This window comes from Coffea arabica, chromosome 2c (assembly GCF_036785885.1).
Source record: "Coffea arabica cultivar ET-39 chromosome 2c, Coffea Arabica ET-39 HiFi, whole genome shotgun sequence".
Taxonomy (NCBI): Eukaryota; Viridiplantae; Streptophyta; class Magnoliopsida; order Gentianales; family Rubiaceae; genus Coffea; species Coffea arabica.
Window position 1 is genome coordinate 66,623,744 of NC_092312.1, and position 71,785 is coordinate 66,695,528.

Genomic DNA, 71,785 nt, shown 5'->3' on the forward strand with positions numbered 1-71,785 from the left:
GACAAGGAATGATTAATTGATTTGTGAAATGTAGGAGAAGCAATTAAAATTTAGGAGTTTCGTTTGAAATCCCAAAAATTTGAAATTTAACTGCAAAATCTTAAGTATGGGCAAAGTTGTCTCATGAACAGAAATTTGCTCGGAATCCTAATTTTTGCTCTGACAGTATCACCAGCCGAATGAAATGCATGGGGTGCAATTATTTGTTTTGAGCTGGCAGATTTAAATTATGCAGTTATTTACTTGATGGCATATCAAGCCCCATAGTCAAAGTATTAGGAATTGAGTGAAACTGAAGTTTGATCAATTTGAAGTTGGTAGGTCCATCATGAAAGGGAGAGGGGCAAGAATAATTATCGGCTTAACGATTTCAGAACATTTTAGCACCCTTTCAACAAGATGTAATTCAGGCAAATTGCATTTTTGGTCTTGTTAATCAATTTTGGTTCATATATCCTTCAAAAAAAAATTTTGTTTCGTACATAGTTTGTTAACAATAATCGTCCTTACCGCTTATTCGATTCTAAACATACGCTCTTTTTCTTTTGCGCCTGGTTTGAAATTTTTTTTTTTTTTTTTTTTGGCAAAAAATCAAAGATTTACCTTTACGACAAGTTTAACACACTAATATCTTGTTTTACATTTTCTTTGCACTTGACTTGTATGGGTTATGTAGATTTCACAAAAATGAAGTACTTACAAAACAAATGGGAAAAAAATCACAACTTTGTTCAGAGGAATTTGAGAATCTTGAGCAAAACAAATATTGAAAATTTCTTGTATAATTCACGCAACTCAGGTAGATTTTTCAATTTGTACTGCAAGCAACTCTATTAGAAAGATCATCATGTCAGTCCTCAAATTTTGATTTAGTTAGCAGAAACATTAACTAGGCGACTTTGAGTTTCTTGGCCCAACTTTCAAACAGTTCTTTTCCCCCCTTCTCATTCCAAGACCTTGAATCGCTTTTGATATAATCATTAAAAAAAAAAAAGAAAAAGGAAAATCATCCTATAGACTGGTAATTTAATGCATAAACTTGACACATCAGGACTATCTAAGAAATCATCGTATAATAAATCAATAACTAGACCCTGGACGATTTCCCTTCTCAGGAATGACTTCGTAGTTGAAGTTCTGAATGAATGATCATATAAATGGTTTGTTATTGCAGAGAAAGGGAATGAGGGTCGAAATTTATTCCCTTCCAATAGAAGTTCCTGATAGTTGTTCCATTTTGGTCTCTTTCCACATTGAGATTGAATGCACTAAAAATTTTCCAAATAGTTTTGCCAAAGAAAAGATGAGAAAGAGAAAATCTCCAACCAAGTTTGACAATCTCAAGTAAAGAATCAACACGTGGAGAAAAGTAGAGGACTCTGCAAGGTAGTTGCAGAACATATAAAGCAAAACAGAAAGGTCCTATCCTCTCAAGAATCCAATGAACCAAGAGCAGTGACTAGGAAGTTAAACATGAAGTTCAACTTCTAAAGCACAGGAAAGATTGAACATCCAAATGGGATAAGGAATGAGAAGCTGGATAGCTTTATGACAGCTTTAATGATTGAAAAATATAGACAGAAAATGTTTAAGCACCATTTATCAAAAAGTTCAAACCAAGATTTTACATTATATGCAGCTTAAATGTATGGCACAAAGTGAACATTTCAAAGACCTCAATCCCAAATAACACATGTCAGAGTGAGGATCATGGGAACAAATAATTCGATGATCCCCTCGAGCTGAAAACAATTCCAAATCTTTATCCAAAACCTGTAAGTGTAAGAAACACACTGCTCCTTTGAAAAATAGGAGAACGGTAAGAGCCATCTTGAAAGTAAAAAAATCACATATTTTGGACCTAAAGTAGTTAACACTTTCCTTCTTCTGTTATATGACATCAGACATCCTTCTTCTATGATGATTAAGTCCAACTTTCAAGTAGGGATCAGAAGAAGCAATTGTGGTGCATGGAGTCATGGCAGGCGAATTTGAATCTAGGCCCTCACATTTAGCATCCTCCATCAGCAAACTAATCGGTTCTCCATATCTTGGCTTTTTGTTTGCCTTCCGCAAAAGCCCTTTAAATCGGGGATCAGAACAGCTGATGGACTGTGACCCTGAAATTTGGATTGAACTTCGAGTCTCTGACCTAACACTTCTTGTTTTGCTAATCATCTCTCTTTCTGCAGTGCTCTTTCTTTGCCGACTAGCAACTGTAGAATTCATGAATCGAGGCAATGAATTTCCAACAGTATTCCGAATAATTTTGGCAGACACTCTAGGGGTCCCTGACACTTCACCTAAATATTCTTTTGGGCTGGTGGGATTCTTTTCTTCTTCTTCAAGATTTTGACAAGTCACCAAAGAAATACTTTTATTCTCAGGCAGCAGATACTCAACCTTTAGAATCAGTTTTCGAATTTTTTGACACTCCTCCTCAGCTTCGTTCATCTCATCCTCAAGTTCAGAAATCTTTTTTTCTCTTTGCCTTTTCAGCTCCTGAGTGAAATGTGCTAAGGATAGGTTATGATCTGTAGTCATTTGTACAAGGAACAAAGAAATGGTGACAAAGATATTTGAAACACATACATTTGAAAGTTCTCTAATGCACTCCACTGCTCTTGCTCTCTTAGCAAAAGAAAACGAACAAGATGTCTCTCCGACATCCTCCTCATGTGGGCTCGCATGCACAAACATCATGACTTTTGATCGATCACCTAAAGTAAAGGAATCAAGGTACACAAGGTATTTCCAATTTGAACAGTAAATGAAAATCACTGACACAACATAATCAGTTGAAATTTGTGAAGGCAAGTGTTTTTACCTAGCGAATCTCTCAGGATTTGAGTCAATTTGCTGTTTCTGTGGAAGTTTATCCGTTAGTTAGTCTATAAATCCTCTGATAATGGGGAAGCCATTGCAAACAGTTTCAAGAACTTAGAACCACATACTGCACTTTCACCTTAAAGATCAATAACAAAAATAAACTGAGCAGGCACCTGTATGGTACATGGCCTTTCTTTCTTCTAAGGGCGGCAATGACATCTCCTAAGGCTGAAAGAGAAAGATTGATAGCCCTCCCCTCATCAAGTGTTTGTCCAGTAGCTCCTGTTTTCAGTAAGCGCTCACTGCCCCCAAGATCAACCATCCACAATTTGCTTACTGCAGCTTTGGCTCCTGAAGTATCCCCAAGGCGGTGTATAGAGATCCTTGTTAAGCTAAACACATTAAGCTAAATAGATCACATTATTATCAAGTCAAATAATCTAATAGCTAGCAATAAATCTGCCCAAAAAGCCCTAAACCTACCAGTGCGATCTGCTTGATGCCTCATTCACATTAGTCCATGAAGTAGACCTAACACGCCGCCCCTTATTGTACCACCAACTTGCTTTTGTGAAATTTGAAATTTGCACCTCAGTGAGACCTTCAATTTCAACTGATCCTTTTGAATCTATTTGTATAGTGGGATTGCTGTAGTAGAGTCAGCCAAAAGTATCTAAAAACTAAATGTCGAATACATTCTTGTCTCTTGGCATTAATAATAGGGTGTCTGAGAATAATTACCATTTTGATACAGCATAAGATCTGCAGGATGGTTTTGGAGCAAGCAAATCCCTGAGACTACCTAAATAAACTTCCACCATGCTGATGGAAAATGCAAAGGAAGTGCAGCTCTCTAAGGATGTCTTATTGAAGAGTGCTTTAAGAACACGAGGGATAATTCCAGGTGACTCACTTTTTCCATCCTAAAGAACAACAGTCAAAGAGTTTGGTGTTATCATTTATCCCATACAGCATCAGATTGAAATGTTTTGCCCCAAAACTAACTGATGACAGTCTTTTCAAATTAAAATGAGCAGATAAAATTCACATTCAGGCAACAAAGAACTGAATAACTAACCATTGTATATGTCTTGCCTGTGCCTGTTTGTCCATAAGCTAATATACATACATTGTGCCCATCAAGTGCAGATCTGAGAATTGGCTCAACCTCAACAAATACATCTTCTACAGAGTGTTTAAATAAAATAAAAGCCTTTATATACCCAGAAAAGCTAACCAGCCAAACTTGGGAAAACACAAGAAAATGAAACGAAACTTAGTAACTAACCTTGGCTAGCTTCTTGAGGGAAGACTTTATCAAATCCAAATTCTTTCTTTTGTCCACCATATTTAATTACAATTTTCTCCGGTTCAATTGAAAGCGGTTGCAGAGATGTCCTCTTCTCTGTAGATAGAAAGGGCCTAACACGACAAAATACTCGAATGCAACCTACAAGTTAATCCCATTCCTTAGCAAAGAAACAACAGAGAAGCACAGAAACATCCAAAAAGGAAGAAAAAATTTAAAAAGAATGTGGTGATTGGGGGGGGAGGGCACTGTTCAAGAAAATCATAAATAAACAAACATTAAATATCACCTTTAATGTCTAGAATCTTATTAAGTGCTGTTCTTCTTTTTTCAACTAGAGATCTCTCTTTCATCTTCAAACGCTCAATCTCTCCTGCATAACCCAACAAGAGACATTTTCAGATAATGAAGCAAGATATTATCCCACAAAAAGAATCGGAATCCCAGAAAATTTTACCTTCTAAATCCTTCATATTTAGTTCAAGCTGATCCTTTTCCTGCTTTGCAACCGCATTAGTATCTGCAAAAGTCCCAGAAACCTCTCCCGAGGATTCATCCAATCCAGGAGCCGCAGACACCCCATTAATTGAATTCGAATTTGAGTCCATTGGAAGAGCTTTTACTAAACATCCCCCATTATCAACAGTCAATGAGATCTGTTCTTTCTCAGAAGAAATGAACATTTCTCAAAAGTCTCAGCCAAAAAAATTCAAATCTTATAATCACTTCCCAGAAAAATCTAAATATTTCAAGAAATGAAGAAATGCTTTGATTGCTTTGCTATTCAAGGAAAACCCAGAAAATTTCTTTTCAAAAGAAGATTGTATTCAACTCTAATTTTCAGAAAAAGAATAAAAAAACTGAACATACCCACATGGAGAAAACTGTAAGATCAACAAACAAAGCAGATCCTATGTCCTAGTAGTATAAACTATGCATACATATATGCACACGACATATTTTATTTCAATTTAAAAATGGAGTAAAACTGAAGCCATCCCAGATTTCAAGCGCCAAAAAAAAAGAGCAAGAAATAGTAAAGTATAGTAGAACAAAGCTTTTCAAACACCCTTTGTTCTTGGGAGCCCAAATTGAGGAAATATGGTAGAAGATTGAAGCAACAACGTTTGAATTTTTTGGATTCTCCCTAGAATTCAGGGTGATTAGTTTTCTTTCGTTCAAATACTTTTTTTTTTTTTTTTACAATGCAATGATTGATGATTGATCACTCCATGAGGACTCTGATTAGGAGGTGGAAAAACCTGAAAAGCTACTTGGACAGTTAGGACGTTACAATAGCCAATAAAAAAAAGTTTTAACAGTTACTAAACAGGGACAGAGAGAGAAAAGGGGACCTGACAGTTGGTTAGCAGATCTAATATTAAGCTGAGATGTAAGAATCTGACATGAGATGTTTTTACTTTTTAGAACAATGGATTTAAGGAAGCGGGAGCGTGAAGGAGCGGAGGGAACACTGAAAAGTGAGCATTTCTCAATTCTGCCGGCTTAGCTTTTTGCTTTACAACATAAATCATGGGATAACCTTAAGTGCGCATACTAACGGATTTTGTTGGATTATGTGTACTTTTTCCTGAAAAACCACTCACCAATGGTTTGGATTAGTGTTTGGAAAAACTGCAAAAATGGTCCCTCGTGTCTGCAATTCTCCTTCCTTTTTACTTTCTTACATACAAATCATGCAGTTTGGTCTCTATATGTATCAAACCAATTTTTTGTGCAGAAAAGTTGATTAGCATGTGTAAATACTGCGAGGACTCGTAAAAAAAAATTATTATTATTATTTTTCGACTCCTATTTTTACTCATTTAATTATTTATTCGAATATTTGCTTCGATTATTATTTTCTAGCCTTATTAGACTTAAATACATGGAATTATGACTTCATTATATTTTTAAAGTGACTCGTTTCAAAAATTAATTTTTTGGAAGCTCGATTAATGTAAATAGTAAAAATGTGTCTGAAAACTTTAGCCAATTGAGAGTACAATAAGGTTGGAAATTTGGAGACATGTACAATGGTCCTAAAATAGGTAATTTTAGGTTTAAGTACTCAAGTGATAGTTAGTGGTACGATCGTTATAAAAATTTCTTGAAGGTTTCATTTTATCGCGTCTAAATTGGAAATACGCGTTTTCACGCGCGCGATTAATTGAGGGATTTTAGACCATTATTTTGGGACAATTAAGAGTGAATAATATTTGTATGAATATAAGTGCATTAGAGGTTTAGTGCACTAGTGAAACAAATGCGAGAGAAATCGAGCCCGAATCGCGCGTGTACACGCACTAGTGAAAGTTGACTTTTGTACAATTATGGGCCACACAAATGAAGCTTCTCTTGGAAGCCAAATTAGATCAACCCGCACTCTCTCTCCTCTCCAAAGATAGCCAGCCAGCCTCTCTCTCCCTCAACCTCCAAGTTTCAAAATTTCTTCTCACAAAAACCTCACCAATCTCCATCCAAATCCTACCAAATTTCATACACACTTAGATCCACTCTTGGACATCACTTTGAGCTGCAAAAATGCGCTAAACTCACGGTTTTTCTGGAGCAAAGGGGACCGAAAATCACTGCCTTGGTCTTCAACTAGAGCAAGTAACGATCCACCTTTGGAAACTTGGTTTATGTGAGTTGATTTACACTTATAAGTTTGGATATTCATATGGGTGGTTGTTATTGTTGAAAAATTTTGAATGTGGGCTCTATGAACTCCCACTCTTGGATGATGGCTGACGTGATGTTTGATGATGGGTTTAATGTTGGTTTAGTGCCCAAAATGGTAGATTAATGGGGTATTATTAGTATGAACTTCAAGAAATGCATGAGGGAAAAAGTTCCAATTCTGCCCCTGCTTTGAACGTACCTATTTCTGCGGAATTTTGAGGTTGTAATGACTCATATATGATGTTTATATGTTGTATAGATGGTGTATAAAATTTCATTGAAAAATATTGAGGTTTGGTTGGTCAAATGAATTGATTTCACAAAGTTGGTAAACCTGGAATTTTTCCCGACATGCTCAGACCAGCTTTCTTGTTTTATCCATAACTCTGTGCTCTGATGTCAAAATCAAGTTCTGTAAGCGGCATTTGAAACTAGACATTCCCACCTTTCTAACGGTATAAAATGCACGTTCTAGTTCCATGTATGTGAGCCGAACCAACCATTTAAATTCGGCCATTCTGTTTCTCTGTTTTCCTGGAACGAAATGCTAAGGCTGCAACTTGTGGCTCGAATTCGAGCTAGTTGTGTGCCGAATTTCAAAATGATTTCTTCTGTGAAATTATATCTCTATGAATGTGTTTTCCAACACCATAAACCATGCCCAATTCTGAGTTAAGTTGAGTGATTTATGATCAAAATACGGAACCTGCCCTGCTCTTGAAAACCCTAACTTTTGGACAGATTTGATGCAAGACTTGGTGTAGATTTGCTAACTGAATATTTTGGTGCTAAACACTTATGAAATGGCCATGAATGTTCCTTAGGCTTTGCCTACACTAATGAGCCATGTTTGAGGAATTTTTCCTTGACAAAATGTTTGGAATGGAAAACAAAAGGCTCAAGGCAGTTTTGTCTTAGGATTTTCGAAACTTTGGTTGTTTGATTGACTACCTTCCCGAAGGTATTTTTCCATGAAATTTGATAGAGGGATACTCTTTATATAGGAGTATTATACTACCGAATTTTGTACCAATCCAAGTTCATTTTGATACCTAACTAAAGTCCCAAAGTTGGAAGCTCAAATCTGGAAATTTGTTCACCAGTTTTGGATTTTTTCCCTAACTTTGAGCTACCGTATCTCGGTGCTCGAAACTCCGATTCTTGATCTGCTTTTTCTGTTATAAACCTTACTTGCAGCTCTAACTAATTTACAAATTTCAGAGGCTAGCTCGCAACATGTGAATTTTATCGAATTTCCAAAGTTAGCGAAAAACCAACCCCAACACAACCTTAAGTACTCTGAAACAGTAACTTTGAGCCCGTTTTTGAATATTTTTCATTTAGAATCATGGAAAAGTGTCTTCTAAGAACTTTTAGTACTTTCAAAGAGGTTTTCAACGGTACCAAGTTTTCCAATTTTTGACATGTAAAATGTGAGATACGATTTTTCAAAATATCATATCAAAACTGAAAATTTTCCGAATTCCAAAGGAAGGGAGTTTTCAAGCACTCCTTATTCCTTCGATATTACTTGGACATTTTATACTTGATTTTCCAAAATGAAAACTCGATCGCTCTTGTACTTTAAGAAACTCTAGTTGAACCTCGATTTACGAGTAATTGAGGTTCGTTTTCGTTAAATTTCCTTAGATTGTACTTATATACAATCTTCCTTGATAATTGGGGCACGTGAATGATAATACATTATTATTTGCTCAGACGCACACGAGAACCTTCAAGAGAATCCTACAGTGAACACCTGAACTTCCAAAAAATATTTCTTCTTGATTTACTCGGTGAGTGTCAAGTGTATGACTATTTGAACTCTATGGACTTGATTCATGCTTGGCTTACCTGATTACATGCTTAGCCTACCTGGTTTTGAAAAATGGAATCGAGTGTGTACTTTATCGCACTCGTTCTCATTTGAAACAAATGACTCATGTTTAACATGGTTTGCCTGGTTTACATGACCTGAAATACATACTTAAACCTGTCAAATGCTTGAATAGATGACATGGTATGCTATGGCTGCATACGTCGTTGGAGTGAATCTCCTCGACACTTACATGATACATGGGGGACACCCAAACTCATAGGCCGACCTTGGAACTTGAGCCGGCATGGGCTTGGTCGGGAATCTCGGTGAGCTATGAGATTTACATGATAAGCTTGATCTATTGAGAGATCTTGCTGGCATACTCGTGGAGTATCGCCTTATAAATGTCGTGCTGGCCCGAAACGGTGTATGGTGGACGGATAAGAAGTAAGTGGTGATCTACGGTTTGGAAATATCAACCCGGTTGACGGAGAGTCATCGCGGGAAGATATACGACTGAACTGGCAAAACAAGTGAAATTTAGCTCCTGAGAGCTACCATATCCTTGAATTGTTTCTGTTTACATTTTGTTGACATTATTAATTACTTGCAAGTTATCACTTGAACTGTTACTTGGGTTTGTTACCTGAACTATGTGTCTGCATGTGTGTTCTTGGCCTCACAAGCGTTTTGCTCACCCTGTAGATTTGTTTTCCTTAACAGGATGGAACTCGGAGGTGTACTGGAGAAACCCTCCTGATGTGCTTTTGTTTAGAATTTCTATTATATTTTGGCTATGCCCTTGGTTTTGGGTTGTACTTTTGGAATTGAAATGTAACTTTTGGGGCGTGATGTATATTTGGGATTCATGATGTACTTTGAACACCCGACGTGCGGGTTGGATAATGGATAACTATTGTTAAACTTGAACGCTTCCGCATTTACTGTACTTAGGTTATTTACTTGTGTTGTGTAGTTCGATAATAAGGTTGAATGGAATTGCTTAACTCCTGGCGAGAGTTAGGCAGGCATCCCGCGGGTACCCTTTGGTTCGCCTTAAGGAGAAGTGGGGGCGTCACAAATACACAACTTAGATAGCTATTGAAAAAAAAGTTAAACAATTATATATGTATTATTTATTGGGATTAATATTTTCTACACTGATAGTGTATATATTATCAGTTTTGGATAAATGACAATTATACAAAATTTGAATATGAAATTCAATTGTTGCACATCTTTCATGAATATAATGATGATAGTGTACACGCTATCAATATATATAAGATTTGTTTTATTTTTTTTAACTTACATATGAACTTCCTTTTAAACGAGGGAATGGTGATTAATGCATGTGTTTGTTCCTTCTTCTTTTTTTTTTGGTCATGTGTTGCTATTTTTGTCGTGTAGTTAACACACATGGTAGAGATGGGACCTTTTGAACCAAACTGGTGATTGAGAATGAAACATGAGAGAGCTAATACTATGTTTGATTATTTTTAAGAATCAAAACACAAATTTCAGATAGGAGCAAATAAAAAGTATAATATCCAAGGCCTTCTACTGTAATTTCCTTCTCCTGATTCTAATCTAACACTAGTAAGTATAGCAAATTTAGTTGCTCAAAATTCTAATAACCTTATACTATTTAAGAATGAGTTTAGGGCAAAAATTTCAACCGCAAGGGTAGAGCTATTTTGGAAATATGAGAATATTTGAAGTGCAATTGAAGTATTGAATATGAATCATTATAGCTAATTTGATTTTTTTATAATTACTTAAATGTTCTGTCAGACATTTAAAGCTATGGGTAAGTTTAACATGTGGCAATATTCAATATCCGATTAAACATTGGGTGCAATTGAATTCAACTTGTATTTTAGTGGAATTACATAAGAATCCTTTTAATCATTTAATTGGATTAACATCCAAGTCTCTTAATTTCTTAAAGCCTTTCTCATCAGTTATTTGCAAACTTATGATATATAGATGTTAAAACACAATTAATACTGATTAGTAGAGAAGTTTGGTTTCTTGGCCGTTACCATAGTAACCCCTATCTATTCAAATTCATTTCATTTACTTATAACTTTGTTCCACTACAATCATGTAGTCTATTGAATTCAGATGTTGCTATATTAGTTACCCCTCTTTCCCATTTTGCAACATCTTTTTCAATAGGTATGTTTTTTTTTAACTAATATACTTTTTGGTTGTAAGAAATCTGTAATCTTGCAAGTTGTATGTGCAATACTTTTTTAGTGTTTTAATCCAATTGCCCATGTTAGATAGGTTTGATAGGGAGGAGATCACATTTGTTAATTGTTATTTGTGGTTTAGAATAAGTTTATCATCATAAAATTTTTCATTTATAGATTGCATTTACTTCTTTTGTTGTTTTAATTATTAGTTACGGTAATTTTCAAATTGTTTGCTTTATTGATGATTCCATTTAGGCAATTTTTTACTTCATTTGATTTGCCAATATGTTTAACTATCTACTTAAAACTATTTGACTGTAGATCCAAAGTATGTACTTCATTACTTTTAATTGTTTTCTTGAATTGAGTAGATTAAGATGTTTTAGTACTTTTTTGAGGTAATTATTCATCTAGATTAGCATGTTAGTTATTGTATATCTTTGCAACTAGGTCAAAAACTGATGTTTTGTGATTGTAACCCCTACTGAGAAAGAGATGCTTTGCTATATATCCTAAATCATACAATAAATAAAAATTGATTGATTGGTCAATGTGGATGTTTCATGATGATATGCCCTTAGAATCAATATAAATCAAAGAATTTGGCTTGCAAGAACCAAAATTCCACTAGCAATGATTTCTTCAAGTATGCTAATTATTCAAATCTCACTTATATGACAAGATAATGAGGTGGATTGCCTCATATCAAAGTCAAATTCAAACTAAACAACAAATTTTAATATCCCTAAAGTGCATGAGCAGATATAAGTAAATCTTTTATTCTATTAGATTAGACTCAAAGTGGTTAATTGTGTTTTATAATTATATTTCAGTGCATATTATATTTTTTACTCAATATGTAATTTATGATTTTTCTGTTTAATATCACATAATAAAATTGGCATACTTCAATTCTTATACTACAAAATACTAAATAATAATTATTAACTATCTTTAATTATATGTACTAAACTCCCGCGCATGGCGCGGGCTTTTTCCCCTAGTAGTTCTAAAATATGAAAGAGTGCAGTTGGTCCTTAATGTTTAAAATTTGTATTGTATTATAGCCTGAAAATCAATCTTTTGAAGAGAAAAAAAAAAGAATCATGCAATTTCGATGTATGCCCTGTTACAAAGACAAATGCAAAAGATGATGAGTTGATTACATACTACAATAAATGGAAATGCATGCTTTTCTTTGATATAAACTCAGCCTCTACCTATAGCAAACCTAAAAGGAAAGAAAATTAAAATTTTGAAGATGATATTGCGTAATTTCATACTTATGTACTAAATTAAAATTTCAGCAATGCTTTGAGGACTAATCAAGTAATTTTCTCTTCAACTAGTTAATAGTTAAATCTTCTATATGTATAGAAGCATCCCTACCATACTTAGGGTCTAAAATATGCCACTTCCCACATGATTATAAATTACTTGCATGCAAGGTTTTTAGGCAAATGTACATGTTAAGTCAAGTAGTATGATGTAAGTAATTGTCAAACCCTTCATAATTGTCAAACCCTTGATATATTTGTTTGAAATTCTTTTTTTATTAATTTTAAACTAGTTTTTGAATAAAAATGTTTTTTTTTTGTATAAGTAGGAGGGTTTGAATAAGTATTTCTCACTTACACTCCCTTTTGCTGAACCATCCAACTCATCCCTTCTCACATGCGAATATGATACATACAATCGTAGATTAAACATGGGTTGTAAACATGGTATGTACGATCGTATATAGCCAGGAGTGGAATATCCAAGTCCTTGCATGCATAATGAAAGCTTTGACTAAAGCTATCAAGGTAGAGGAAAATTTTCAGAGAATATTGAAAAAGTCAAGTGTAGTTATACTTCAGTGCAATTAAGGCTAAATGGTCCATTGCCTTCGAAAAATTAAATTGTGATGGAACCTCGAACTCTGTCAATATCGAGCTCGAGCTCAAGATATTAAATTCGTTAGTTTGCGAGTCGGCTCACGAGTTCGAGTATATATATATACTTTTTTTTAATTTTAAGTATATATATTTTTTATTTTAAGTATATATATATTTTTTATTTTAATAGTAAAATTACATATATATCCTTAAAATTTATTATTTATTAAAAAAATATTATTTTATTTATTTTTAAAAAATAAAATAATTTTTTTTTTCGAGCTCGAGCTCGAACTTGAAATTGTCGGCTCGTCGAGTTCTAGCTCGAGTTCGAGTTCACTAAAATTAAGTCAAGACTCGACTCGATTAAGCCAAAACTCGACTCGACTCGGCTCGGCTCATTTGTAACTCTAGTTCCACCAGCACAATCTTGACACAGAAATGATGCGTCTTGTCTTGACACAGAAATGATGCGTCTTGTCTGTACAATTTATCGCGTAGTCATAACAAAAGGTTTTCAATAGAATAGAGTGCATTTTGGTCCTCAAGAGTTGTCCCTGTTGCCACAAAGTTGAATGAGGAAAAAAAAATAAATGCACAAAGAGTGAAATATCGATGAAAATATTCAATCCTAGAATTACATATACAATAATGTAATGTTCAAAGTTCTCTCCTTAAAATGTTTTTTGTTGTTTATGTGGATGGTTAATTGGATAGGTTCTCGCCTTGTTCAATCAAATATTACTCATTTTACGAAAAAAAAATTATCTACAGAATTACGAGTACATCAAAGTGTGAAAAAATGATAGATCATAAGATAGTGCGTGGTCACACATTTTGTTTATCTACTTTTCTTTACATCCTTTATGTGCTAAATCTCAAGCTACTAGTTTGTTGAAACAAAAAAAAATTTTGTAATCTTAATTCACAATGTTTAATAATACTCTGTACAAAATATCAAGACGTGTTTTAGCCGGCAAAATATCTGGTACGACATTAGATGAGGATTTGGAGCCTCGCAAGTTCAATTTCAAACAAATTATGTAAATCTAACAATATCAGATGTAAATTCATATAATTTCTTTCTAATTGTGAACTTTGCATAAAGTTAGTTACATAAATTACAATTTTAAGTTCTATATTAAAATTAGGGTTAATCACAATTAATCCCCTTAAGGCATACCTCATTTCTCACTTTACTCCTTAGCCTTTAATATTGCTCACTTAACCCCCTATAGTACAAAATTACCCTTCCATTATTTTGACTTTTCATATATCTTTTTTCCTCTCTTTTATTTCTTTTTGTCTTTCTTCTTTTTTTTCTCTTTCATCCTTCCCAATAGAAAACTCCATCTCAACGGAAATTTTTATCTTGAATTTGTAATTGCATTTCTGGGTGTAGGTTTAAAAGGCATAAAAAATTAATTTTAATTTTTTGTATGATGCTACGTGTCACAATTTTCAATTGATGACTATTAATCAGGTCACAATTTCATCTTATGATATTTTCTTGAGAATAAAATGAGAAACTAGAAAGAAAAGAGGAAAAACCAAAATTAAAAGAATTGAAAGGCTAAAAAAATTGTATTTTAGGAAAGTGATTTGAATATTTTGTAATCATTTAATGAGAAAATAGATCTCTGCAATTCCTCTTTTTTAATTTCAATCATTAAGGTTCTGTTTGATAAAACTGAATCTGAATTCTGAAGTTTGAATACTGAAACAATTAATTTGCTGAATTTTAAGCACTGAAAAAAATATATGAATGTCTGAATTTTAATGCTAAACCTATTTATACTGTTTGATAAATATTTATAGCTGAATGGTTAATAAGTTTAATTTGACAATTTTGCCCTTATATCATTTCATTCAAAAAAGAAATAGAATCTATGATTTAATTAGTTTAAATTTGTTAGGTATGAAAATGACAATATTCATTTTTAAATCAAATTAATATAAAAGATGAAATATATTATACGAGGAGTATGGAGAATATGTGAAAGTCATTAAAAAGGGAGAAAAGAGAAACTAAAAAACGTTAGATAGAGAATATTAGATTGTTTAATTAGATAAGAATTTTGAACATAATTAACAAACAAGGGTAAATTTGGTAGATAAGATAAGGTAGTTGAAGTAATTCTATTGATTCTTATTAGAATTAAGCATTCAGTTAGGATTCTTGTGCTAAAAAAAATACACACAGGTTCAGCACTGCTTAACATGTTCAGCAATGCTTAACAAGTTCAGCAAATAGATTTTCATTTATCAAACATTCAAAACATCTGAATGTCTGAAACAATTCAGATTCAGTACTTTTTTATGTTATCAAACAGATCCTAAGATGAAGATTTTTTGTGAGAAAGAGGAAGAATTAAAGAAAGAAGAAAGAGGCAAAGAAAAATAAAGGAGCACAAAAGGGGAAGGAAAAAAAAAGGAGAAAAATAAGAGTTTAGAATAATAGAGAGATAATTTTGTCCAATGGAGGATAAAGTGAGACAAAAAAATGATTAGGAGGTAAAGTGAAAAATGAGGTATACTTTAAGGGGATTAACTGTGATTAACCCTTAAAATTATACTAGTTTACATCAATTATTGTAAGAATTTCACAACTTACTAGACAACAACTCAACTTATGAGACCCTCTTGTTTCTAATTAGATGATCGAGACAAGCAAGCTTGCATATTCCTCACCGTGGTGTGGAACCAAATTTCAGTAGGTAAACACTTAAATGAATAAAATGCAGTCAAGTATAATTCATTATTGCTTCTTGAGTTATTATTATTTTTTTTTTTTAGTATAAGTAGGAGGACTCGAACCCGAGACCTCTCACTTACACTCCCTCCCCTGTACCACCCAACCCAACCCAACCCTCCTGCAGTTGCTAAAATCTCCGTACTATCAATTAATCTGAAACAACGTCGACAAATATTTTGAGCTCTTGTACCTATGTTTGAAATACCAGAAAAGCAATAAATCATTGGGCTTTGCTAATCCACCAGAAACTGGTGGATTTCTTATCCAGAAGATGGCATCTTGAATCTTTGGCATTTTGATTGAGCAGGCAAGTAAAGTCAAGTTAGACCTGCAGTTCCAAATTCTCGTGTTTCTGGCACAAGGATAAATTAGTTGAGAGTATTTAACTGGTGGCAGCTAAATTTTGGAGATTTGGCAAGTGATTGATCTTAATTACAATCAAGGAGATGAGAGATTGTGGATGAATTGCGCAAGTTCATCACAGTTTTGCCTGATGCATGTGCTTTCTTTGATTTACCACCGAAACTGTTGTGTGGAAGTGTGTAGAAATAATTGGTAGTTTTCGAATTTGTTTGATTTACCTTTAGCCTTTACTATTTTTTAAATAAAAAAAGCTTGTCGAGTTTTGTTCAATCGAGGGGTTATATCATCAATTATGCTGTCATTTATGATACCAAGCAAGAAGATGCTTTTCCTAGCATAATTTTTGTCATGGGGAGTTCAAATAAAATCTTAATTCTCCTATGAAGTTATAATTTAAACAACCATAAATTTTTTTTTTTCTATTTCTTAGCTAGTTATCCCTCTCTTTTTAAAAATGGCCAAGTTTTCAAGTTATACCTTTTTTTTTGGGGCAAAATGTTAAGGACATTACTAGTTCGAGGAGTTTATTTCCAAAATAACCTTCTTTAGGAAAAATATTTCCAATGTAATGCTCTTTCACAAATTATTACTTTTTTTAATCTCTTTTATGCCTCGTAAACTTTCATCTTAAATGTTGTGGGATCTCATGTCAACATACCTCCTCTGTCTTCCAAGGGATAATTTCACAAACCTCCCAAAAGATTTATGACAATTATAATATAGTTAGCTCCCTAAAATATTATGCATACCTTTCTAGAATGGTAGTTTTAGGTTTTACTTGGCTGATGTAAGGGGGAAAAAATATCATATTATTGCCTCAAATTTCCCTTAAGGAGTCTCATATTTCAATCAAATTATTCAATGTATATATTTTTGTTTTTCTCCTATTCTCAAATAGTCTCGCCTCAGGCCTAAATCATTCCCTCCATATTCCTTTGGCCAAATTTACTATTGTATATTTGTGTTTGCAATTATTTATTAAACTTTTCTCGGAGAAAAAATTGAGAATAAATGGAACGAGTGAGAGATGGGTCGATTTATTAACACTAAAATTTGTGAGACATGGGGATTTGGACTATGGAAAGGATAAGAAAACTTTTAATAGTGAAAAAAAAAAAGGTAGATTGAAGCTGTTGGAAAGAAGCAGCATAGGGGTAATACAGTACTTTGTAATGGACAGATTCTTGGTGATACATTTTTCAAGTTTGTTAAGCATTTTATCACTTATTTTTTCCCTTTTTCAAAAAATTATGGCCAGAATTTTTTGCAAAGTTTATGAAGATTGCTATAGTGATTTTGAGTCTCTAAAAAAGCACAACAAGCATAGTATTTGAATGTAGAGGTGTGCAATGCGAAATTATCAGAAACCTTGGAAAAGGCTTTTTGAAATTATCCTTTATTGTTATACTATTCACTTTTTTCTACCTTGTGATTGTTGATTTCCACATTTGCACTCAAAATGCAAACGCGAAAAGCAAAATTCAAGGAAGAAAAATAAGAAAACCAAGGCAATAAACATAGTAAAAAGACTAGATTGATCAATACTAAAGTATTATGAAATGATTATAGCATTTCTTTTTCATATTTTATGAGTAACTCTTTTTTGAAAAAAAATTAGGATGATTCCTAAAAGTAACATTATAGCATTATTTCTAAAAACCCAATATCGAATCCTATTGGTTTCGATATAAAGGACTTTGGATGATTGAAGAGTTTAAAATAAAAAAGTACTTCTTAGTTATAATATCTTATCATTAATCAAATGTGGAATCTTATGTTTGTTTCCTTCCTTTTTTTTTTTTTTTTTTTTCCTCTGGATACAGATTTGGTACAATCAGAATGGAGTGTTGATCCCATTTCTAGCATTTGCTACAATCAATTTTTAGACATTAGCATGAAATAAAAAATATATAATCGATTTAATTACCTTAAAATTTATTTTTGAGCATTATATATTTTTACATATTTTGTTTATTCATGCTATGATATTTGTCACTTTGTACGAGAAACTTTAACTCTTTTTTCTTACATTATGAATAACTTACGTACTTATTGAAATAATTTGATTATAATATTTTATTATTTTTGAAATATGCATATTTATTTTAAATTTTATAACAGTGTAATTGCTAGTTTACAAAAAAAAATAATAAATTAAATCACATGAAGTTAAACATTTATATTCTTTCTTTATTATTGTTTTACCATTCATGTCAAATGCAAAAAAAAAAAAAATGAATTCTTACACATTTGCATAGAAGTTTAAAGAATAATATCTTACAATTAGTAAAGAAATTTTTTTAAAAAAATAACTAGAATAGTTTGTTAATTATGGTCAATTATTGATTAAACTGACAAAAAAGTATACTAATTAGTAATAAAACAAAGTCTCGTATCGTACGAGCATAAACTTGACTCAATAATTTTGAATATTTCATCATAAAAGTGGAAAGAATTTTCCTTAAAATTACATGATGAACGGGGTTTGCAAGAAAAAATCGAAATAAAATTTTCAAGGTTTAGGTTTATCAACTCGAAACTCCATACCAAATATGAGAATAGAATATCCAAATGGGAAAGGTCTTTCATAGCTAGGAAGAAGCACAAAAAAAAGAGAGAAAAGAAAAAAAAAATTGGTTGTGAATTACATAGCATGAGATTTGCCGTTTTTCAAATCTATTTGAATTCCCGGATCCCTCGGTCAGAGAAAAAAGAAAAGAAGCAAAAAATAGTACTAATTACACTATATAATAAACAACTGCTGTCCCCAAAACAGAAAATTAAAAAAAAAAAATTAAAATATTTATTTATTCAGGGCGTTTACCATGGGCATGGGAGAAGCTTTAGCTTTGTCCTTGGTTTTACCATTTCTTCTTCTCTTTCAAAGCTCCAAAGCCCTAAGCTTTTAGTCGGACTTAATACAGTCGGAGACGGCCTCCACCTCATCGCTCCGCCACCGCCACTGCCCCCATCGGCACCACCACCACCGCCACCATTGAGTTGATTTGAATTATCGGAAGTGAGTCTTTCTCTGCTCCCAGCTGCCATTGACCACACCGTCCGGACTTCTTTCTTTGATCGAACGCATTCTCTTTCAATTCAGCTCCTTGGCAACCCTCAGGTTTGTTCATGTATGTATGTGATTATGTACGACGATTGTCAGTATTGGGTTTTTAATTTCCGGGAGCGAATTGGATTGAGGATTGAGTATTGGACATGTTTTAATTGTTTATGTTTCATTGAATTTCTGGGTGAGTTGAATTGTTATCAAGGAGGAAGCTTTTCTGCGGGTAATATGATTTGTGTTTTGTGAAGTTTTTTTTTTTTCTTTGAATAACTCATTTCTTGATGCCGTATTAGGAAACTTTTAGCTTCACGTATGGGAAGAGAATTATGTTATGGTCAATAATAGCAATTGTCATTATGGAAGTAGTGATTTTTATTCAATATATTTGCAATGCCTTCCTATAAAAGGCTGTTCTGATGTATCATGGAAATTTTTGGAAAAGAATGACTTAAAATGTACTATCCCTTTGGACATTATTTATGAGGTTTTCGTGTTACAATTGAGATTTGTCCGTAATTAGTTTATCAGTTTGCTAATCTTTAATTGTTTAATGTTATTCTGTAGCATGTTCAACTTTTTTTTGCCTTTGCTTCGGTCCCTTGTGCTTAAGCTTAAGCTCTTGAAGGCCTTTGCTCTTAGCTCAGCTTGCAAATTGCAATAGACACTCATAATGGTGTTAGCTGTCAAAAGCATCTTAGATTAGTATAAGGTGGTAGTGTCTTTGAATGGTGCTACATGTAGGGAGAGATTTTGATAAGATACTGAGGGTTTTATCGTGAAACTGACAACTAGTTATTTTACTCCCTTTAATGTAGAGTTCCTCGAAAATTCTTTTCTTGGAGCTATGTGCTGCTAAAGTGTACTGTGTTCCATGAGCAGAATGAAAATTTAGAAAACAGCTAGGCTTCCAATATGCTAAGCAACTGCCACATGTCATCGTTGTCCTTCTCTAAATTTAACAAGCTGTTGTGTTGGGTTGGAATTTGCTTTGTCATATAAGGCTTCCATCTAAGATTTTCCTCCTGATTCATTTAGGATACAGGAAATGTTGCTTATCCTGTGTACAAAATTTTGCTTCATTCTTACATGTGCTTGGAGATCTACCTGAAAAAACAAAAATGGATATGCTTGGAGGTCTGAAAGCCCTGATATTGAGATTTGGGATTGTGTCCTTCTGTGGCATCAATTAGATACAGAAAGACTAAGCTCTTGTGATATGCTTCTTTAAATTTACTGAATGTTGGTACAGTTCTCTGGCATTATCCCAGTGGTTTGCAATAATTGACAACTGTGGATGTTCTTCCTTAATGGGCATCTCCAACTCAGTAGTTTGTGCTGAGAAAACTATTCAGACTAGCTCCTTTAATGTCTGATTCAACTATTGTCTAAGAGCACAGGCTATCATGAAAATTCAGAAGATCTTCACTATGAAACCACTTGCTTCTCTTTGATGACTACTCCTTTTTTCTTTTCTTTTTTTTTTAATTTCCCAATAACGATGATTCTTCACTGAATATATGCCATTCTTTTTTATATAGGGGTTAATTGTCTCGTTCTAAGGGTAGAATTCTTATTGTCGCCTCCAACCTATTGCTTGAGCCTGAAGCCATTATACATATTTTCCCTTTTTAACCCTATCAGTTTCATATTCTTGCAATCCTTCTTGCCTTCATTTTCAAGCTGTTGTAGCTCTAGAAGAAACAATCAACTTAACCTCTGCTCTGCAAAAGCTTTTTCTCATCTGCCTCTTGCTGGTGATGTGAAAATGAAGAATTTTCTGCTCTGAGCCCCTGTAAGAGATCTCTTGCATAAAACTTTTGCCAGAGAGCCATGTTTTAAAATCTAAGAGGGGGCTTCCCTGTCGTTGTTAGTCCATGATCCAGCAGTGATTTAAAGGGCTTTAGGTAACCCCACTGACTAGTGGGTTAGTGGATAATAGATATTCTTGTGAGCTAGCAGATATTAGATATTGTCTAACTCTTTTATTTGAGAATAGAAAGTCTTTTGAGAACTTTACTTCCCTCCTGCTCCCAGTGCTTCCATTCCATGGAGCACTTGCATTTTATTGACTTTCTAGGGTTTTGCTACTTTGAAATTCTCTTGTATTACCGTTTGTCCCTCCGAAGTCTCTTTTTCAATTAACATTTTTTCTTTTAAGGAGCTTTTGTCAATATCACCAGTTTGTCCTTACCTCTTGATTGCCTACCTCTGATTGGTATCAATATTGGAGAATAAAATAAAAAATAGTGAGCCCGAGCAGTAACTCTATAGTATAAAAGAACCTGTAGTCACTAGTCCTTTTATCACTTAAAAAAGATCTGGTCTTAATGCCTCCTATGACTGCTGTGAAGCCTTTCCTTGGGTTTTTAGAGTGGGTTTTCCCGTTTAACCACAATAATTGCTATGAATAATCAGCTAATAGGAAATAATCTTAAGATGATAATGTATCTACTAGTACATCTTCGTAATGTGCTGACCTGTCTCTTTTTATCCATTTTTTGTAGCTAAGTGTGTTGTTGTTGTGAAGTTTGGAAGATTTGAATTATGTATGAGTAAGATGTGCAGTTCATAAAATTCCAAATGGTCTTATATATCGAACTCCTATGGCTTGGAGGTTTTTGCAAAGTTATAGCTGGCCCTTTTTATACGAGGCTCCATGTATCAATACATTTAGGAGTGTCTGAAATCTCTCGTCTAAATTGAGTAGTACAACTTTCTGAATGCCAGCTGTTCAATCACCTAAAGAATTGTCATTTCGTTGCTGTAGGATTGAATTGTAATAGATGATGACCTATTGGTTTATCTATATGTGCTTTAGGAGTTTTTGCCATGCACCGTGTAGCGAGTGCAGGGAATACGTCAAGTTCTGTTCGGCCCCGAAAAGAGAAGAGATTGACTTATGTTCTGAATGATGCAGATGACACAAAGGTGAGGCTTAATACCTTGTTAATTCCAAATTCTGAATAATTTAGATGTTTAACTCTATTAATCTGTGGGAATAGGTACTACTTCTGGCGTTTTGTATATTGACTGCATTTTTGAGATTTGAGCAGGAATGGTACTCTTTTCTATGAACCGTATGTGTTCAAAAACCTTAGACTTGTCCTAGAACTACGACTCAATAAAACTGCCATCAATTATGCTTTGGTAGGTTGTGATACATTTTGGATACCCTGTTGTCTATCTATCCATTCTTGGTGTAAATGGAGGAACGTGGTTGGAGCAATGAGTTGTCTTCATTAAATTTGAAATTGTGTTGCAGATAGGTCGATGAGTTGTCAAATAAACTTTTCTACTCTTTTTGATGGTTTTCTAGGTATATTTTAATTGTATTGCTGCAATTTTGTTTTTAACATTTTCTTTTTCCTTAAGCCATCCAAAGTGACAAATGCTTTCTTTGTTTTTTCTGAAGGTACAAGTAATCAAATCTTGGACTTGCTTCTTAGACATGCTGTTATTTTTGACCTGTTGCATGTATAAGTAATATAGCACGTTCTTAAATTGATTTCGGTGCCCACTTGTTTGACAGGCAATGATATTTTTATGTTCATTACTGCTAGAGGAGCTTGTATGTTATTCTCTTCTATCTTCTTCTCCGGACACTCTATACTGATAGAAATTGATCTTTCAGCACTGTGCAGGTATCAATTGTTTGGCTGTGCTAAAACCCACAGTGCCTGATGGGCTTGACCACCTCTTCACTGGGAGTCGCGATGGCACGTTAAAGAAATGGGAACTGACTGAAGATGGTGCTACCTGCTCCACTACTTTTGAATCACATGTTGATTGGGTAAGTCATCATTTTGTGTTAAATGTTATATATTTATATAATTTAAATTCTTCAACGATTGATGCTGGCAGGATTAATTTGGAAACCAGCTGAGCTGCCTTAAAGTGATTCATTTGTTTTTAGTTGACAGGATTGTTTCCTGTGTTTCCATCTCGTGTTCTTCATTTTGAATTTTGAGGTAGTGTTGGTTGGGAGAGGATGAAAGGGAATTTGTTTAACCCAGATCCTCCAAGAAACAAGACCTGGAGATTTTGTTTGATATTAATAATCGTCCCATCATTTTTCTGTGTTCTGAGTGTTGCTTATAATGTTCAAATGTTTATTGCTCCTGCAGGTCAATGATGCTGTCCTTGTAGGTGGAAACACACTTGTGTCCTGCTCCTCAGATACAACTGTTAAGGTATAGATGCCATCAGCTTTCTGTTCTAATACATAAACAAATAACGTATATGTGTATTCTACTCACCCTTTGTTTTTTGGCTATGCTGTGCTTATCAGGCCTGGAATTGCTTGTCTGATGGAACATGTGTGAGGACCCTTCGTCAGCACACTGACTATGTCACTTGCCTTGCCGCTGCAGAAAAAAATGTAATCTATCTTCACCACATTTTCTCCCTTTGTTGATAATTAGAAGTTCAATATATTTTCACATCTCAACTCCATTGGTAATTAGCGTTGAATGGAGCTCACTGAACATAGATTGTGTTGCACTGCTGTCAGATTCTGATTCTTCTTTTTCTTTTTCATGTTTTTTGATTAACGTGACCACAGAGCAATATTGTTGCCTCCGGTGGGTTAGGTGGAGAAGTATTCATATGGGATCTTGAAACTGCACTTGCTCCACATTCTAAGTCAAGCGATGCAACTGAAGATGACTGTTCAAATGGAGTCTGTGGGTCGGGAAGTTCCTTGCCAGTTAGTCTTCGACCCATTAACTCAAGCAATAGCATTTCCTTACACACAACTCAGTCTCAAGGATATGTTCCTATTGCTGCCAAAGGCCATAAAGAGTCAGTTTATGCATTGGCCATGAATGAAAGTGGAACACTTCTTGTTTCTGGTGGAACTGAGAAGGTATATGTTATATGATAGGTTATTTTTTGTCTTTCAGTTTGTTAGTGTGTTTTCCCCCCTTTTGGGCAATTTTTTGTTTTGATTAAAGGAATTTATTAAATTTTTACTAACATAAGTGTCATCTCAATTGTCCAGTAGCTGATGTAATTTCATTTTTGCGTCAAATCCACGAATTTGTTGTAGGTTGTGCGTGTTTGGGACCCAAGGACTGGTTCGAAGACCATGAAACTTAGAGGACACACAGATAATATTAGGGCGCTGCTGTTAGATTCTACTGGCAGGTTTGTCTTATAAAGAAATTTTTTGGTGCTTTCCAATTCTATGAAAGGGTTTTTAAGACAGTTAAAATTTCATGTCAAGAGTTCATAGGTGAATAAGCAAGCTGTAGTAAGAACTGGAGAATCTATGTAGTAATCTTTATAGGGATAACTCAGGAATGTCAGTTTCAGAAGTTGATCCAATGCCGATCTTTCATGCTTTACATTGCACAAAGTTGTCATTTTCTAGATGTTGGTTGATGGGACTTTATTCTGTAGAGATATACAATGCTGAAACTTGGATGCATGTCAACAAACAGGATATTCCAGGCTAGTTATTGGTTCTCCTTCACTAAAAAACTTATCCTGTATAGCGTTTTTCCTTTTTGTCATGGTAAGAATTTTAGAGGAAGAAAGGGTAAGATGAGAAGGAGGAGTTAGATATCGAGGAATTCGACCAAGAACTTTTTAGGAATAATCACCCAGGGTTAGGGTGCTTTAAACTAAATAAAGCAGATCATAATGTCATAATGGGATGTAAATACAGCCTAAAAGAAGCCATCACATCAGCTAGAAGACCTAGAGAACTTTGGAGGCCTTTTATACTTTTGATACCAGAGTATCGTCTATCACAAATCGTCATTTAACTTCTGCAAGCGTAAGTTTGCGGTGTTACGATTGTTTCCTGCAGTTAGAATGAAAATACCCCTCACTAGCTCTCATTCTCTTCTACTTTCCAAAGCGCTTTGCAACCCTACTGCTGCTGCACCCCAAGCCCCCTTCATGCTCTTCCTCTTCTACCAGGGCAATGCATTCTAGCTCATCATGCTGACATGATAAATGTATCTCACACAAAAGCATTTGCATTGTCATGACTGAAACTGCATATAGTACCCAAGAACATATTTTCTTGTGTTAATTTGGGAACTGATTATCCCTACATTTCAGAGTTCATGCCTCAAATTCCTTCCTGAACTTCTACCTTGTTCAGTTAACATGATTGACATCCTTTCACTGAATGAAAGCCCCATTTCTCCTAAGTTGAAGTAATGGCTTGTGGAGGTTTGCTCTTTTACTTGTGAGGAAAATAAATCTGTTATGAGGGAAAGGTGCCTGAAGGCTGACAGGTGGAGTAGTCAGAGGAAAGATTTGTGCCAGCAAGAGTGGAAATGGAGGAGGTTACATAAGAATGGGGAAATGGGACAGTGGGGAAGAAGAGCAGGCTTGGTGGTGCTGTGGAGAGTGGGGTGGTCCTGGTGAAGTGGGTGCAAGAACAAGAGAAGATGGAATGGAGAAAAGGAAAATGAGAAAAAAATCGAGACAATTACCCCCTACCGAAGATTAAATTAACATTGGAGTTAATGGCTATGAGTTACAGTTAGACCACAATTTGTTTCTTAGGAGTTGACTGGGTGATCTGAAACAAATATTTTGATGATGATATGGTTCAATAGCATCTTTTACGTAAATTTGTGTGTCCTCATATTTTGCTAACCTGTTACTATATATGAACATATTCGACACAAACCTGCACCTCTGCCTCCGTGTCAAAAAATCTCATTGTTTTTGTTAATCTTGTGGTTGTTACCTTTTAACAACCAACATCTACACCTCAGTCCATGTTGCATGGCCTTTACATTCTCAAGAAGGGAGGTTTTATTATGTTAATACTAGCTTGAAATTTGCATTTTTTTAAACTATAGGTTCAACATTGTTTTTGACTGCTTGTTTTTAAGGATGATTTGCAACAGATTTAGTTTTCCTATTTGTAAGTTTGTAAATGTGAATATGATCATACTGGCTTTTATGGATTGCTTTAATTTTTGGTTTTGAAGGTAGTTGCTATTTTGGCAGGGGTAGTGTGGTTCAAAGTTTGAACAAACTGCTGTTCTCTTTCTTTTTTCCACCAAACTTTCAGCAAGCAGATTTTGGAATTTCTGATCTTTTAAGCTAATTCTTCTACCGTCATTTTACAGATTTTGCTTATCAGGATCTTCTGACTCAATGATCAGGTAGGCACAAAAAACTCTGATTCCATGCTGTGACTTTGAGAATACAAATATGTAATGTCATTGTTCAGCTAAACTTTTTGAGCAAGTAGCAGCCTGAACCACTTTACAGAAATATTTATATTCGGTTTTGGGTAGATAAGGTTGGCACTGCAGTGTTGCAAACGTGTCATTGCATTTGCCTGTCTTGTCAGAGCAGATATGTTTCTGTCTATTTTACTCTCTCTTTGTTGCATGCTGTGGAAATTGCAAGAAAGAGATGCTTTGGTGCATGTATATATGCTGTGCACCTAGATGTCTATTTCTCTGAAAAGCTGGAAATTAAAAGTGGGTTCTGTATTATGTTGTTAGGTTGATTCTTTTTAAGATATTTTTGGAATTACAATGCTGGATTGATTTAATAGTCTTGAGGTGATTTTGGCTTTTACCACCTGCATGTACTATGTCTATACATGTCATATACATAGAATATACATGCCAAGTACGAATGAAACACACAGATATACATGGCATGAAGATGAACGTTCTTAATCTCTTCTAAGTATGGAGGTAAGGCAACAAATGCATGGCAGCATAGGCCCGTGGGGATGTCAAATCAAAGAGCATTACTCAGCATTTGAATCAGATAATGTTGCTTGGAGTGTAGAAAATTTCAGAAATTTGGCCAAAAATTTCATCCTACCTTTTCGTCTAGGTTCTAGTGGTTTTTCATCCACATAAAATATTCAAATTTGAAAGCTTTGTTTGTCTGTTGCTTTATATATCTCCATAATGGTACTTTATTGTTTCTAACTTTTGAGAGTGCTTTATGTCTCTCCACAGCTTGTAGCATCTGTTCAGTTTTTTCTGCTTCCATGAGCTGGTGTGATGATTGTTAATGAGATATCTTGTCATTCTTTTGTCATTGTTCTTGTTAATAACCATCCTCTTTATTTTACAGACTATGGGATCTTGGTCAGCAACGATGTATCCATTCCTATGCTGTACATACTGATTCTGTTTGGGCACTTGCCAGCACTCCAACTTTTAGTCATGTTTACAGTGGCGGAAGAGACCTTTCGGTTAGTGCATTTCAGAACTTTTAAGTTTCCTTTCTTTGTTCTTCTCTTGCCAATGGACATTAATCTCTAGTGGCTCATCCATCTGAAGCAAAAGGTTTGGATTGCAGTTATACTTGACTGACTTGGCAACAAGAGAAAGTGTATTGCTTTGTACAAAGGAACATCCTATTTTGCAGTTGGCATTGCATGATGATGGGATTTGGGTTGCAACGACAGATTCTTCTGTACATAGATGGCCAGCTGAGGGACGGAATCCTCAGAAAGTTTTCCAAAGAGGTGGTTCATTTTTGGCTGGCAACTTGTCATTTTCAAGGGCAAGGATTTCATTAGAGGGTTCAACTCCGGTGAGTCATTCTTTCCATTTGGTGTAACTTTTGTTGTAATTTGGCCCCTTTTCCTTTGTTGTTATAATGTTCGAGGATATGGAAGCACAAGTCATGTAATCTAGTTGTTTTAATTAATTGCTAAAAGGAGAGAAGCTGCATTCCAAATTTCAAATGATGAAGCAATAGGTGCTGTATAGAGTTGCAGCCTAACTTTGTAATCAGCACAAGTACCAAGCTAAATATTTTCAGGTGTGGGTCTATTGGTTTTTATCTCCAAGTAACTCAGGAATGGTCTAAGAGTTGTGGATATCCTCACTTCTGATGGACATCCAGGGAGTATTTTGAAATGTAGGTACATGGAAACCAAATTTTTGGACAGACCTATTTGTTGATTAATTACTACTGTCACATGCAAAACTATTATGAGGTCCTATCCTTGGAAATGGAAAGGCAATCAAAGACTAGTACCTGAGGCAGGTAGCAAGGAGATATCTATGAAATGGTTTGATGGGATTCAGCCAACGTCTTGATTGTGGGATTTATTTACTTTCGTCTTGTGGAAATCCATGCTGTAACTGTAACTAAAGAACTATATTCATTTCTTGATATTTACTGTTGTCATGATTTTGTATTGAGTCATATGTCAGCATCTTATCATATCATTGTCTTAAAATATTCTTGTTATCAGTGGAAGGCAAAAATGATTGTTTCTGTCAGCAGCATCAGATGTGTTTTTTTTTTTCTTCTGATTATTGTTTTAGTTCAATTACATGTTTGTGAAGGAAACATTTTGTCTGGCTGTTCTGGCCTTAGAGAATGGCGGAGTTCAATCTGCCTGCAATGGCGCAATTAGTTGTTATATGTACTATAAATTGACTATAATGCAGCAGGGGTATTGGGCAACTCTTTGTGCTTGGGCTGGCGTCTGAGTCATCTCTCCTTTTGTTCGAACCCTGTTTATCCTTTTTTTTTGTGTGGGACTTGTTATAAGGTTTTCAACTAAGTCTCAGTACCTTTGCTTGATGCAATTTCTTAGGGACTTTGCTTTTTTAGATTATTGTTCTTCCTTGTGTCCATGTACAGCATTTTGGAGTTTGATTCCCATATTTTAACATTTTTACAATGGATCAGGTGCCTGTTTATAAGGAACCATCGTTTAGCATCCTTGGCACTGCAGGAATAGTGCAGCATGAGATTTTGAATAATCGTAGACATGTCCTAACAAAGGTACTATGATAGGTTTGTCTTGTGTTGGACTACTCGACTTTTTCCATTATCTTTCTATTCCATGAACATGTTTTCATGTTCAATATAACAATAACTGTATGTGCAACATCCCTGTGTCAGGATACTGCTGGTATGGTGAAATTATGGGAAATCACAAGGGGCGTTGTAATTGAAAACTATGGAGAGGTTAGTGATAAGTTTCTTAACATGGTAACCTGTGCCAGTTTGTGTCTCTAATGAATTTCATGAACATCATAACTCAGTGGCAGGGCGCATGCCTGTATATTAGATCCTGAATCTATATTGAAAATTGAAAGTATTAGACACTAGTTTTAGTATTATGTTCTGACGCCGAAATGTGATAATTCTTTCTAAATTGTTTGGTGTTAATATAGGTTTCGTTTGAGAAGAAGAAAGAAGAACTGTTTGAGATGGTAAGGATCTGTGTCTTGTATCATCATTCCGCTGATTTTTGAATTTTATTTGAGTTCTGTTCTTTTCTCCAGGTAAGTATTCCTGCTTGGTTCACTGTAGATACAAGGCTTGGGAACTTGGCTGTTCATTTGGATACACCACAATGTTTTTCTGCGGAGATGTATTCTGCTGACTTGAACATCATTGGAAAACCTGAGGATGACAAGGTATTTAAAAAATAGACTTCCGTGTTTTTTGACCTTTTCTTTGGCATGATTACCTTACCTGAACTTTCCTGTGTTTCTCACTTTCTTCTTACTGTGACTTTAATTTGGTTTTTATTATAAGTTTTTATGAGTCATCACTTGTTGTTTTGTGTCATTTGAGCTTTATGTCTTGGAACATAAATGTTTGCAAATCATATGTCTGGTAAAAGTCTGAAGACTACTAGACACATGAAACATTCTCTCTTGGGAGTGAATTGATTTTTGCTCATAATTGCAATACTTGGTAAATGTAAGTCAAGAAAATGGTGCAGTCTAATATTTTAAGATGCATCTTAGTTTTAGTTTATTCTTATTGTTGTCCTTCAGCTTTTCGGAATTCAAAGAGCATGAAAATTTTCAAATAAATGCTTTGAGTTATTTCATGGGATTTTTTTCGATAAATGTTTATATTTCTTATTTTGAGAAAGCAGTTGGCTGAAACAATTCATTAGTTGTCTAGAAGTCTGTTGGATATGGGAAATTCTAAAATTAAGCAAATGAGAGTGAGAAGAGACTAAAAGGTTTCTTTCTTTAGAAGGATTAGAATAACTTAAGCATGTGATGTGTATAGCACATGCCCTCAAATTTATCCATACTTATTAGGTGCCTGCTCCACTAAAATTTTAAGGCCACAAGTAGTAACCTGCTTGTCTGAAGAAAGATGACCATATTCTGATAGCATTCAAACACTTTTACATGAGGGAAAGCTAATTAAAATGTCATGGCAGTTCATGTTTTAGTTTTTATGCAGCGATTAAAGTGTTATGGAAAACTAAATAAATATCTGTATAATTTTTAGGCATTGTTTGGATTGCAAATGAAACAATACTAGCTTAGTATAAAAGACTGGAAAGTAGAGTAGGGGAAGGTAGAACCATTCCCGTTTTAATGGATCTGGAAAAAAAAGATAGTTTTGACTGGATATTGTTTGGAGAGCAGAAGGAAAATAAGGAAAAGGAAAGGATCAAATGTATTTTCGGAAGTACAAAGTTTTTTTCTAAGTTGGTTTGCTTTCTATATTTCCACTCACCTCTGGATGGTAGTCAAATCTAAAGAATACAAGCAAGTCCAGTACCTCACTTCTATCCATCTCCTTTTCCTTTTCCTCTCTGAATATCAATCGAACTGCAAGAAATCTTATCCCTTCTACTCTTTTTGCATCCCTTCCCTCCTATTCCATCAATTGGGAGTGTTTGAGGTGTAATTCACACCGAATGCAAGAGCTGTCTTCTTTTTCCTCTTTGTTAGGTAAGCTTGGAAATTGAACCCAAGTCCAATGAACTGCCAAGAATCCGCCCACTATTTGAAAGTTTGGGTTGGTGGACAAAACCAACTATTTCTAGGTGGGTTGGTTTTCCAATTTGAGCACCCAAGTAAGCCAAATATTAAATCAATTGTTGGGACAAGCACATGAATTCACACACTTACTATCAAATTCAGTCCTCTGGCAAGCCAATTCTCCAACCATAACTACCATCTGGTAGCCTTTTGCTAATGGAGATGTATACTTTGGAACAGATCCTAAACTTGCACACAACTGAACCCCCTCCCTGATCTCTGACCACTCATCTACTGCAGTCTTCTTCAGTGAAATTCTGGCAACCATTGACTCTCTCTCTTTGTCCTTCTCTGGCTTCTTTGATACGCAAACTGCTATTGTTTTCTTGGATTTCACCTTCCATATTTTCTTTTTTTTTTTTTCAGTTTTTTTTAATGGAAAAAAGAAAGAATTGTAAAGACCAGGGTAGTTGAGTAAATGGAGTTTGATTAGAATTAGAATTATTAGCTTCCATGTGATAGTAATGTTGTTGGTGGTCTGAGTACAGATAGCTTTAGGAGTGCCAAAAGATGAATGAAGCAATTTAGAAGTATATTTTTGACCCTACTGTTTCAGTGAGGGCGTGAAAATGTGTGTGAGAAAGAATGAAATGTCGTTTGTGTGGTAAAAATACGTGAGATAGAGTATGCAGCATTCTGAAAGTGCATGAAAATGTGCTTATTATGTGAAATAAAAGTATGTCCATGTGAAAGTCAAATGAGAAAGTATGTTGTGTCATAGTTGGGTTTATGGATTTGAGTTGATGCCACTAGATCCAACCTGAATTGATGCTTTGATGTTGGCAGGTTGGGTTGTGACCAATTTAGTGATAATCCATTGTTGACATGCCCAAATGCCACCCTGATGGTTAGGCAGAAACTTTAATGGTGTTTTAGTTATACAGGAACACATAATTTTCTTTTTCCTCTGCTATTATGGATTTATAACTATTTGTTGTTTGATAAAGGTCAAGAATCAAGGGCTTTCACTTTGTAATTTGTAGTGTTTTACCATCTGCCTCATATTAGATAATGTTAGTGTCTGCGGCGAATATTCCTGGCTTATCTGTCTTTCTGTGGTATGCAAACTAACTTTTGCATTTGTGATTAACCTTCTCTCATTTTCAGATTACTGATGTGCTTCTATGGCACTTTAGTGTGACTGAGTTTTTGGTTCTTGTCATGGTTTCATGTGCTTACATTGACTATGGTTAATAGCATATCTCTGGACAAGTTTGTTTTCTCATCGTGTTTTTCTGTCTATTTGGTTCTATAGGTTAATTTAGCCCGGGAAACCCTTAAAGGGCTGTTAGCTCCTTGGTTAACCAAACGAAGGCAACGGTTTGGTTCTCAGGCTTCGGGAAACGTGGAAGTTCAATCTGGTAAAGATGTATCTTCTAGGAGTATTACCCTATCAAGAGTTGAGGTTGATGGAAATGCTGAAAATGATTCAATGGTTTATCCGCCATTTGAATTTTCAGTAGCTGCACCTCCTTCTATTATTACTGAGGGGTCTCTAGGTGGTCCGTGGAGAAAGAAAATCACAGATTTAGATGGAAGTGAAGACGAGAAAGACTTCCCCTGGTGGGTCTTGGATTGTGTATTGAATAATCGCCTTCCTCCCAGGGAAAATACCAAGTAATTTCTTACATTAAACTCTCTTTTGACCTTGAAATTGTCATAAGGCATTTTGTTTGAGGTTATTTTGCTTTTGGTTCGTGTAATCTTGCTCTCCAACATCTGCTCTTTGGGATGAAGCATCCTTGTTAATCTCTGAACACCATTTTCTACTGATTGGTGGTTCTTTTTCTTTCAATTTTCTTTTCTTTTATTTAGCTTTCTACTGATTCTTTTAACTTCTTCAAGCTATCCTTTTTTTGCTTCCACCTTTTCTCTCATTTCACTAGCTATTGGATCAGATTGGTGGTTATTTCGCTTGAATCTTAACTTGGTTTACATCACAGTGCTTGTACATTTTTTATTATCATGTTCAGATACTACTTAGGACAAGGAGATTTGGCTCCTTTAACTTTAATTTAATTCATGACAGATGTAGTTTTTATTTACATCCGTGTGAAGGTTCAACCATCCAGATCTTAACACAAGGAAAGCTGAGTGCGCCCCGTATTTTACGGATACATAAGGTAATAACATGGTGGACTGGGATAGAGCTTTGCCTAGGTGTATGAGATTTTTTGTTTAATGGTTATGAAGTTAAATATCAATTCATAGAACTTATATTGCATTTGGTTAATTAGGTCTTTAAGTTACAAGCTCATGCAGAAATGTAAAACTATACTTCTTGTAGTCATCATCGCAGTATGTTCTGCCTTCAGAGTTGTTGCAGTTTCCAAAGCCAATTATTCCTATTTGTACTGAGGAAAGAGGCCAAGAAGAAAATGTAGCACCATCCCCTGTTGTATTGGTTGTTACCCGAACATGATGACCTCTATGCCTAGTTTTTAGGCTTAATATCAAGCATATTCATCATGATTGAGAATTTTGCACCTTAAGCAATTAGGCTTTTCTGTTTTCCTTGCCAGTTGAGTCCGGAAGATCTTCATTTAAAATAAACCAAAAGTTTGTTCTGGTCTTCCTGTCTTCCTCGTAGAACATTGTTACATTCTTTTTGAGGGCACTAGATGCTCTCTCAAGAATAAGAATCAAAACTGAGTTCTTGCAGCTTAAGGTAGTAAAAACAATTGATGATGTGTTGGATGACTACCTCGTAATTTGAGTTTGAAATAGTATGTTAGTTTTCTTTCAGAAATTGTGTGTTTTATTCCCACTTTTGGGTTGTTTTGAGTCCCAGCAGCTTATAATCTGGTTTATGTTTGTAGGTTGTCAACTATGTTGTAGAGAAGATGGTTCTTGATAAGCCGCTTGATAATATGAACTCAGATGGAATGTTTCCCGTGGCTGGAGGGCAGTTGCCACATCCAGCGGCTGGAGGAGATGGTTCTTTCCGATCAGGGGTGAAACATTGGCAAAAGCTGAAGCCTTGTATAGAGATTTTGTGCAATAACCAGGTATCATCATCTTTTGGGTGAAATTGGGATGAAAAATTTCCAGATAATATGCTCCAAGCAGGCGTAAGTTTATTTATTTAGGAAACCCCACCTGTTATGTTGTTTTAGGGGCATCAACCAAACCTTTTAAATTATCAATTGGAAATCATTTTCATGTGTCATATTGCACGCAAAATTAAATAATCAGTTCATTATAGATTTTATAGTTAAAGTGGAATGAAAGAATAGTCACTTTTTAGGATCTTTTTGCTGTACTTATAGTAGAAAAACAAGGGCAGCAGAGTAGGAGGCGAAAAAAATGATAGTTATAAATTACAAGGAAATTAGTTTCTGTAATACAGATATCTCCATGTGTGTTCATAGGATAGGTGAACTCTTGAAAATGCATAGAGACATGAGTGAAGTTGTTGAATAATCTTGAATATCATATAATAATCTGAGGAGGTGAAAATTGGTACACTTTCCATTCAAAGTGGAGTGCAACAATAATATAAGGGCTAAAGAAGTTCACAAAAAATAATATACTGTATGAGCCAAGAATTGCGACGGAAAGTGGTCATAGCATTTTTCCTTTAGTGATAATATTCTTCTTTCACTTTCAGTATTTTCCCTCTTTGCTTGCAGATTGTTCTTTACATACTGCAGTTCCTTGAATTTAACCTTTTTCCTCAGAAATGCTACTTTTCTGCTTGATTAGTTAAATTTATAGGCTTTCTGAACTAAAGGAACATTTTTTTCCCTTTTGCCAGGTCTTATCCCCTGACATGAGCTTGGCCACTGTCCGGACATATATATGGAAAAAACCTGAAGATCTAGTGCTAAACTACCGAGTGGTGCAGGGCAGGTGATGGAAGCCCATACGTTGATGGGCATTTGAGCAAAAAAAATGAAAATTGCATGTGAGCTTATTTCCATCCTCATTCACTTTCCTGTTTTCCCTGTTTTTGTGAGTGGCTTATTGCCCATTCAGTTTGGGGGACCTGGCAGCAGGGGCCGTAGGTTGTGTGGTTGAGTGATCCAGATTTTAGAAAGTAATAGCCTTTTTGTTTGCAGCTTATGAAGAGTTGAAGGAAAAGCTACCAAGTTCAATAATGTAACTCTGGAGATCTACCTCTCTGGGATTGTTAGCAATTTAGTTAAGGAGTATGTATTTACATATATTCGGATATAAAGTGCTTTGCTGGCCTTCAGTCTGGGTTTGTTTTGGTGGTTTTATGTGTAGGTGGTTTTGCTGTAATTTTATTTTTCCTGTAAGCAGTCTTCCAAAAACCCCTTCTTCATCATGGTTGGTTAGTAATAGTCTTTATCATAGTGAAATTGGAGTCCCAAGTCCTAGTTGGAATCAAGGAAATGCATGGGAGTTTATAATGTAGATATTATAGTCATAGCTATATTGTTGTGGAGTTCTGCTCCCCTCATTTTAGTCGAGTTTTGGAAACCTTCTTGCAAATGTCTATTGCGATTTAACCTTCAGAGCTTTATATGATTTTTCTAATGTCAATCGGCCCCCTTAATTCTTTTGCAACTTAAATTGTAAAGCAACAAATAGAGACCTCTTCCCTTGCTTCTGTCAGGGATATTGTCAGTATAACCTAAGTGATATGTGGTTATTTAGATATATCCACTTGCTTTGTCTGTAAAGACTTGTTTCTGGTTATGCAGAAGTTTGTTCCGCAATGCATTTTTGATCCATGGGCACCTATTCTTGTTTGGTTGCTTGTATTATATGTGCTGATGTATCAAATTTAGTTGTTCACTTGTTTGAGCAGTCTTTTTTCTTTGATTCCTTGTAGGGGTGATGCAAGTCAAGTGACCTGTTCTATGGGTTTCTGGTGCATCTAAAGCACAACTCTTCGGGAAGTGTTTGCCGTAAATCATACTTATTTGTTGCTTGTATATTTGGGAAACAATCAGACACGGCAAAATTCTGTGAATCCTTGGTTGTGATTTCCTAGTTGGATGGTTGGTAATTATAAAATTGGCGCTGGCAAGCAACTTCAAGCTCTCAGCAGATTTGGAAACTATTCTGAGCTCAGCTTCTGTAAAGGCAGATGAAGTATCTTTTTTTTTTTTTCTTTCTCCTTTCTTTTTTACCCCTCTTCCTTTGAAGAAGAAGAGCATTAGCTATTTGGTCCTTTTTTAACCTTAAGAGAAGCTCAGCTGATGATTCCGAAAGCTTTGTAGATTTGGTTGGGATGGGATAGTATTGATGCAGTATTTTTCAATGACCACACTGTATGAAGTTGAAATTTTTGCCTGGTAATAAAATGGTTAGCTTCACTTCAAATTAAACACTAGAAGTGGATGATAAAATCTTTGCCCTGTTTTCTATTGTAAATTTTATTGTTTTTGTAATATTTCAATCAATTGCGAGGCCTATCAATGAGAAGAATTCATTTACTCTATTCTTCAAATGGTATCACCTTTGCTTCTGTCGCCGCTTTCAATGATAGATTACAGACAATTTTCTGTTACTTATTAACAATTTGGAGTTGAAATTGTAGCATAAATCTCTGGTGATTGGTGTTTATGCTCAGTTGAAATTAGATATAATACTATCATGTGAATGTGTTTTTTGTTTTTTTAAATCATATTCTGTTACAAGGTGTGTTGGGGAAGGGGATGGTGGGGGATGGGGGACACCACCTGCTGGTGTTTCTGTGGTGTTGCTTCTTTGTTGTTGCTTTTGTTGGTGCACGTATTCGTTTTTAATTGTGAGAGGGCATGTCAATATGTCATCTAGTTTGCAAAAGAAAAGTAAATGGAAAGGGAGAAAAGAGAAGGGAAGTTGATTCCTCAAAATATGATTTAACGTTGATTTTTAAGCCATAAATCAATATTAAGGTGTGATGTGTTTATAGTGCATGATAATACGTTAAAACTGTAACGGATTAGTGTTGTGTTCTTGTATATATTGCAAGTGTACGAGTTATGCAAATTGTAAGAAAAGTAACAAAGTACGTAAAAAAATAGAAAAAATAATGCAATGAGTTCCTCAAAAAATAAAAAAATGCAATGAGTTCCTCATAAGATAATTTAAAGTCAGTTAACTTTTAAGTAATCTCCGTTAAAATATGATTTATTAGGCTTAAGCAATTGACATTTGACATTAAAATACAGTGCATTTGTTTTGTGTGAATATGCATGTTGGTACATGGGTGTTGTGTCATGAGAATTGCAAAGAGTAAAGGAAAAAAAAAAAAAAAACAGGAGAAGAAAGAAAAGACCAATTGATTTCTTTGAAAAAGTAAACAAGAACTTTCATATTCTTATTTAGGTTGCAATAAATAATTTGACCACCATACCTTTTGCATACCTTAATAAAAGTTTACATGTCCAATTTGACACTCTGGTTTGGAAACAAATTCTTTTTTTTTTTCCTAAGCAACAAAATTTATTTGTTTTTTTCTTAAACTTGACAAACTGCACTTGTAGGATTGTTACAAAATTTATTTATAAGAAGTTATGTCTGTAGGAAACAAAAAAAAGATTGAGAATATAAGAAATTGTTTGAAAAAAGTGTTTTTTGAATATTCCGAATTTTTAAAGTAGGCAATAATTTAATTTGCACCGCGAGAGGGACAAAAAAATACCAAAGAAGGTAAACTGCACTTGCTATGTAGTGGATGCAGTTAATAAAGCCGGTGGAATGGCATTATTCTGGACTGATGCAGTTCATATAAAGGAACTACAGCATACTGAATTCACCATTGAAGCATTGATAGAAGATGATGAAACAAGGGCGAACTGGAGGATAATAGCAATTTATGCCAGCTGTGAAAGACAGGTGAGGAAACAACAATGGACCACATTAACTGAGAGGAAAAGACTGTGGGGTGAGAAAGTGATGATTATAGGGGATTTCAATGATATAAGGTGTAAGGAGGAAAAATGGGGTGGAAGGGACAGAGAAGAATGGACTTTTAGAGATTTTAGAGATTTCATCAACAGGAACAATTTGGTGGACATAGGATTTGAAGGTGTACCATGGACATGGAGGAATAGTTGGGATGAAGAAGTGGAAATAAAAGAAAGACTAGACAGAGGCTTATGCTCTCCTGAGTGGCTAGAGGTGTTTCACAATGCAAAATGCACACATGTTGAAAACTGGGCATCAGATCATAGTATCCTATTGCTAGACACATGCCCAGCAAACAAAAGGAGGAAAAAAAGATTTTTCTTTGATAAAAGATGGGTGCAATATGAAGATGGATCCCAGGTAGTCAAAGAGGCCTGGAAAACTCAATGTGAAGGATCCAGAATGTTTAAGGTTACCAAGAAAATCACAAATTGCAGGATAAGTCTCTTGAAATGGCACAAAAGCAAGATAGGTAATACCAAAAAAAAGATAGATGAGATCAAATGCAAATTAGAAGGAAAAAGGGGGCAGGAGAGGAAGCTATCAAAAGAGGAAGTGGGGTCTTTGAAGAAACAATTGAAAGATGCATACCAGGAAGAAGAAAAATTTTAGAGTCAAAAGGCAAGATTGCAATGGCTGAGGGAGGGGACAAGAATTCTAAATACTTTCATGCAGTTGTTAATGAATGAAGAAGAGCAAACAGGATGAACCAACTACAGAAAGAGGATGGGAGCTGGACAAATTCGGAAGAAGCAGTGGGGCAGGAAATAACCAAATACTATAGACAGTTATTCACTGCCTCAAAGACACCAACAAGAAAGGATAGTATTCATGAGATACTTGAGGGGATTCCAACAAAAATCACAGATCAAATGAACAGAATCCTTATCAGACCTGTGGACGAACATGAAATTAGGACAGCTGTGTTTTCAATGAATCCCAATAAAGCTTCAGGCAATGATGGAATGTCACCCCTTTTTTACCAAACTTATTGGGACATCATTAAAAGTGACATTGTCGAGGCAATTCAAGCTTTTTTTCATTCAAGTCATATGCTCAGATCCATAAACCATACTATTGTCTCCTTGATTCCCAAAATCCCCATTCCCACTGGCTTAATGCACTATAGGCCCATTAGTTTGTGTTCTGTTTTATACAAAATCATCTCAAAAATTCTAGTCAAAAGACTCAAACCTGTGTTAGACATGTGCATAAGCAAAAACCAGTCAGCTTTTGTGGCAGGCAGACAAATTCTTGATAATGTTATCCTAGCTCATGAGTTTCTACACAATCTGAAAAATAAAAGGAAAGGGCAGATGGGATGCATGGCTATTAAATTGGATATGTCTAAAGCTTATGATAGGGTCGAATGGGACTACTTGAGAGCTATGATGGAAAGAATGGGTTTTTGTGAAACTTGGATAAAGTGGATAATGAAATGCATTACTACTGTGTCTTATTCTTTCAGTGTTAATGGAGAAGCAAGAGAGTTCGTAAAGCCAGAAAGAGGTCTAAGGCAAGGTGACCCTCTGTCACCTTACCCGTTCCTAATTTGTTCAGAAGGGTTCTCAAGTCTACTAAGAAGAGTAGAGGCAAATCAAAAAATGAAAGGAATGAAGATCAACAAAAATGGACCTGCACTAACTCATCTTTTTTTTGCAGATGATTCACTGATATTGAGCAAAGTAGGTCAACAGGAGGCCAATGAATTGAAGACAATTCTAAAAAAGTACGAGGCAGCTTTAGGTCAGCTTATCAACCTGGAGAAATCCTCAGTTTTTTTCAGCAAAAATACTGATCAGAGAACAATGGATGCAATAAAAATGGAGCTGGGAAAGATCCAGGCAGTGAGTCAAGGGAAATATCTTGGATTGCCAATGATTATCACAAAGACCAAAGATCAAATATTTGGGTTCATAAAGGACAAGATCAGAAAGAAAATGGACCATTGGAAGACAAAATTGCTAAGCCTAGCTAGAAAGGAAACTTTGATGAAAGTAGTGACAATGGCTACTCCAACTTATGCAATGTCTTGTTATAAACTCCCTAGGAAGCTTTGCAAGGAAATTTGCTCCATGATGGCAAGATGCTGGTGGGGACAAAACGAAATGAAAGACAAGCAACATTGGATAGCATGGGATAAATTCACCAAGAGTAAGGAAGAAGGTAGAATGGGATTCAAGGATATTCAAATGTTCAACAAAGCTTTGCTAGCAAAACAGGTATGGAGAATAATGACACAACCAAATCTTTTGGTAAGTAAAGTATTGAAGGAGAAATACTTTCCAGGAGGTTCAGTACTAGAAGGAAAAGTGCCAAAGAATGCATCCTGGATTTGGCAAAGTCTTATGAGTGCTAGAGAGGTTATCAAAGATGGCTGTAAAAAGAAAGTTGGGAATGGAAGAGGCATCAACATCTAGAATGACAAATGGATTAACAATGATGGAGATGGGAGGATAAGGACACAGAAACCAGAGGGCAGTGATTTGCAAAAAGTCTCACAACTCATGGTCCAACATAGGTGGAACAGAACTCTGATCTACAAAGTGTTTCACAAAGAGGATCCAGAACACATCTTGAGCATTCCATTAAGTTGGTCTGACCGGGAAGACAGCATGATATGGAAGCACAATAACAATGGTCAATACACAGTGGCAAATGGATACAAAATCTTGCAACAAAAGGAAAGGGATAAGAAGGCAAAACAAAGCAAAGAGGAGGGATGCAGCTATCAACAAACAAACAGGGAACTATGGGGAGCTCTATGGAAGATGCCTATTAAACACAAAATGAAAATATTTGTGTGGAAATGCACCAACAATGGACTACCAGTCAAGGCTCAGATTTTCAACAGAACAAGAAAATGAGATCCGGTATGCTGTGGGTGTGGAGAGAGTGTGGAGACCATTGAGCATGTACTATTGCAGTGCAAGAAAGCAAAAGAAATATGGAAATTTGCATTGGTGCAATGGGATGGACTACAAGACCAAACTGGATGCTTCAAACAGTGGTGGAACATGATGATGAATGCAAGAACTAGGAACGAAGGTGAAGATCACATAGCCTTAACAGTTAATGTGCTATGGCAGATTTGGAAAGCTAGAAATGCAAGAGTCTTCAACTCCTTACAACAGGAGCCTTTTAAAGTAAGTGAAAAGGCAACTAAGGAATGGAAGGAACACCTAGATGCAGTTCAACACAATCCGAGGAAGAACACAGCAGAAACAAGAAGGCAACATGGAAATGGACAAGGGGAACAAGCAGATGCTGAGGCGGTAATTCTGAAGCTTGCAATCCAACATCAGAAGGAATACAGTTCCTTTGGCATTGGCATCACAGCTTCGAATGCTGCAAACCAAGGGATAGCAGCCTGGTCACTAAGAGAGAGATCATCAGGGAACAAAGATCAAGACTTGGCAGAGGCAGTGAGATTATGCATGGTCAAGGCAGCAGGGAAAGGATGGAGGAAAATCAACATACGGTTTGAAAACAAAAAGATGATGGCACAGTTCCAAAATGGGAAAGCATGGACTATAGCGATAGAAGCTATCTTGGAGGCATGGTTCGAAGACTCGGCCGAGACGTCATCTTGGAGGCATGGTTCGAAGACTCGGCCGAGACCGAGACGTCTCGGCCGAGTCGTAACCGGCCGAGACGATACCGCGACGAATCGAGACAGAGATACTCGTCTCGCCGAGAAATTGGCCGAGACGTCACCGCGACGGATTGTCACGGCCGAGTCACCCCGAATCACCCCGAGTCACCCCGAGTCAAGGTGAATTTAACAAAAAATCTTTAGAAAAAAAGGAAAAAAAGGATTAAAAAAGGGAAATTCGAGGACCTCTCTACTGCCTATATCGAACCATGGCTAGTACTGATGATCCTTCATACGGGGAAAGAAATGTGAGTGATGGACAAGTTATAAAAGACTTCATGGGGCCTTCTTTAGATTAATCATAGTGGTTCCCTATTCTATTTCCAGACATAATTGGGACAAGCTCATCTGAAACACCGGACATAATTGGGAGAAGCACTAGGACCGCAGCTCAATTACATTGACCCTTGGAGTAAAAACTACAGCTAGTTCCTAACACATGAGAAGGAGAAGTCAAAGGTTGAAATCATTCATTGGAAAATAGAAACAAATTTGCCACAGTACTATCACGTGAAAAGATGCGTTTTCTTTTCCACCTTGAAGGTACTACCTTCACTTTACTTTGAAGGTACTACCTTGAATTTGCCACGTTAAACATACTACCTTTACTTTACTTTTCTTTTCTTAGTATTGTTTGATTCCCTAAGCCCTTTTGCTTTGTTTTCGAACTTTCAGGCGGACTTGGTTCTTATTTGTTAGCTCTAAATAAGAAAACATATGAGTAGGCAGAAGTAAGCACTGCGGGAAATCCTCCGGGCAGCTACAAGGAACTTGGGATTGGTTGGATGACCAGTTATCTCTGTGCAATTAGTTTCATTGATCTTTTTGTGTTAATTCCACTCCGAAAGGTACATGTTCACGAATGTATATGACATTTGTCTTTATTGTTGGTTGTGTTCATTATCCTATATCTTTTGTTCATCAGATCTGCTGCAATTTGTTAACTTTAACATCTTTTTTGGTCAAGTTTCTAAAATTTTAATGCCAACAAGTCCAAATTTGCAAACAAGAAAAAAGAATCAATAAAATCGCAGAAGTTCCACATATAACTCTTAATCAGGTCATTATCTTTTTTTTTTTTGCCATTACAAACTATGGCACAATGGATAAGTTACATTGCAGAAGTGTAGAGATTTTCTTTAGTGGGTCGGCAGACAATTTCAAGCATTGATTGAAAGTGTAACAGAATAGAGCCGTTGCATTGGCTCTACTTAAATTTTAGAATGTGATTCCTTCGTATGGCACTAGCTGATGCAATAGGACTACTTTCTTGTGTTTTGGTGGAATTGCTTTTCAGGAAGTCTGTCTGGTTGTGGTCTGACTTTGTTTGCATGGGCGAGTGATTTTTAGTTGGCAATAATTTTTCCTCTATAAATTTAGTAATCCTTATGTATAAAACAAAAACTTTTGTAATTCTTGGACGACTAGGTTGCAAAGTGAGTGAAAAATCATGTCTAGATATATATATATATATATATATATATATATATATGACGATGGTTAACAAAGAAATTAGAGAGATATGAGAATTGCTTCCACTGTACGTGTATATTTTTGTGCTAATAGAGAGGGACATTTAGTATTATCTTCCAACTTATTATAATACATAATCATCCTGGTGATCATGATCATGATCATGAACTAAAAACTATAGGAAGATGGAAAGCTAAATTATATGTTTAAGTTAATCACCCATCAACAAACAAAATGCCGAAGTTCTTATAATAAATGAAAAAATGATCATTGTTGCAGGTTTACATTATAGATTAGATGTTTAACTTACTAATATAATAGAAATAAATTATTATAATTATAAAATGTCAGAAACTGCTTGTTGTATTTTTTTTCATATATCTTTAATTATTTTGTGATGTATTAACCATTTATATTGATATGTGTAATAGTTACAATGACGAGCAAGGATATTGGTTGGGAACATGGTAAACCCGTGGGAGGGAATAGAAAAATTGTGAGATGCAATTATTGTGGAAAAATAATGCATGGTGGCATTACAAGGTTGAAAGAACATGTCGGTCATGTCATAGGACAAGTTGAACCTTGTCCAAGGGTCTCAAGCGAAGTTAGAGATTTAATGAAAATGCATCCAAAGGTTGGTAAGATTCAAAGAGCTACAATAAAACAGAAAAAAGAAGAAATATTGAATTCTTTCCAACAAGAAAGTATGTATGGTAATTTCAACATGGTTGGTGACGAGGAGGACGAAGTCTTTTTTGAAATTGATGAAGAAAGTCGGATGGCGTTGGAAAAAAAACAAATGAAGCAAGCAATTAGAGAGAGCCAATACTTGCAATTTTTAGACGAACAACGAAGGCATTCGGTATCTGGGAGTCGACCTTCTATGTTTATGTCAGGTATGATTTGTAAACTAAAATATTATAACAAATTTGATACTATTTTATTAAATATAATTACATAAAGTTGCAATTTAGTCATTCATTTTTTATTTGTTAAATATTGTGAATTTTAGGAAATATGGGTGTTGGCACTTCAAACCCAACGACTTCTGAAAATAAAAGAGGATTGTCACGTAATTTCAGTGTCAGACAAGCAGATGAAATGACAAGCAGAGGAATTGACTCACATATGTTTCCTTCGAAACAAAAATCAGTCAAATCAATGTTTCCGAAGGAAAATATAAAAAGAGTTGGTAAGGCAGTTTCAAAGTTTTTTCATTTCAATGCTATACCATTTCATGCAGCTGACAATCCTTATTATCAATCGATGATTGATGAAATTGCCAAAGCTGGTTCTGGTATTAAAGGCCCTTCAGCTTATCAAATTGGAAATGAATATTTAGATGAAGAATTTGAAGAGCTTGAGAAATATCTTGGAGATATTTATGATAAATTTTCAACTTTTGGTTGTACACTTATGTGTGATGGGTGGAGCACTCGTACAAAACATCCAATAATAAATTTTATGGTATACTGTGATAGGCACATGATATACCATAGTTCAGTTGATTGTACCAATATCAAGAAAACTGCTGAATATATTTTCAAGTTAATGGATGATGTAGTAGAGGTTGTGGGAGAAAAAAATGTTGTGCAAGTTGTGACAGATAGTGAATACTGTATGAAAGCAGCTGGACAACTGTTGATGAAAAAAAGAAAAAATCTTTTTTGGTCACCTTGCGCTGCGCATTGTATAGATTTGATGTTGGAGGATATTGGTAAAATGGATAATGTAAAAGAAACTATTGCTTAGGGGAAGAAGATAACAAGTTTCATATATAACAGTGACAAAGTAGTGAATCTGATGAAGACATATACAAAAAAAAGGGAACTGCTACGTCCAGGTATCACTAGATTTGCAACTGAATTCATTTCTATGGAAAGTCTTCTTCGGCATTGTACAAAACTGAAAAGAATGTGCACCTCAGATGAATGGACAGAGTTTAATAATACTACCAAGAGAAAAGCAGAAGTTATTAAAGTAGCTGAGTTGATATTGTCAGAGAAGTTTTGGAAAAAAGTTAGAAATGTGTGTGCAATAATGGAGCCTCTGGTCAAAGTTTTAAATACTATTGATCAAGATAATAAGCCAACATTGCCAATTATTTATGAGGCAATGGATAGAGCAAAAATAGCTATTCAAAAGTAGGTGAAATCTTGGAAAACAATTTGGGAAGTGATTGATAATAGATGGTACAATCAACTTCATCGGGATTTACATGCGGCAGGTAATTTAAAATATTACATCTAATTTAAATATGTAATATATTTATTTATTTATTTATTTTCTAATTTTGTTATTTTATTGTATTTAGCATATTTTTTGAACCCGATCCTTCAATATTCTGGAACTTGTGAGTTTAATCTGGATGAAGTTCGAAGAGAGTTAAAGAACGTCATTGCAAAGTTGGAGCCAAATTTAGATGCACAAGTTGATTCAATAAATGAGGTATTCTTTTGATTATTTTATTTATTTATACTAATCAACAAATTTTAAAATTTTAGCACTTGTGTATACATTATTTTTGTAGATCAAAATTTTTGCAGACAAAAAGGGAGGCTTTGGAAGTGCTATTGCAGCAAGAGCATTACCAAAATCTTTACCAGGTTTCAACTTAATTCATACTTACATTAACATCTAAATCATATAAATGAAGTTAATATTTTTATAATATTAAAATAATAATAATAAATGAATGTTATTATTACTTTGTTTGTTTAGCTGAATGGTGGCTTAACTACGGTGAAGATGCGCCAAATTTAAGGAATATTGCAGTGAAAATATTGAGTCAAACCTGCACATCCTCTGGTTGTGAGCGAAATTGGAGTACATGATCATTAATTCATACAAAACTACGCAACCGTTTGGCAGTTAAAAAATTGCATAAATTAGTTTTTGTGCATTACAATATGCGATTGAAGGTGAAAAATTTGATGCATCAAAGAGATACTGATGATTTCTACAACCAAATTGACTTGAATCACATTTTTCACCAAGATGATATATTGGATGATTGGATAAGAGAAAATGAACAACCCACATTGCCTGAAGATAATCTGGATTGGTTGGATAAGGGCATTCATCAAACTGAATCAGAAAGTAGTGAATATCAAGAACATGACAACGATGATTTTGGTGATACATTGTCCCAATATATTACCAAAAGAAATAAGAAAGGTCTTGCTGCATCCTCAAGTAGGAAACAAAAAAGTAAGACTAAACAAACCAGTAAGCAGACTGTTCCGTCATCTTCAAATAAAAGTGACAGCAGTAATGATGATGATGACAATGGTGACAATGGAGATGGAGGGAACAATTCTTTCAGGCATAGTGGTTACAATCAAGATAGCCAACAAGCAGGAGGTATGTCATGGGCTCAAGGACAAGATAATTATTATGCCACTCAAGATACTGATCATGGCTATCGTCCTGGTATAGAAGCACAACGTCAATTCCTCAATGATTTAACTCAATTTTCAAGTGAGGATACTTTCTCTCACCATTTAGGATCACAAAGATATAGAGGAGTCAATGATCAGATGCAAAATTTGGGTATATACCCAACTTATGAGCATGAATCTAGTCAAAACCGTAGTACTAGTCAATTGGGATATGACTATGACCAATCATATGGAATCACTCCTGACTATTACAGTGGATATCGGCCATTTGACAGACCTGGACAGGTTGAAAGGTCTACTAGCATTCATGGTAGTGGATACTATGAAAAAAAATAGATAAGTCTCATGATGGTTCTTCTTTTGATTCCAATAACATTGGATTTTATGGTTATGATTCTACTGCATCATATGGTACCAGCGATAGTGTTAACTATTGAGGGTTTGGATACTACCATCAACAAATTATCTCCAATCCAGAAGTTCTTCCGTCCAATGATTATGGAACATCTAGTCAATCCTCACATCCAGTAAATACACCAGATAACTCGTTTACACTACCTACTCAAGGTCCTATGCCACTTCCATATCTGTTTTACCATTCATCGACAAATGAGGATGATTTTGAACCACATCATCATTCTACTTGGTAGTAACAGGTACGAAAATATAAAGTACTAGTATATCTTTTTATAGATTTACCTTTTATCTAATATGATTTCTTTTTATTTTTGACAGGAGATTGATCAAAATATTCCAACTTTATGCTATAAATAAATCTTTAGTTTGTATTGTTAATGGTTGATATTACTTTTGCAATTATTAGTTTTAAAATTGTGGTCTATGTTATTTTGATTTTATTTGTGATGCCATTGTTTTAAATAATTAAAAGTACTTATCGTGTATAATATGTATAAAAATAGTACATTTTACAAATTTTCTTTTGTTATTTTTTATTATTTTTGTTTAGCATACTTTTTTTATATTATTAACAGTTTTTAGAATATTAAATGCTTTAAAATTTGCGTCTCATCAAGACCGTGATCGATATGCCGAGACCGATGTGGAACGTTCCACGCCGCGACCGCGACCGCGACTTTGAACCATGCTTGGAGGACGTCCAGCAAATGTCACTATGGTTTCGAACGTGCACTTTTGGAAGATTGAATGAAGAAACTGATAGCTTATGCTACAGTTTGAGCAAAATTGCTCTTTTGAATTTTTGTGATATGGAGTGGAACTACGCCACTTTGTAGTGCTAAATGCACTCTTGTAAAGATTGGAGCCTTTGCTCCAAAAGTGTACAGTTTTTCATGTTATAAAATTTCTATCGTTTCGGAAAAAAAAAAAAAAGGTAAGATCATAAAAGGCCATATTTCTGGACTGTCATTACATAGCAAGAAGGTTGCACAAGTTTCGTCGGTGAACAAGAGAATAAATCTTTTTTTTTTGGGGTAATCTCAGGGAATAAATTTTTACGCTCAATAATGATGCAGCAATATTCTCATTAATAATCAGTTTCTAAAACACAGATTATCCCATTAACTCCACTTTCATATCATTACTGTCAGCAATAATGTTGATCCATGTTTGAGATAATCCTTTGTTTTTGGTTTCTTGCTGCATTCATATTTCAGTTTTCACCTAACACGCGCGCACACACACAAAGATAGACATATGTATTTGGTTCTGGTTGCATTCGTATTTCAGCTTTCACCTAATGCATACACACACACACACGTTGCACGTTCAGCATGAACTTGTCATTGAGCCATTTCTGTCTTCTTGAACCTCTGGAGCCCCAGTGAAAAATTTGTTGTTCGGTTGTTCCCACTATTTCTAGACTTTCTTGAACCAATAGTGTCTGTATTACATTTACATCGTTGACAAAAACACCTGCAGAAAACAGAGAATACAGAGGTTCTACATCTTTTTTGTGCTATTGCAAGTTGATTTCTGGATTTCTACCAATTTTTTGAACGTGGCCCTTTATTTCTCGAGTGTTGTTTGTGTACATACTAGTACATTTCAAACCACATTAGGATTGGTTTGCTTATAAGCACACATCTAATTCTGGGCTCGAAGCTTATTCGTTGCCAAGTCTGAATCTTGAAGTTATCAAGTTGGAAGCCATTGGTTTGTGGAAACCATGGATTCACTTGTGAGTAATTTGTGGGCTCCTTCTTCATTTGCTTTAACAGAGTTCAAGCCTCAATTCATAGCTCAAATTAGATGTTCAGCAACTCAGAAGTCCTCTATCTTGTCTGCTGACACTTGTAGACTTAACGGAGTTTCTTCAGCTAAGGAGCAGGAGAGAACTATTCTGTTGATAGATAGGGGGCATGGTCATTTACCTGCGGGTGTAAGTACTGGAGAGAAGAAGAAGGGAGAGGAAGAAGTTATGCAAGAAAAGCTGGAACCGTTGTGGGATGATGGATATGGAACTCGAAGTGTGAAGGATTACCTTGACTTGGCAAAAGATGTTATTAAGCCTGACGGTGGACCTCCACAGTGGTTTTCGCCTATAGAATGTGGCTCTCCTTTGAAGAATTCACCTGTTCTTCTCTTTTTACCTGGTAAACGATGCTTTGTCACAAGTATTGAACTCTTATCTGCAACTTTTCTTTTGTAGAAAGTGCATAGAAGATGCATGATTAGTCTAGATTTTAGCTCATGTTTTTATGGCCTGTAGAGAAGAATTAAATGAAATAAAAGTTTTAAATAGACATTTCCTAGTTTAGGATACTTACTAGCAAATTTGCTTTGGTTTGTGTAGGGATGGATGGTCTTGGATTGGGGCTCATATTGCATCACAAAACTGTAGGAAGGTCAGTCTTGGTTGTATAAATACTTGCTTGTGCGTTTCTTAGCTAACTGGTTCTAGGCTTGTAGCAGTCATTATAATAGCAACTGGTACTAGCACTTTAGTCAGTTTAACACCACTATACATGAACTCCTGGAGTAAGAACTGAAACTTGTAGGCACTTTCTCAATTAGCTTGCATCATACTTGGACTCCATCCATGTCTTCTTAGGTTCTTTGCTTAAACAACATTCTTCTTTCCATGTGTCAAAGTAACTCTGTCCAAAGAGAATTAGTTTACTTTTCTTGATAAATGCTACACAGACATTGAGTCATATTTTCTTGTCAAACTCAATGGGGTAGTTAGATGTGTGTTGAATAAAAAGAATGTCTAGATAGTAAACTTGAAATGACCAAAAGTACTGCAGTTGAACCTTGGGAGTACATGTTGATCAGCCCATACAACTAATAACTCTGTCATCCTTCTTGTTATCATCCCATGGCTATGAACTTTCATCATTTTACCAAGGACACAGATGGTGCAGAATGAAGGATAAGATGCATTTGAAGAGGGATATATTATTTGGTGGTTCAGCTATGTGTTATCATTCACTACAATCCAAAAATGTAATGCTTTGGCTTATTAAATTATCACAATGTCAGCCCTTTCTATTGTTGTCTTATGGTTTTGAACTTAACATCATTTTACCTTGGTGGTTCATCATATAAGGTGCACCTGAGAAAACATGGTGGGTTGTTGGCATTCAAGTTGCTGCATCATCAATTTCAATCCTATATATATATATATATAAATTGAATATATGTTAAACATTGCAATAGAAGCCAGAGTAATTGTTATTGTCAGTTATCTGCAATGCCTCTATTTATGGTCAAACGTACGCTTACCCTTGGTCTCAAATTGTACCCTAATTGAGGTAGTTGCAATGGGACTTTTATATATTCATATTCTAACTTCTTTGATTCACAAGTGCTCCTCTTTTGTACCTGGATCAGATATCAGTCTTACTAGTGAAATGGCAGATTATGTTTCATGCATTAACCAAGAAAGAGTGCTTTGAAACCTTGCAGCAGTGAATATCACAGTCTATTGCAGTTGAGGTATTTGCTCCAGCTGATTTTGCACACCTGTAACAATGTTTACAGCAATACAAGTTGAGTTTTGGCCCAAAAAGTTTTTTTTTTTTGTGGGGGACTTTTATGCGCTTTCTCCATTTGAATATCCTTCTTCTGAATCAACATATGATATTCTAATAGGACTTCCAATAGTTAACATGATCTTTTTTTGATCTTTCTTAACTCCTGATCTGGGAGATCAGATTGTGACAGTTAGTATATTTCTATCTATCTATCTGGATTGCTGTATTTAGGAGGTTTATGATCTATGTTCTGGATCTTTTTATAAATTCAGGACCTGTCTGAACTCCTGATCTGGCAGATCTGATTGTGGAAGTTAGTAGATTTCTGTTCATCAATCTGCGATGCTGTATTAAGGAGGTTTATGATCTTGGTACTGGATTGTCAGACCAATATGTGCCAAATGAGGAACTTCTGGAACGTAGTGCAATTACATGACCATCGTCGTTTCTCTTACTCTACTTTGGTATGGATTACTAATGGATGATCACTCTTGCAGGGTTTTTGAGGTGTGGTGCCTTCACATTCCTGTGAAAGATCGAACACCATTTGAAGGCCATTGAATTTTTTCTCCTTGGAGATATTTTTTCTTTTTATTCCAATAACATTTTGTTACTAAAGAGAAGATCACATTCTGATCACATTTACAAATTCATTTATACTGCTTTATCAGATTATTTTCTCATGGTGATATAAGGTTTTGCTCTTTATAATTTTTATAATCCCCACCACACTCTTCCATCCTCTGGTTATCTTCTGTTTATGTCACCAACACGTACTCTTGAGTGAATGCAAAATTTGAACGGATTCCTACCTTGTAAGTTCTGCTCTGATGATTTAAAACTCCAAATTTAAGCCTAGACAATCTCCAAATGAAGATTCAGAATTCTGAACAATAGACAAATGGAGCTATCAGATTTATAACAAAAGAAAGCTCTAATGTACAGGATCCTGGAAAACTGAGTCTTTTATTGGAGAAGTATTTAGTCTTATGAAAAGCAGACGAAGAACTGGTCAGATTCAAAATGACCAAGGTTGTATACAAATCTCATTCTACCACTGCTGCATTGTAAGACTACACTGGTTGTGAAGCAGGAGTATGGAATCATGCAATTGAAATGACTTGGATGTATTAGCTTTTTCCTAGGGGCACGAACTGTTTCTTGTGCAAATACAGTTCTCTATATGACTAAATGAGACCACAATCTGCCTGACATTAAAAAAACCAAGAATCTTGGAGAGTTTAAAGTGTGAACTCAAACACCGATACTATAGTTTTGGGGATGTATTTTTTGCAAGTGACTGAAAAACCAGAATTGCTTGTGCTTGGCAAAGCAGTCACATGGACCTCAGCAGTGGGTTATGATAGAATTGCTTGTGCTTGGCAGAGCAACTTTATTGGACTTTGTATTGAGTGGATTGTTCCTGATGACTCACAATCAGGAATTACCAGTAAGATTGAGCTAGGGCCAGCCCATAAACAACTTGGGGATATTTATATTCCATAATGAAGTCAAAAGCCAAAATAAATTTGTTCTTGTAGTTACCATGATCAAGATGTTCCTTATACATGGCTGCAGTGGAAGTATAGGTAGAAATTAAATGAGTTACTCGTTAGAAAAACTCACAATATTTTCCTCTCCGATGTAGTCAAAATCCCAGAAAATACCGAGAAATGGTGGTCTGACAATAGTTCTTTAGATTATCATTATTATTATGTTTGAATTGTTAGTGCTTGCCATTCAAAAGATGTCATGGAATGATACCTTTTGAACAACTTACTCTTGAGACCTTAATATCCACTGTTATGCCTTTTGTTTTCTCGATGAGATTTGGCTTTACTGTGAAAAATTCTCTGGTATCCTTGATTTCCTCCCTATAGTAAGTGAGACTGCGATATTTCTTCAGCTTGTGTTATTCATCAATAACCTAACTGTAAACAGAGATGGTAATCTTTGTTGAGGAAACTGTGAGGAATCAACATGCTTCATCTCCAAATAAGCCAATATATCTTGTGGGAGATTCATTTGGAGGATGCTTGGCACTTGCAGTTGCTGCACGTAATCCAGCTATTGATCTCGTTTTAGTATTAGCCAATCCAGGTATTTCTAAGTATACAGTTCATCATTCTGTTTTATTTCGTGAGTGTTTGCTGAGTAAATTTACATGTTTCATGGTAACTTTTGTTTGCTGCCATTTTTTTTCAGCAACGTCATTTAACGGGTCACAGCTGCAATCTTTGCTGCCTTTCTTGGAGGCTATACCTAATGAACTTCATTGTACAGTCCCTTACCTTTTAATCTTTGTCCTAGGTAAGTTTGTACTCTTTAAGTACACAAGCTTACTTTTCAACTGTCTCAGCATAGAATGTGAAATTTTACATGGTTTATTCACTGATCATTCTCTAGATATAGTCCTATGTGCTGCTCGCGTAAGCATTACCCCAAAGCACAATGACATCTTTTAACATTTTGTGCTTTTAAGACTATTCCTTTTATGTAGCTCACTACAAAATTGTACGTGTTGCATGAAATATGTTGCGTTCAGCTTAAGGTGATTGGATTCATTCTAAGCTACACAAGAAAACCTACTTGAGAAATTTATGTCTGATATATGAAAATTCCTAGGTTGTTGCATTTTCACCAGAAATGTCTCGTTATGACTTTAGTAAACCATAACTGTGTAGTGGCACATATAGCCTCTCAAAGAATAGTTTTACTAGTTACGCTAGCATTGGAAGAACAGTTATGCTTAGACACAAGTGAAAATGCATGTTTAAAAATGTTGGCAAATGTAGTCTTCTTGAGTCATCTTTTGGTCTATCATGCTACTTTGATGTACAAAGGGAATATTAGTTCTTGAACAGACATGACCATGCATCCTTGAATAAGAGAAAGAGTTCTTTGTCTTCATAGTTCGATGCTTGAGATATTGCTATGCTTATCTGCCCCTCATGTCGACCTGATTCTCACTTGAGTTACATTTCTGAAAATTGCTAGACATGAAAACTTCCAGGCTTACTTGTAGATATACGTTTCAATTATTTGCTCTTTGGTAACCTCATATCCACATGGTTTCCCATCATTTCCACAGCGTATTGATATTGTACACAACCACACGTCAAAATGCCTAGTTTTGCATGTCTGTAGATGTTAAGGTTAATGATTATTATCCGTAAGAGTAATTTAACATCATTTGTAGTTTTACTGAGCCTCAAAATGTTCTCATCCCCTGAAATGTGTCATTAACTTCTTTGCAAAGCAATGAGGATGATTCGAGTTAGAAATGAATTCTTTCTCAGAATCATTTCTCTTATTTTTCTATTGAAGAAATAACCATTCTAAATTTGCTGTTGTTGTGTCTCTTTTGGTGCCACGATGGTTATCCTTCCTCCTGAAAGTTATGATCATTTGACGTCCTCTGTAATTTCCTTTTCCCTTCAATTTTGTTTTAGTTGGCGATGTCAAGTTCGTATGGTTTTCCTGGCTCTAAATAAAATACTATCCTATTGTTGTATTAGGTGAACCAGCGAAGATGGCAATGGTCACTGTTGATGCTACACTTCTTCCTCGAATAGGTCTTGAACGGTTGTCTGGCAATCTTACAGCTTTGTTACAACGTCTTTCAGTAAGTTGCTTAATTTTTTTTGTTTAATAGTATCTTGCCCACTGCTAGAAGCCCTTATTCACATTTTCTCAATTTTTTGTCAACTCTTGCTTTACTTGTTAATATCTTATAGAATTGTTGCACATCATATCAGGTTAATTAAAAGTCTTACTGGATTCAGTAGTTTGTTAATTTGACGAGTTTCATGTCCATGTATAAATTTCTTTGCTTTTGAGATTTTGGCCTCACCTCTTAAGTTAGTCTGGATCCAGTTTGAAAATTTTTTTACTAGTTGGCACAAATAGTGAATGCGGAGGCAGAGAATTTCATGAGATATTGAGAAACATCTAGGAAAGCATTGGAATGATAGAGAAAAAACTGATCAAGGTAATTAGCTGACCTTAAAAGCAATAGAACATGAATGTGGCCAAAGTTGAGCAATAAAGGGATATGAAACAGCTCATTGTTTATGCCACAAGGGGGCTGAAAAAGGAAGTCAGGATGCAATAGAGGCTGTTTACTCATTACTGTGTAAAAGAGAAGATGTTGATGCTAAGAGCTCAGACAATAAAATGAGGGAAAATAGACAGAGAAGCAGAAGGAAAGGAGAAGATGAGGGAAGAAGCCACATCAAATCTGTTCTCACATTTCCTATTTTGTATTCCTTAAACCCGAAACTATGATGTGACAAACTCAGCACAATTTGCAAGGAGTCCTAATATTAAAACTATACTCCAGATGTCATAGCATGAATTCATGTGTTTTAATCAAAATCTAGCAAAGGTGAACTTTGATGAGATTATTGTCATAGATTGTATGGTTTCCCCAAATGGACTCCTTGACTCGGGAGTTCCAGACTCTATAATTTTATGCTCCCCATTGCTTGCGGATGCACATCAGTTTAGAAAGGAGAAATCACATTTACACTTGAAGCATTGAGTTGTGCTTGTCTGATTTCAGTTGTTTTCTGTCAGGAATTGGCTGATATAATACCTAAGGACACTCTCCTCTGGAAGCTCAAACTTCTCAGATCGGCTGCCAGTTATGCTAATTCCCGTCTTCATGCTGTTACAGCAGAAGTACTAGTGCTTTCAAGGTTTCCCTTGTCTTGACGTACACAAACTTTAACATGCATAATGTTTCTTTTTTCTGTTTTTTGCTTGCTTGATTATCTTGTGGAGTGCTTTATCCTCTGACATCCTGTGATACTGCTTTAACAATGCCTCTCTATCCTTCTTTGTAGTTGAAAAGTGTACTACCAGTATGAATACCCGTCTTTTTGTGCATTTCAGACTCTACTTTTGGTTGAAAGAAGGAAAATTCAAGGGGTAAGAGAAATCATGAAGAATATATTTTGTCTAAGAATTTTCCTTTGCACGGTGCTTGGTTCTATTAAGTGACAGGCAACAGGTAGTGGAGTCTGCAAAGCATTCCTTCTTTCTCAATTCTTGACCATTTAGATGTTCTCATTCATTTTTGTCAAATAAATGTAAAGGAGGAAAATGAGAACAAGCCTTCTATTAATTTTATCATTTACCAGTTTTGTGTGGGGACATTGGGCTATTCTGACTGTGCTCTGACAATATAAGGCAATGCTGAGCATTCCAGATTTGAATTGTTATGTAATCCCTCTGTTCCTGATGATTATATCTTAAGTGATATTTTTAAGTCAAAGTAGCTAGGAAGATTTGGTATTCCACTTTGCAGATTGCTTTTTTGAAAAATCGGTACTAGTTGCTTTTGCCCTGAACAAAAATCCATTGCATATTTGCTTGAGTATGTAATTTTGTATTTTGTACCTTTGTTAGTGTTTCTATTTGATCTTTAAAATATATAATATATATCTAATACAATATACGCACATGCACAGCATATTAAAGATGCATATTTTTTATTAAGTTTTGTTTGTATTACATACTTTTATTACTAATTTGTGAAAGTACTTTGTTGTTTAAAAATTATATATACACTGAATATTTGATTCAGAAATTTTCAAAATATAAATTTGATAACTATAAATCTCTTGTATATACACTAATATGTATGCAGGCAAATATTGATTTCTTCTGTTGTTCTTTTTTAATTTCTAACTTTTATCTAATTCTATTCTAAATTTTCAATGTATTAGCACTTTTACCACCACCACTACCAACATCTTATAAGATCATTACATAATTTTGATATGCCAAATGGTCAATCAAGAGTCAAAATATTGCCAATTGCGAATGGTAGGATCATCATCCTTATCCTTGTCAAAACAACGTTTTATATCACTTAACGAAGCTACTCTATAGAAATCTTTCTTGATTGGTTACACAAAATTTGGTCAAAAATCTGATTCTTCCAATGGATGATCATCTTCTAATCCTAATTTCAATGCCATCATTAATTTCGGTTCTAATTGCCATTAGGGCCCTCTTCTTACAAAGTAGAGACATCTCAGTTTCGCCTCTGCAAAGAATCTCCTCGTGTATGCAGTTCAAGACCTGACCATGTAGTTTTACTATCAAAATAGCATTTTTTTTCCCATTCTATGAATGCTTTTGAATCTAATTCTTCCATGCAAGGAATGTCGCCAATTAGGACCATATGACATCTCAATTTCTTTTTTACAAAGAACATTATTTCCTATGCAGTTCATGATCTGATCATGTAGTCCAATTGCTAAAGTAGCATCTTTTTCCCATTCTCTAAATACTTCTTAATCTAACTCTTCCATGCAAGGAACACCTCTAACATCTAGTGAGAATTTTCAAGACCAATTAACATGATTAAGCAAATCGAGATTGGTTTCGAGAAAATGATTGAAAATCTTATGAATAATTTATTAGTATTAAATACAAAGAAAGAGGACGAACAAGACAAAGAATAAGAGAAAAACAATAAAGAAGAAAGAGCACATTAGCAAACACTATGATGTATTTGGTGTGGAAGTAGGTCAATATTTCTATTGTCAAATAGGGGGTTTTCAAGTCGATAACCAAGTATTTATTATTTGTTGGGGAGGGAAAGATAACCACAAATAAAGTCAAGTGCCAAAAAAAGAACTAAAAAAATACAAGCTGATCATCTACCAAATCAATTATCTATTGGAATATAAGTTTGATGATCAAATTGATTTGAAGTTTTCTTCCAAGAAAATTCAATCAATAGTCTCAAACTTTGAACTTGGAGAAGAATGTGGGATCTTCACTCACAAATCAAGGGGAACATGTAGAAGAGAACATAAATAAATTGCTCATGGCAATTAAGAAAATGAAGAAAAAAAATAGGTGCCAATAAGAATAAGATTAAGAGATGTGATAATCAAAAGATAATGAAATGTAAAACAAGTTAACCAAAGTAAGAGTAAGAGACGGAAATTAAACTACCGGAGTTATCGCTTTAACTTATGATAGAAGAAAATGAAAGAATGCTAAGTGACAAATTGATATAATAAATAATCACATCTTTAATACACTAATTACTTCTAATAAATATATGTTTAACATTCCTACTTAACTTTGGTGTTTGTTTTTTAGCAATTGATACATGGTTTATGGTTAGAATACATAGATGCTGAATGCTACAAAGTCAAAGACAATCTCTGGAAGGTTTACCTTTGTCCTTTTTGGAGTCTTTCTTAATATGTTCTTTAATTTTAATTAAAACAAGCTTCTAAGTAACTAGAAATTGTGACCTGATTAAGATGAAATTGACAGGTGTCGTGCCTGTGCAATAATAAATACCTGCTTAAGAAAAATAAATTTTCTGTGTATAGTAGTAAGCAGGGTCGAATCCACAGGGACTGGGAAAAAATTCGATTCTTTTTAAATTCGAGACACGGGGGATTTTTATCAAAATGAAATTAAAAATAAACAATTTAACAATTTAACTAAAAATAATTAACCAAAAATAAATAATTAATTAATACAATTGTAAATAGCAATTAAATAGATGATAAATAAATTCTAGCCAAGGATACAACTACGCAGACACAGTCCATTCATCCGATCATTGATGCAAAGAAGGTTCACTTAATTTTATTAACAGGTTAGTTATAGTCGTCGATAAGCTCTAACGACCAGCTTTTCCTTAATTTATTGATAACCAAGGTACGACCATTGATTACCCCTAACCAGGAAATACTCCTAGGTACGACCATAGGAATTAATTTCCTAATTGCATTAAAAACTAGAAAAGCCTAACCCAAATTAATAACACGCTACGAGGGTTATTTAAATCAGATTGCATGTTCCCCTAGTATGTGAAAATACTAATTGTCACTAATATTAACCAACTAAACAATTAAGGATTTAATTGATTAATTTGACAAGAGATTAATAAGTCAAATTGCACATCGGGCCCTTGATATCCAATTAACAAAATAATCCCATGGAAATTAAAATAGAAAACATGCAAATATTAACAAATTAAGGAACACGTAAAATTAATTAGATCTCACAGATATATGGGACTGCGTCTTCGTATTGATCCTTGACTAGAGGAGAAAATTAGCCACGCCTCATAAGAAAATTCCCACGCAATTCAATTGAATTCATAAACATAAATAACTCTTGCTAGTCTCCGTAATCTAATGAAGTAGAACTAGTTTCATGAAAGAAACTAGTCTAAAGGAAGAGACGGAAGAAAAATACAAAACAAACCAACTGAAGAGATCTTCACATCCCACAAAACATGAAAGAACAAAATCCTATTTTTATGACTAAGACTACCTATCTTCCTCCCTGTCGAGAGAAACTAATCTAATGTCTTATATAGCACTCGTCTAGTGCCTTTCCCTTATTTTATTTTAGCACTAGTTTCCTAAGAGAACTAGTGACGTAGGAAGCAAATTAGAAAAGCTCAATCATCAAAGCCAAAGCTCAATCATCAAAGCCAACACCTTGACTAATGAGTATATCTCCCACAATAAGAACAAACTTTCTACGTGGTCCCCGCTTGATTTCTTATTGCTAGTGGATTTCATCATATCAATTCAATTCTTCAGCAATTCCGTTGGTTTGCACAATTTGGGCTGATGGTGGAAAGCTTTTAGAAGCTTTCACGTGTGGAGAAATCTTCTCACGAAGGTCCCCTTTTAGCACTTTTCTGCTCCACTTTCTGAAATTATATCCAAATACCAAATATAAATATATATTGACAATTAAAACAATATTTGGCAAGGATAAAGAGGAAAATTAATGATAAAATTACTAACAATTAATACCCTATCAGAAATTGTGACCTGATTAATAATCATTAATTGAAATTTGTGACACGTGGCATCATACAAAAAATCAAAATTAGTTTTTGATGCCTTTTAAACTTTCACCAAAAAATATGCAATTACAAAGTCAAAACAAAAATTTTCGTTGACATGGAATTTTTATTACGAAGGATGAAAGCGAGAAGAAAGAGACAAAGAAATAAAAAAAAAGGAAAATAATTTCATCTTATGATATTTTTTTGAGAATAAAATGAGAAACTAGAAAGGAAAGAGGAAAACCCAAAATTAAAAGAATTGAAAGGCTAAAAAAATTGTATTTTAGCAAAATGATTTGAATATTTTTTTAATCATTTAAGGAGAAGATAGATCTTTGCAATTTCTCTTTTTTAATTTCAATCATTAAGGTGAAAATTTTTGTGGGAAAGAGGAAGAATTAAATAAAGAAGAAAGAGAAAAAGAAATAAAAGAAAGGAAAACAAGGTAAATGAAAAGTCAAAATAATGCAAGGGCAATTTTGTCCTAAAGGGGGTTAAGTGAGCAAAATTAAAGGTTAGAGGGTAAACTGAGAAATGAGGCATTCTTTAAGGGGATAAAATGTGATTAACCCTTAATTTTTCCCTTAACGTTATCTTTTAGTCACTTTACTCCCAAGATTAACGGTCAAATTTAACGGAATTTGTTAATTAAGGGTTAATCACATTTAATCCCCTTAAGGTATACTCCATTTCTCAGTTTACCCTCTAACCTTTAATTTTGCTCACTTAACCCCCTTATAGGACAAAATTGCCCTTGTATTATTTTGACTTTTCATTTACCTTATTTTCCTTTCTTTTATTTCTTTTTTTCTTTCCTCTTTATTTAATTCTTCCTTTTTTCCCCAAAAATCTTCACGTTAATGATTGAAATTAAAAAAAAAAGGAATTGCAGAGATCTATCTTCTCCTTAAATGATTAAAAAAATATTCAAATCAATTTACCAAAATACAATTTGTTTAGCCTTTCAATTCTTTTAATTTTGGGTTTTCCTCTTTCCTTTCTAGTTTCTCATTTTATTCCCAAGAAAATATCATAAGATGAAATTGTGACCTGATTAATAATCATCAATTGAAATTTGTGACATGTGGCATCATACAAAAAATCAAAATTAGTTTTTGATGCCTTTTAAACCTTCACCCAGAAATATGAAATTACAAATTGAAAATAAAAATTTTCGTTGAAATGGAGTTTTCTATTGGGAATCATGAAAGAGAGAAGAAAGAGAAAAAGAAATAACAGAAAGGAAAACAATTTCATCTTATGATATTTTCTTGAAAATAAAATGAAAAATTGAAAACTCCACAATCCTCCACCGATTTAAAATTAGGGAAAGGGTGTATAACAGGCACAAATGATTTTCTCTATCACCCATAACTAGCTATGATGTTTCAAGATAAATCCATCACTCTGTGTGTGTGTGTGTGTGTGTGTTTCACACTTTTTCAAGCACCCATGCCAGTGTGCCAATATGTGTGTGTGTGTGTGTGTGCGTGTGTGTATAGATTGCATTTTTACTCCTCATAAACAAAATGATACACGAAAAAAATGAAGAGAGAGAGACAGAGAAAGAAAGTAATAGTGGCCCATTTCAAGAGTTTTTAGAGAAAAAATTGCTGTAGTATTTTTCTAAAATATGATGTACATAAAATAAGAGGTGAACGAGAAATACGTATTTTAAAAGAATATTTATAGAAATGTAAAATTGTTTCACAAAAAATAGCCTTCTGAAGAGACTTAAGATTGAGCACTGTACGGTCGCCGTTCCGGGCCTTAGGCCCAGCACCTATTCTTTTTTGAGCAATCAGGCCCAGTACCTTGTGTCAGGTAACGACTAATTACCGACTTAATCAGTCGGTTATGAGCGTTTAAACAATAAACTAGGCTTGGTGCCCCGCGGTTCCGCGGGGTGTCCATTATTGACTATCTTAGGGTAATATAAGATTTATTTACTAACATAAACTTAGAGTATTTTGTATGATAATAGAGTTGGAATAGTAGATAGAAGAGTGATATATTGGATTGATTTATTTATAAATAGATATAGTAAAATTGATGTGATTTGTATTGTGTTTTTTAAAATTAATATGATCTGAAAATTTGATGGGTAATGTTGGTTTCAAATTTTTTTTTATTTTAATTTAGTGATAAGTAAATATTATTTAAAATAATGGAATATATATTATTTTTTAAAGTTGATAGGATGAAAAATTAGGTGGAGAATTACATTAAGAGTGTTATAATTTATTGCACTTTGGGCATTGGTAGTTTATGTATTTTAGGATGATGATATTTTCATAATTTGGATAGCTAGGATGAGAGTGTGCATTGTTGCAGTGGAAAAGTCTATGGAAAGCATATAAAAGAATGAGAAGTTTGTTAAAAATTAAATGGATAATAGATATTTTTTTTGGCAAATTTTGATATAGTTTTGGTGTTGTGTGATGAGATAAATTAATAATTTGGAATAATTTGATATTATAGCTTGGTAAAATATGTGTTTAATAATTAAGTAGGTTTTTTAGATAAGTAAAGATGATATTGATTTAGTAGTTATGAATGAATGTGATTGAAATATATGGAAGTTGTATTTTTTTTAATTAATAGAATCTGAATAAGTAAAGAATAATATTAATTTTGAGAGCTAGGAGATTTTATATTAATAGTTTATTGATAAATGGATATTATTGAAAGTAAGGTGATGCGTATAAATTTTTTTTATAAGAAATAGAAATGATTGCACGTGAAAATTATAGAGTTTAATCACTGTAATTTGCAGTAGAATTTTTTAAATATTTATTGTTTGATGTTTATGTGACTTATTTTAGGTTACTTGAAGTTGTAGTGAATTTTGTATTGATATATAGATATAGGTATACAATATATTTTGTAATATGTATGTGTATATGTATATGCGTGTGTGTGTGTTTAGTATTTTATTTTACGTGATATAGTGCTTTAATTTTTTTAGTGTTTATATTTTTTGTGGTTTTGTTTGTTTGTTATATTTTTATTATTTATTTATTTATATGTGTGTGTATATATATATGTATATTCAATATTTTATTTGAGCTTGTATGATTGTTTAATATTGTTTTAGCGTGTCTATCTTTTCTAGTTTTGTTTGTTTGTTATATTTGTGGCATTCCTATTTGTCTTGTGATTCATGTGTCAATATGATTTTTTTTTTTGAGTTGCATCATGTATATTTTTGTCTATATATATATATATAGGGCTGTGGTTTTAAGTATTTGTATGTAAATTTCTAGTAGTTTGGTTATCTTTATCATAGTTTTAGAGAAAATTTTGTCTTTTTTATTTTGCTTTTAAGTGGTATATTTTCTAATTTAAAAATTTTTGAAATATTATCGAAGTAACATTTTTTAAATTTACAAAAAATATCCTATATTTTAAAAAACAATTAGTTGTATAAATGCAAGCTAATATGAAGCGCACAATTGATTTATACTTATAATCAATATTTCTGTAGATATATATATATTTTGCAAAAAATGAATATATATATATATATATAAAAGGGCACACAATTAATTATCACTTTGTATTGACTGCATTTATGTTATGTTGCTCAATCTTAAAATGCAAAACCTTTAAATTAATAATTCAGTAGTTAACAAATATTATGGAAGTTACAATTTTTAAATAGAGGGAAATTATCCTATATTTTTAAAAATCATTGATCGTATTAATGGAAGCTAATACAAAGTGGCACAATTGATTTATTATTATTAGATATACGCAAAATTTCTGTTGATATATATATTTTCTAGAAAATCATTATTTTTGTCGACATATATATTTTGGAGAAAATGAATATATATATATATAAAGGCACACAAATAGGATGCAAGAATATATATAGATTTGTATAGCCCAAAAAATTCACGTCTACATTAAGGAATGTAAGGTAGCGGCTGCACAGCTGCAACAAACAAAAGTAAAGAAACAATAATTAAGAGAGAATATCATCGAAGCAACATCTTTGAAATAGAGGGAAACTATCCTATATTTTTTAAAGCAAGCACTAATTAATCGTCATTTTTACAGAGAATAAAAGTGATGTCCTAAAGAAATACTATCAAATTAACATTTTTGAAATAGAGGAAAATTATCCTACATTTTTCAAAACAGGCGTGTAATTAATCATCAGTTTTATAGAGAAGCATCCATTTTTATTCGTTTATAGACAAGTATCTAATTAACTATCATTTCGTATTCACTACATCTATGTTACATCACTCAATCTTAAAATGTAAAAGCTTTAAGCTAATAATTAAATAATTAACAACTATTGTTGAAGTAGCATTTTTATATCAATGTAAGCAAATACAAAGTGACACAATTGATTTATATTTATTAGACACACAGGAAATTTTCGTCCATATATTTATTTTGTTGAGAAAATGAATTTTTTTTTATAGACACAAAATTTTCGTCCATATATTTATCTTGCCGAGAAAATCAATATTTTTATTGATATATAAATTTTGCAAAAAATTAATATATATAAAAATGGACACAACTAATATATCTAGATTTGAATAGCCAAAAAAATTTGCGCATTCATAAGGGAATTGAAGGTAGCACTAGCAGCTGCGGCCCTAACAAACAAAAGCAAAGAAACAATAATAAAGAGATACGACAAACTAAAACCATAAAGTGCAAATTTGAAATATTAATTACAAAGAAACCAGGACAAAAGGGCGTAATCAGAATATAAGGTGACAAAATCCAAAATGAGGACAACAGCAACAGCAGACAATCAACTCCATAGCCAGCTCAAAAGACACAAAAGTCCAAAATCAGCCACACAATTGCATTGAAACCAGGACAATTAACTGTAGATGGAGCCAGCAAGTCCAAAATCAGCCACACAATTGCATTGAAACCGGGACAATTAACTGTAGATGGAGCTTTACAGCTTTATGTGGTTTAAGGAAGATAAGATAACATTTATTATACGTTAATACAAAGCGGTATAGTTGTTTTAGATTTATTAGATATGCATAGAATTTTTGTTCATTTATAATATTACATGCACATAGGATTTTCATTCATTTGCATGTTAATACAAAGTAGTACAATTGATTTATATTGATTAGATACACATAGAACTTTCATTGATTTGTATATATTAGATACACACAGAATTTTCACTTATTTGTATATTTTTTAGAAAATTTTAGAAAATCAATATTTTGGTTAATATACACATTTCGGAGAGAGCTAATAAATATAAAAGGGTATGGAAAATTATAAACAGAAAAAGGCAGACAAAGAAAGTGACTGAAGATAGCAACAGCAGCAGTCAAAGATACAAGAAACAAAAGGACAAAATTGACTGCAAAATTACAAAGAAACCAGGACAGGGCACAATCGGAAGAAGAAGAGAACAAAAGCAGAAATGAGGAAAAGCGCACCAGGAACCATAGCCGCTGCATGGAGCCTTCCAAAAGACCAAAAAGGAAGAAATGAGCCGCAAAATCACAGCGAAACAATCAACTGTAGATGAAGCTTCCGCGCTTTATGTAGTTTAGATTAGATGAAGGAGCCAGAAAAATCCCGAAACTAGCTTCAACCCTCTTATCAGTCACGTAGTTCCGCACTCTACCTCTGCACCCATTATCCATTTTCAAGGTCAGTTTCTCCTTTTTTTTATTTCTTTTTATTTCTAGTTTTGTTTATAATCCTTTTGATTATCTTGTAGCTGGTTCTATTATTCTGGTGGATGCAAAATTCCATACAGCTCTGCCCTTTCGTCCATTCTTCCATTTTCAGTTGATGTTTATTTAACCATCATTTGCGTTGTTAAATTTGCTGAATCTTTTGTATTTCTTTATTCTCGGTTGCGTATCGTGGGTTAATTTTCGCCATTACTTCCAGATTTGTTTGTTTAGAGAGACGTATTGTGAGAATTAGGTTAGGGTTTCGATCAGGGTTAGGGTTAGGGTTTATTGTTGAAGCTCCAATTTCTGTATAACTTGAAGAGATGGACTCAGAAGGTAGTGAGATTAAGAGAACCCAAGAGGAGAGGAAGAAGATGGAGCAAGACCTGGCTTCCCTCACGTCAGTTACGTTTGATACCGACTTGTACAGCGCTGACCGTTTCGAGGGCTATGAGAGGTCAATTCCGGTGAATGACGATGACGACACAGCGGACGGTCCTGATAACGAGATAGCTCGGAAGCTGAATTCTTATACTGCTCCAAAAGAGTTTTTCAAGGATGCTCCGAGGCCCGGGAATGAGGATGACCTCGGGTTTAAGCAGCCGAGCAGAATTATTGACCGGGAGGATGAGTATAGGAAGAGGAGGTTGAACCGGGTGATATCTCCGGAGAGGGTTGACCCTTTCCTGGATAAAACCCCAGGGCCGGACATGAGGTCGTATGCTGATGTCATGAAGGAGGAGGCTTTGAAGAGGCAGAAGGATGATGTGCTGAAAGCAATAGCGAAGAAGAAGGAGGAAGAAGCAGTTAAGCCAGTAAGCAAAGAGAAGGAAGCGGAGAAACCCAAGAAGAGAAATCGGTGGGATCAGTCGCAGGATGACACTAGTGCAAAGAAAGCTAAGGGAGGTTCTGATTGGGATTTGCCGGATTCAACTCCTGGAATTGGGAGTGGTAGGTGGGATGCGACTCCAACACCCGGGAGGATTGGGGATGCGACTCCTTCTGTGAGGAAGAATAGGTGGGATGAGACTCCAACCCCTGGGAGATTGGCTGATTCGGATGTCACCCCTGCTGGGGGAGTTACTCCTGGTGCTACCCCTGCTGGGATGACTTGGGATGCAACTCCAAAGCTGGCTGGGCTAGCGACCCCTACACCTAAAAGGCAGAGATCAAGGTGGGATGAGACTCCTGCTACTATGGGTAGCGCAACACCGATGTCCAATGCTACCCCTGCTGCGGCAGCAACCCCTGGTGTGACCCCCTTTGGAGGAGCTGATCTTACTACGCCAACTCCAAGTGCTATTAATCTGCGGGGTGCAATTACGCCAGAGCAGTATAATTTGCTGAGGTGGGAGAAGGATATTGAGGACAGGAATCGTCCATTGACCGATGAAGAGTTGGATGCTATGTTTCCCCAGGAGGGCTACAAAATTTTGGAGCCCCCAGCTTCCTATGTCCCAATTAGAACTCCTGCTAGGAAGCTTCTTGCCACCCCAACGCCGATTGGCACACCTCTGTATAATATCCCTGAAGAAAATCGAGGTCAGCAGTTTGATGTGCCGAAAGAGATGCCTGGTGGACTGCCTTTCATGAAGCCTGAAGACTATCAATATTTTGGTGCACTGTTGAATGAAGAAAACGATGAGGAATTGTCTATGGAAGAGCAGAAAGAACGAAAGATAATGAAACTGCTGCTCAAGGTTAAGAATGGCACGCCACCTCAGAGGAAAACAGCTCTGCGGCAGTTAACTGATAAGGCCAGAGAGTTTGGTGCTGGGCCACTGTTCAATCGGATTCTTCCGTTGCTCATGCAACCAACATTGGAGGACCAAGAAAGACATTTACTGGTGAAGGTCATTGATAGGGTGCTTTACAAATTGGATGAGTTGGTGCGTCCATATGTGCACAAAATTCTTGTGGTGATCGAGCCGTTGCTGATTGATGAGGATTATTATGCCCGTGTAGAAGGTAGGGAAATTATCTCCAATCTCAGCAAGGCTGCTGGGTTGGCAACTATGATTGCTGCAATGCGCCCTGATATTGACAATATCGATGAGTATGTAAGAAACACTACTGCAAGAGCATTCAGTGTTGTTGCCTCTGCACTTGGAATTCCTGCTTTGTTACCTTTTCTGAAGGCAGTGTGTCAGAGTAAGAAGTCTTGGCAAGCCCGTCACACAGGTATCAAAATAGTTCAGCAGATTGCTATTTTGATTGGTTGTGCTGTTCTTCCACACTTGAGGTCTCTTGTAGAAATCATAGAACATGGTCTTAATGATGAGAATCAGAAGGTTAGAACTATCACAGCTCTTTCCCTTGCTGCTCTTGCTGAGGCAGCTGCCCCATATGGTATTGAGAGCTTCGATTCAGTGTTGAAGCCTCTCTGGAAGGGTATTAGATCTCACCGAGGGAAGGTTTTGGCAGCCTTTTTGAAAGCCATCGGTTTCATCATCCCTCTCATGGATGCTATATATGCTAGTTACTATACCAAGGAAGTGATGCATATACTGATCCGTGAGTTTCAGTCGCCTGATGAAGAAATGAAGAAAATTGTTTTAAAAGTTGTGAAGCAGTGTGTGAGCACTGAAGGTGTTGAGCCAGACTACATCAGGAATGACATTCTCCCTGAGTTCTTCCGCAACTTCTGGGTGAGAAGAATGGCTTTGGACCGCAGAAATTACAGGCAACTTGTTGATACTACTGTTGAGATAGCAAACAAAGTTGGGGTTGCTGATATAGTGGGTAGGATTGTTGAAGATCTCAAGGATGAGAGTGAGCCTTATAGGAGGATGGTCATGGAGACAATTGAAAAGGTGGTTGCAAATCTGGGCGCGTCTGATATTGATGCTCGCTTAGAAGAGCTGTTGATTGATGGGATTCTCTACGCGTTCCAAGAGCAAACCAGTGATGATGCAAATGTGATGTTGAATGGTTTTGGAGCTGTTGTTAATGCTCTTGGGCAGAGAGTGAAGCCTTACCTTCCGCAAATATGTGGGACTATTAAATGGCGTTTAAATAATAAGAGTGCAAAGGTCAGACAACAAGCTGCAGATCTTATATCAAGGATTGCTGTGGTGATGAAGCAGTGTGGAGAAGAACAACTCATGGGCCATCTTGGTGTCGTTTTGTACGAGTATTTGGGGGAAGAGTACCCAGAAGTTCTGGGATCAATATTGGGTGCTCTGAAAGCTATTGTTAATGTCATTGGTATGACTAAAATGACTCCTCCAATAAAGGATTTACTTCCTCGCTTGACTCCAATTTTGAAAAATCGTCATGAGAAAGTCCAGGAGAACTGCATTGATCTTGTTGGTCGAATTGCTGACCGTGGAGCAGAATTTGTTCCCGCCAGAGAATGGATGAGGATTTGTTTTGAGCTTCTTGAGATGCTGAAAGCCCACAAAAAGGGTATTCGTCGAGCAACAGTCAACACTTTTGGGTATATTGCAAAAGCTATTGGTCCACAAGACGTCCTTGCAACACTGTTGAATAATCTCAAAGTTCAGGAACGTCAGAACCGTGTCTGCACAACTGTCGCAATTGCTATAGTTGCTGAAACTTGTTCTCCCTTTACAGTTTTACCAGCGCTGATGAATGAATATCGTGTACCTGAGCTTAATGTTCAGAATGGTGTTCTGAAGTCCTTGTCTTTCCTCTTTGAGTATATTGGTGAAATGGGTAAAGACTATATCTATGCAGTTACTCCATTGCTGGAGGATGCTCTCATGGATAGAGACTTGGTCCACCGGCAAACTGCTGCTTCAGCAGTGAAGCACATGGCTTTAGGAGTTGCTGGACTTGGGTGTGAGGATGCTTTGATTCATTTAATGAATTATGTCTGGCCAAATATTTTTGAGACATCACCACATGTTATTAATGCGGTTACGGAAGCCATTGAAGGAATGAGGGTGGCTCTTGGAGCAGCAATCGTCCTTAATTACTGTCTTCAGGGGCTATTTCATCCAGCAAGGAAAGTGAGAGAGGTGTACTGGAAAATCTACAATTCACTATATATTGGTGCTCAGGATGCCCTTGTGGCTGCTTATCCGATGCTGGATGATGAAGAAAACAATGTTTACAGTAGGCCTGAGTTGGTGATGTTTGTATGAGGCTGGATCGTGTTTTAGATGAAGCTAGGGAAGGTCCAGTGGGTTAAATATGTAAGAGTGGCTAGCTGTTGCTTTTCGAGCTGCTGCTGGTTTTCTTTATATGCTCTAATAAGAGTTGTCTTGCGTTCTTGTAATTCTCTTGAATTCAGGAGTTAGATTTGAAAAAAATGTTCGTTGGGACTTCAACTATTAGAATGCTTAATCTGTTCTTGTGTGATTCAATGGTGCGAATTTTCTTTTTACCTAGCATAAATTTGTACTGCTGTTTTTTCTTGCTGACTTCTGCTAATGATGCATATGCTGCTTGTAGACTGTTTCTATTTTTTTTTTATTTTTTTTTATATACTTCATTTCCCTGTTTTTCAGCTTTCGGTATGTACTAGGAGGAAAAACACCGCGCGACAATTGTTAGGCTCGATAAAAAATGCCCAGTTATTCAAATTTAGATATTAAGTATGAAAAGTTACATAAAAGTACAGTAATATCTTTGCGATTTTGTAATTTTATTAAGCAATGAAAATAAGTAATTTGTTAAGAAAATGCAAGACAATATAATAAGAAGATTACTGAGATCGTTATGATGTTCCTTGTTTCTACATACAATGTAAGATGTTCCTTGTTTGTGCGTAAAATGTGAGATGCAACATGTTTTTGCATACAATGAAAATAGAACAAACAAAAAAGACAGATATAATCGAGGCGGAGCAAAGTCTTCTGAACGAGATCTAAAATTAATACAAAGTTGAGACCAAACATAGTTCAGCCTCTGCCACAAAAGTTGCCCAAGGAATAACCACACACAGATGTACACAATTCGTAGATATAGCAATAATCCTTTCAAAAAGTTCTAAGCAATCTGTCAAATCTAGAATGGCAAATCAAGAAGGCAAAAAGTATCAAGTTCGAGTTGTACAAAAGTTGAATAGTATGAATTCAGCTTAATCTTGTTTCCTTGGTGGAGTAGCTGTCCATATTTTAAGAGTCATCTCCTTCCACATTATCTGCACCATCGAACTTTTTAGCGAGTCAAAAGCAAACTTTTGAAGAACCATTGGCTTCTGCTGCAGTCACGAGTTTTCCTGCAATTTGCTTCTAGGAAAAGACAAATGTGTATTACAAGTTCAATTGAGTGTTCATGTACTTGGAGTCGTGCTCCATAATCTTAGCTTGATGGCTAAGTGACAGTAATTTTTTAACAAAAAGTTACCCGTTTCATGTCAAAGTAATTCATATCCACTCTCCAAGTGTATAATACTAATTCAAAATTGCAAACTGACATTCACAGGTTCTACATTGTTGTGTACTGGGGGAGTAAGGGAGTAATTTAATCTTAGAAACCTCATTCATTCTGGCCACAATCCAATAGCTAATATTTCCCCAACTGCTAGTTGGTAACATTTGCTCATAGAGCAGAAATTATTGTATATGAGACAAAAATAAAGGGAATGCTGCCATTGCCAAGCAGGCAATGCAGATTTACTTTTATTTAAAAGCTTAATATTGCTCAAAGCAGCAGTTGTTGCAGATACAAGCCTCTCTCACATGGCAATGTCCAATCAGCAGGCATTTAATGGAGTACAAAAGCAACAAAATGTTTGTTAATATGGTAATGATTTGTAATTTTTAACCTAATTGTTTACCTTAAAAGATAAGCAGCTGAACAGTACATGTATTATATGGCAGGTTAGAATACATCAGGAATTGTAGTTGATTACACATCCATTTAGACTGGACTTTTTGCATGATATCTGGCAAAAAAAATAAAAAAAATACTGATTTATCAACTATCCTTTTACCTAGTCTTTGATGCTCAAACTAAACGGCAACTAATAGTCAAATGGCACAATTAATTGCATGAAATTTTGACTTTTCCTAGCTATATTTCAGTTTCATGAACTTATTTTGGTCTACAAGTTTTCTGATGATTTCATATTGGAACCAACATAGCTACACCCAAAACAGAAATTCCTAAGAAGTTCAACTCCCAAAATTTACATCTAAGCATAAAGTAACAAATTATATTCAAAACAGTTAAAAAAAAAAACCTAGCAAGATAAGAAAATAATGCTAGAAAAACTAACCTATATGTAGGAGGAGCAACTGATGGCAGAACTGAAGCACAGCTAAAATTCCCAAAACAAAATGATGCTGCAAAAGTTATTGACGTTTAAGATATGAGTTCAAAGTTTTAGAAAAGGTAATAAAATTTGAAAGTTGTTTTAAAAAAAAAAATGTAGACATTGGTACTCTTGAGAACATATAATGTTAGTTCAGACCTCACTGTAAGTTGTTAGTGTTACAGAATCAATACCACTTTATACCACTTCAAAATTATTTCCTCATAACCATTATTTCATCTGCAATTTTATTCTTTGTATACCAGTGAAAAATGCAAAGGCAGAGACATGAACAAGAACCAAGAAATTTATGATTTCAGTTATTTTGAAAAACCCAAGTAACAACTAAATAGGAGTTGAGAATTTGAGTATTCATTGTCAAGAAACCGTCAAAAATTCCTTGCCTTCCAGTAAGAGGACCATTCTCAACAAATCTATGATGTGTGACAGACTTATACAGTATCAATGTTAGTTGAATTCCACAAATTTTTTGAAATTGCTAGCTTTATAAGTATTTAAACATCCTAACAACATAGAGCTCTAATCAAAGATACCCATAAAAGAAACTAAAGTGCATTCAACATCACTAACCTTCTTCCATTTCTACATCCTCAGTCTTATGAAACCAGCATATAACCAAAATCATCACTTTACTCAATCAATTTACATGGGTTTTACAGTAAGACCAGGGGCATAGAGAAACTTAGCAGAACAAATCATCATAGAGATACTTAGTAGAACAACCAATAGGCATTGACAAAGAGAGAAACAAGAAGAAAGCAAATAATAAGCAAGTGTAAAGTGAAAGGCAATCAAAGATATTCATCTTAAAAATTGGTCTTAAATTTTGTATCAGCGTTGCTCCTATTTAATATTCACAAAAATTACATGAATTACTGAATTTTTTGCTACTACTTGTTTAATCAAACTTTTGATATCTATTCTATTCCCATTAAAAAAATATTGATCCAAATCCAACAAAGTAGGCCCCAAGATGGAATTTCA

The 71,785-nt window shown here is 34.9% G+C and overlaps 4 protein-coding genes and 1 pseudogene across 8 annotated transcripts; 4 read left to right on the forward strand and 1 right to left on the reverse strand.

The window, feature by feature from the left end:
* Positions 1-1,845: 1,845 nt before the first annotated feature.
* Positions 1,846-5,102, reverse strand: LOC113723658 (kinesin-like protein KIN-14U). The gene is made up of 10 exons (XM_027246649.2): positions 4,596-5,102; positions 4,428-4,511; positions 4,118-4,279; positions 3,908-4,014; positions 3,571-3,752; positions 3,313-3,477; positions 3,003-3,221; positions 2,828-2,865; positions 2,593-2,720; positions 1,846-2,502 (listed from the first exon to the last, which is right to left on the reverse strand). The coding sequence occupies exons 1-10, from the start codon at positions 4,819-4,821 to the stop codon at positions 1,891-1,893; spliced, it is 1,923 nt and encodes a 640-aa protein (XP_027102450.2). The 5' UTR covers positions 4,822-5,102; the 3' UTR covers positions 1,846-1,890.
* Positions 5,103-18,689: 13,587 nt separating this feature from the next.
* Positions 18,690-35,988, forward strand: LOC113727498 (uncharacterized). 5 transcript variants are annotated; one of them, XM_027251703.2, is made up of 20 exons: positions 18,690-18,969; positions 21,724-21,833; positions 22,537-22,695; positions 23,030-23,095; positions 23,194-23,283; positions 23,467-23,769; positions 23,953-24,050; positions 26,003-26,038; positions 26,976-27,096; positions 27,204-27,440; positions 28,554-28,649; positions 28,770-28,835; positions 29,045-29,083; positions 29,156-29,290; positions 31,923-32,284; positions 32,697-32,790; positions 33,487-33,675; positions 34,425-34,574; positions 34,729-34,818; positions 35,469-35,988. In XM_027251703.2, exons 2-18 carry the CDS (start codon positions 21,735-21,737, stop codon positions 34,521-34,523), a joined length of 2,289 nt encoding a protein of 762 aa, XP_027107504.1. In that variant the 5' UTR covers positions 18,690-18,969; positions 21,724-21,734; the 3' UTR covers positions 34,524-34,574; positions 34,729-34,818; positions 35,469-35,988. The 5 variants fall into 5 exon arrangements, with proteins under 5 accessions (XP_027107504.1, XP_071932282.1, XP_027107502.1 ...); XM_027251701.2 differs by having other exon boundaries at positions 18,821-18,959; positions 35,469-35,600; XM_072076180.1 differs by lacking the exon at positions 34,729-34,818 and having other exon boundaries at positions 18,821-18,959; positions 35,469-35,600.
* Positions 35,989-48,170: 12,182 nt separating this feature from the next.
* On the forward strand, positions 48,171-49,129 carry LOC140035390 (phytyl ester synthase 1, chloroplastic-like). The gene is made up of 2 exons (XM_072076182.1): positions 48,171-48,639; positions 48,840-49,129. The coding sequence occupies exons 1-2, from the start codon at positions 48,213-48,215 to the stop codon at positions 48,908-48,910; spliced, it is 498 nt and encodes a 165-aa protein (XP_071932283.1). The 5' UTR covers positions 48,171-48,212; the 3' UTR covers positions 48,911-49,129.
* Positions 49,130-51,325: 2,196 nt separating this feature from the next.
* LOC140035391 (phytyl ester synthase 1, chloroplastic-like) lies at positions 51,326-55,260 on the forward strand. The gene is made up of 5 exons (XM_072076183.1): positions 51,326-52,122; positions 52,228-52,332; positions 53,541-53,647; positions 54,601-54,722; positions 54,870-55,260. Exons 1-5 carry the CDS (start codon positions 51,966-51,968, stop codon positions 54,871-54,873), a joined length of 495 nt encoding a protein of 164 aa, XP_071932284.1. The 5' UTR covers positions 51,326-51,965; the 3' UTR covers positions 54,874-55,260.
* An 8,995-nt stretch (positions 55,261-64,255) lies between these two features.
* Positions 64,256-68,880, forward strand: LOC113727500 (uncharacterized; annotated as a pseudogene).
* Positions 68,881-71,785: the final 2,905 nt, after the last annotated feature.

Coding starts and splice junctions, on each gene's coding strand:
- LOC140035390 (XM_072076182.1), top strand. CDS start 48,213: ATGGATTCACTTGTGAGTAATTTGTGGGCTCCTTCTTCATTTGCTTTA. Junction 48,640..48,839: donor TGTTCTTCTCTTTTTACCTG/GTAAACGATGCT, acceptor TGGTTTGTGTAG/GGATGGATGGTCTTGGATTG.
- LOC113723658 (XM_027246649.2), bottom strand. CDS start 4,821: ATGTTCATTTCTTCTGAGAAAGAACAGATCTCATTGACTGTTGATAAT. Junction 3,478..3,570: donor TCTTATGCTGTATCAAAATG/GTAATTATTCTC, acceptor ACTCTACTACAG/CAATCCCACTATACAAATAG. Junction 2,866..3,002: donor AAAGGCCATGTACCATACAG/GTGCCTGCTCAG, acceptor AAACTTCCACAG/AAACAGCAAATTGACTCAAA.
- LOC113727498 (XM_027251703.2), top strand. CDS start 21,735: ATGCACCGTGTAGCGAGTGCAGGGAATACGTCAAGTTCTGTTCGGCCC. Junction 21,834..22,536: donor ATGATGCAGATGACACAAAG/GTGAGGCTTAAT, acceptor TTGATCTTTCAG/CACTGTGCAGGTATCAATTG. Junction 23,770..23,952: donor TTTCTGGTGGAACTGAGAAG/GTATATGTTATA, acceptor AATTTGTTGTAG/GTTGTGCGTGTTTGGGACCC.
- LOC140035391 (XM_072076183.1), top strand. CDS start 51,966: ATGGTAATCTTTGTTGAGGAAACTGTGAGGAATCAACATGCTTCATCT. Junction 52,123..52,227: donor TTTAGTATTAGCCAATCCAG/GTATTTCTAAGT, acceptor ATTTTTTTTCAG/CAACGTCATTTAACGGGTCA. Junction 53,648..54,600: donor CTTTGTTACAACGTCTTTCA/GTAAGTTGCTTA, acceptor GTTTTCTGTCAG/GAATTGGCTGATATAATACC.